The sequence below is a fragment of the Melanerpes formicivorus genome, unplaced genomic scaffold, assembly GCF_026170545.1.
Source record: "Melanerpes formicivorus ecotype bairdi unplaced genomic scaffold, bMelFor1.0.p_v2 SCAF_12, whole genome shotgun sequence".
In the NCBI taxonomy this organism is placed as follows: Eukaryota; Metazoa; Chordata; class Aves; order Piciformes; family Picidae; genus Melanerpes; species Melanerpes formicivorus.
Window position 1 is genome coordinate 2,888,983 of NW_027142364.1, and position 60,948 is coordinate 2,949,930.

The window sequence follows — 60,948 nt, forward strand, 5'->3', positions numbered from 1 at the left end:
GTACCCCACTGGGTCCGCACCCCCCCATCCCCCGTGCCCCGCTCGCCGCATCAGCTGCCTCCCGAGAGCGTGGCGGGGAGACAGGATCCAGCGAGTCTTCTCCCTTGTTTCTACAGCTGGGTATTTAAAAATTCGCTGCCTGTGCCCCGCGAGGCTCTTCTTGTTTCTTCTGATTTTTTTTTTTTTTATTTTTTTTTTTTTGGGGGGGAGGTGAAGCCTCAGAATTATTTCTTATCATTTTTACAGTGAGGCCGAGGCAATGCGCGGTCCAAGTAATTTCTGCTGTGAATAGGGAAAAGCTTCCCGGGGTGTCAGGGACTGTGAGCAATTGGGACGACTTTTCCCTCATGCAAAGAGTAGTAAAAGTGAAATAATAAAAGAATTGCGTTTAATCACGATCTAGACTGTTTTCCATGTAAAAGGGTGAAGGCTACAAAATATTTTCTACTCCCATCCCAGCCAGAAAGGACTGGAAAGCTGAAAACTTTTCCTCGCGAACGACTAAATCAGAGGGGTCGCCTCCAACCCTTCTGCCACTTGCCAGCGAACTGAGACGCTCTTCGAGGGGGGGGAAAGCCTCTCGAAACCAAAAATAAATCCCAGCTTTTTTAATATGATTTCCTTTATGAGCGGATTGTAACCAAAGGATTATTTAATGCAACGCATCTGTCTGGGGTGGGGGGAAAGTGCTGCTGCTGCTGCTCCTGCAGCGAAAGCCAAGACGCGCAGCTCAGAGTAGAAACTTTACAGACGATCGGATCTCGCCCGCGGAGCAGGAGCAGAAGGAGCCACAGCCCTGCATCTCTTAGCAGCGAGAAAAGCAAGGGAAGGATTTTGTGGGGGACGTGAGGTTTTGTTCCGTAATTAGCTCCAAAGCAGCGATGGAAACCTGAAGATCGAACAACTGATTTGTTTTCAAACTGGGGGGAGCTGGATTATCCATTTTAAAAGCACCTCATCAAACGCAGGTTGCTGCTGTTATTGTTGAGGTTCACAGAAAAACTGATGATGATCCGGAGACATCTTTCTCTTCCTTTTTCCATGCTCCTCTATTTCTTCCCACCCCACCACCCCCTTCACAAATAAAGAGTAAATAAGCATCTGCTTTTTACGTCACGCAACTTATGCAACATTTACCCATTTACCTTTTTTTTTTTTTTTTGCCTGCCTTTTTTTTTTTTTTTCACTCGGAATGCGAGTTGCCATCGTCATGGACATCAATTGAAACTTGTCCAGATGTGTCAGAGAAAATAAAGACATCAGCTGCTTTTAAACTCGGACCCGAAAGCCGGAGGAGTTTTGATCTTGATTCCTTCTTGTTTTTTGGTTTTGGGGGGTTTGAGGGGTTTGGTTTGGGGTTTTTTTTTTAGAAAAATAGCAAGAAAAACAGAGCCCCGGCACTGCAGCAGTTAGAAGCAAAGATCTCTATCATAAAAGAGAAACAGATGGGGTGAGCGTAAGGCAAATAATGAGCGGAGTCGGGCTTTGCGTGTGGACGGCCGAGCCCGAGCCCCGCGGCACAGAGACCTTCGGGCGGCCAAACTCTGGAAAAAAAAAAAAGTTCTGGAAAAGCGCCTGAAATTACAACATTTACATCAGCTTGTAACGGGGGACTCCAGCAGGCTGGGAACCGCTCCGCGCTGCCCGGCTGTCTTTTCCCCCCACCAACCTCTAAACCCACCCGGGACAACCCGCGACCCCGCCTCGCCCCGCACCACCCCACGCACGGCCCGCTCCCAAACGGTTTCGTGGCGAGGAGGTGGAGGGAGGGTGGAAAGGTGATTTTTTGGCACAAGCCCGCGGTCGAGCGGGGAAGCCCCGGTAGCTCCGCACCGGCTACCTGCGCCCGGGGCTCGCCGCCTCCCCCGCGGAGCTGCCGCTGCCCCTCTATGCACACACACGCACACACTGACACCCCCACCCCCCCCCACCCCCCCCCCCCTCTTGCGGCCCCCAGCCCTGCCGACAGCCCACAGCGCCCACTATAGGGCCCGGAGCCTCTCGCAGCACACCCCCCCCCCCTGCTTCCCCGACAACCCCCACACACACACTCCAGCCCCCGGCAGCAGCAGCAACTTCCAGCGCTCGCCGCTGAACTTTTCCTCAACTCCTTCCCCACCTCCCGCAGCCCCCAGACCGGCTCCGGCCGCTGCACCACCACCCCACCGCCCCGTTGCCCATCGCCGGGCCGAGCCGAGCCGGGCCAGGTGGAGGGAGAGGGATGGAGGGGGGGGGGGTATGCTGCAGGTTGCCTCCGGGCTCCGCGCCGCATCAGACATGTCTATGCAACATGGCAGAGAGGGAGGGTGAAAAGGCAAGAGAAAGGGGTATTGCACCTACTTGCGGCCAGCTTCCTCGCCCTGCCTTTGGATCGCATGCTGCCAGTCCCGCGGCCGATGCTGGCGTGGGCTTGGGGTGTGGGGGGGGGCTTTTGGTTTTTTTTCTCCTCCCGGAGCTTTTCCTCCTTTTTTCGCTCCCACTCTCCCTCTCTCCTCACCCTCTCCCCGCACACAGACTCTCCCTTTCTCTCAATCCCGGCTCGCTATCTCTCCAGCATTGTCAGTTTGGACACCTTCGCACATGCGCACGGGCGGCTCCCCCCCGCTCTTCAACATTTCAGCGCCGCCAAAAAAAAGTTTGCAGCGATCCATCACCGCCGGTGGGGACCCTGACAGCCGGCACCGGGGCCGGGACGGGCCGGGACGAGGCGGGCAGTAGCTGCCGCCGGGCTCCGGGTCCGCCGGGGAGCCGCGAGGGGTTACCGCAGGGGAGAGCTGAGCTCCCGCCGGGGCAGGGGCTATGGGGCGGAAGAAATGACACCTATTTCTGTCCCTTTTAATTATTCTTTTTTTTTTTTTTAAGTGGTATATTAATGCTATTCTGGTGTCTGTGCAACGTTTAAATAGTTTATTCTCACCCGGCCGCAATTATCGTAGATCTCTGCGTGTATATATAGACAGCAAGATACCATTTGATTATGCGTTTTATTATGTATGCGTACCAGTAAACCGTGCACTCCGTCAGCGCACACACACTTTCCCCACCTTGAACTCGGCTCAGCCACCAGCAGTCAGGCAGAAAAAAGCGACTTTAAAACAGTAACACCGACCGCTCTAATCTGTTTTAATTACAGGGTTTGCCAATCAAAGAGGGAAAGCGCAGAAATTGGGAACTCCTTTAGGGGATGGCTGTGTCCGAGGTGTGAATCAATCCAAACTACATATAGATTTTCCTTTGGTACAACCTCCTTGCATTAAACAGTTTTGTTCAATACCTTCCCTGCGCTATTTATGTTCCCATTAATATCTGTTGCAAATCCTGCCAGACACCATAAAAGAAAATTACAATCTTTCAGACTCGGGGCTGCGCCAGTACATACACGTTGCTCAACTTTTTGTTTTAATAAAATCCTCAGCATCGCCCCTTTCCCCTTCAACACCACCCCCTCCACACATACACCGCCGCCCCCCCCCCCACCCTCGGCTGCCGCTGCTGCAGACTGAGGCCGCCCGCAGAGCGCCCCCGCGCCTCGTCGGCTCAGCCTCCCCTGCACCCCACCGGTGACAGCCCCCTCGACTGGGCCGTGAGGCGGGGGCATGGCGTATCCCACAGTGCTCCCCACAACGCTCGGCAAACAGGCGCAAGCTCTTGAACCCGCTCTGCAGAGCCGACCTTGATGCCCCCTGCTATTTTTGATTTGCAAACTTGATTTTTTTTTTTTCCAGCTCACCCCATCACCCCCACGCTGCAGGGCAGGGGTGCACCTCACGCCTCCTGAGCAGGAGAGGCAAGAGGGTAGGATGCTGCGCAGCAGTAAACCTATACCGGGCTTGGCCTCCGCCGGCCACAGCCCCCGTACCCCTGGGGTGCCCAGCGCGGATCGTCCCGGGCGGAGTTGGGCCTCTCTGCTCCGGCGGAGGATACAGGGGGCCGGGCTGGGGCTGCCCTCGGGGGCCAGGCACTAGTTGACCCCAGACCTCGCTCGCAGGCAGCGCTTCTCCTTCCACGGGTGCACCGGGGTGTACCCAAATCATCCCCTACATCCCCCCATCTACCCGTGGCTCCGGTTCACTTGGGAGATCGAGAACACACGAGAACTTTTCAAAACCGTCCCCCGTGACTCCCACTTCTCGTATTAAACAGAGCCCCCTGCAAAGCAGTCACCCGGGCAGGCATGAGGGACCCTACTGCCATCCGGGCAGAGGGACACGCGTGGGAGCCCGGTGGCCAGGCCGGACGCGCAGATGTGGGTTTCCCGAGCGGGCAGCCCTGACCCCGGCCGCCACACCCGCCTGTCACCGCCACCTGCCCGCCGTCCCAGCCGGCCCGGGAGACCGGCAGGTGCCGCGCCGCCAGCCCGGGGCACCCGGCCGCCGTCCCGTGCCGCCTCCCGGCCACCTCTGGTTGCCCGCCCACCTGCCCCGTGGTCCTCGGCACCCCCCGCCGCTGCCCCACCACGTCCGTCTCCCTCCCCGAAAGGTCCCAGCCAGTCCCCCGGGAAATCCGTTTTGTTCGTGAGGGGAGGCTCCTCCGCGCCGGCAGCCTCCGCTCCCTCCCGAGTGGGAAGCGGCTGCTGCAGGCTCGTTTGCCGAAGATCCACGGCCAGCCCGAAATATTCAAATTGGGTTTGTTTGTTTGTTGTTGTTTTTTCCTGAATAAAAGGGTGGAATTAAATCTATTTCTAACACAGGCTGAGAGACCAAACGCCCTCCCTCACACACAGGTTTCAGTGCATTCCCCGTAACAGGAAATTTTCTCTTCCTTAAATTATAATTGAACGAGCCCCGCAGCCTACTTGGAGAAAAGTTGGAATTCTTCATCGAGGTATTTGTTGTGCTATTGTCTTTGTGCAGTGAACTTTACATCGTGTTATTCAATCTCAATCTATATTCTCCTAGCTACCAGTAAGATTAATTTAATCATTGTAATGCAATTATTAATACTGTTTACCCAACGCTTGATTTCAGGTTTGCTGTTAAGAAATTAAAGCTTCTTGCTGGGTGACCGAAAAGCGGTGCAGAGATTTGCAGTCCCCCTCGAAATGAAACAGTCCTCTTTATTTAGTCTCAGAACTCCAGCTTTCAGCCATGGGCTCAATTAGCCAAAATGGAAACAATTTTCATTCATTGCAATAACTCACTGTTCTGCTGATCACTTTCAAAATATACACTTTATTATTATATGCTGACCTCGGTGCCGCGGAGTGGCAAGGCTAGAAAGAGGCAGAGGGATCTCTCTAGCCCCCTTGGGCTGTAATTATTAGAAATTAATTGGGTTCAGGACCCTGGGTAGCATGGGTAAATTAATAGCTTGTCTGGTTGTTTAAATCCGAATTCTCAGTCCACAGGAGAGCAGGGGAGGGAGGCTCTCCCTCCCCAAACCCGCCCCGGGAGAGCGCGGCGAGGGCTGGGGCAGCGCGGACCCGCCGGCTGATTTCCCTCTTTCTTTGCGCCGACGCATTGTTTTCGGGGAGCTATTTAGGGGTTAAAAATCAAAAATAAAGATCCTGTATACTTGGAGCTGTCGTGCGGGAGTAAAAGTGAAAAGGGAGCCTTAGGCAAAAGGAAATTACTGCAAGCCCGCGTGACCTTTCCGAGAGGTAATCAATCAAGTGATCAACAGGGATATTTATCATTGCTAGATGGGGCTACTTTACAAATGCACAGAAGCGGGGGGGAATACACACACACACACACACGCAAGCACACAAAAGTTTGGATAAACCCGGTAAGTCTGAAGACAAATACGGAGAGTTTAGTCTCTGGGAAGACTGCACATTTCCTTTTCTGAGCTCTCAGAAGAGGAGAAAACCACTCCAAAGTTTCCCTTTAGAAAATGCCTCCAGTTCTAGGTGGTCATATGGAAGCTGTCCACTTTGCTCTGCAGTCCTGGGAACGGCTGGGAACAGCAGATGTGATTTTAAAAAATAAGAAAGAAAAAAAAAAAAGGTGGAAAAAAAACCCACCAAATACAAGAGACAATAATAGAGAGTGACTGAGGCTTAGATAACCGGGCTCGGTGTTTAGGTTTATGCAATGTTTTTATTTGCTGCCTCGAAATTCGGAGGCTGCGGCGCCCAGACCTGCTGCCTCTAGTCCCCGAAACGGTTAACTCCGAAAACAAAACAAAACAAAACAAAAAAAATCCATGCCCCCTGCTATATGAAATCAGCGATCTGGTTCAATTAAACTTGCTCTCCGTAGCATAAAGCATCCACCACAATACAGGCAATGAAAACCAACAATAAAAGCCCATGCATTTTCTGCGCAGTTTCCTTCTCCCTTGTAAAACATGCCGTCGTGTAAGCACCAGACATTTAATTTTCCTTCCTATAACTTACCGGATTCCTTAACAAACCTACTACGGCCACTTTTTTTTTTTTTTTTTTTTTGCTGTCCCTCTTTCGCACTGCGCTTCACGCATACGCCTGCACAAAGCTGCCCTCTTTGCGCCCAGTGCCTTTAAATGACTTTAGGGGCGGCGTGGCGGGGGAGCGAATGCTGTTCGGCCTGTCTTTTGGGGAGAAATCCAGGGCTAAAGGCGGCGGAGCCCCGCGGAACTTGCGCGGCGGCTGAGGTTGGCCCCGGGCCGTGCGCGCTCCCTGCGCGGCTCCCTACGGTCTGCGGCGCCCCCTGGCGGGCGCGGCGCATCGCTGCGGGCCGGCCCCTGGCGGGAGTGAGGGAGTAGGGGAGAAAATAAGGAGAAAGAGGGATGCTCTGGAATTCCACAAGTTTGGAATCATCCCGTCCTTGGTGGAAGTGCCACTGAAAGCACCAGGGCTAGGAATAACAAAATGCATTCTTAGGTTGAGAGACACTTGAGAGCCATGCAGATCACCCCTCAAGAAGTATATCCCCATGAAAATGATACAGGACACCAAAGCAGATCTTGTGTCTTCCTGTAGGAAGGACTTGATTTCCACAATATTGAAAAACAGGGGATTGAAGGATCAGATTGAAAGATTGGTGGGGAGGTGAGTCTGGTGAGTGGGGACACATGGCAACTGACTCACATTTTCTAGTTCATCACAGATTTCCTTGGTTACTTTGCAGTGGTCCCTCAGACTTTGAATTTCTTCACCCCTCACCTGAAATGCAGAAAAACTTCAGGTGACCCTGCTTTAGCAGGGTGAGTGGGTTGCATTAGACTATCTCCAAAGGTCCCTTCCCATCCCTACCATTCTGTGATTCACCAAACCCAGGAGCTGGAGGACTCTCTCCTAATGCGCCACTGCAGGGCTGGTTTGCTTCTGCTCTCCCACGGGAAGGCGACGACACAGGACCATCCCTGAAGATGCAACAGGGCTCAGGTATTAACCAACCACAACCAAAAGAAACCTCATCTACCAAAGAGCTATGTAATCAATATGCTCAGCCCAAGCTCTTCTCCAAGACTTCAAGCAATTTCTGGCCAAAAAAGGTCATATGCTTCAGAGGTTCCACCCAATAGGTCTTGCTCTTGAAGGAGCATCAGTGGAGATGTAATTGAAAAAATTAAAGAGAAGGAGGGGGGAAGCAATTACAGGCCTGCAGAAAAACAAACATGTTCTGAATGTAGACAAAACATTGACCAGAGGAGAATTAACAGCACTACAAATCAAGAGGGAAAAATGTCAGCAGAGATCAGCAGAAAGTGAACATCCTATGAAAAGTGAAAATAGAAATAATCTAAATCATGGCAAAATACAGAAAAGGGAAGGAATTTAAAAAGCAACCTGGGGAAAAAAAGTCAAGGAGTGGGGTAAACTTGACTTGCTTCTCAGCAATAGTTAAAGCTGATGTATGAAGGTTTAAAAAAACGAAGCTTCACCACACAGGTAGGTCAGCAGGAGAGAGCAAACCTCAGCAGATTAGACACAAGAGTTTCGGGAGTTATTATGAATGGGGTCAGGCAGCTCCCATTATGCAAAGTGAGCTGGGCAAAGCTAGAAAATCTTTGTAGAAGATGAAAGAAGGTTTTCTGGTATATCCCATGATCTTCCTTTTCCATCCTGGCTTCCCAGTAGGAAGAGGCTGGGGTCTGGTGGGATCTAGGCTTTGAGGAGCTGCTGTTTGTTGCCTTCAGACAACAGAATGAAGAGAGTGCAACAAGCACTTCTAGGCTCTAACAGGTCAGTCAAATGCTCTCCTGTAGCATATTTTCTTTTGCTGATGGCATATTCTGAAGCAGGCCTGTCCCATCCTGTGAAGACTGGGGAAAGTTGAGTTATTCATCTGTTCCAAAGAGGATAATACAGTAAAATGAAAAGGGGGGTGAAATGTGATGAGGTGAAGGCATAAAGGCTTCCAGCTAGTAGCACTGAAATAAATGAAATTCTGAAGTAAAAAATAAAATCATCTACATGGAGTTTCTTTTTGTTGGGGCTTTTTCTGCTCTCATTCAGTGTCACCACCAGGCAGAGTGCCTTTTTCCTGCTTGTCTTTAAAGGAACCACAGAGGCAGCTTAACCCATCAGCCTGTATAACATCCACAAGCCCATTTTTCCTTTTAAAGCACAAGGAACACATTCATATTTCACTCCCATTTCTCTCCAGTACAAAAGCGTGGGGTCAGAATTAATGAGTAAAGTATTTGTGTGACGTTTTATATTGTATTGGCATTTATATAGTGCTTTTCACAGGCTTCATGTCAAAACCCTTTACAGGGCAATAAATCATACACCTTTCCTGATGAAATTGTGTGTAGGCAATTGGGCACCTATCCTGCCCTCAGCAACGTCCCACATGCGAGACATGGGAAGTGTGATGAAACCTGCAGAAGTGGGTCTGAAGAAAATGGATGTAGGTCAAACCTTCCCCCCTTAATATCCTGAAACATGTTAAAAAGTCTTCAGAGTCCACTTGAACAGCCACAGGAGAGACCTAACCTTAACATGACAAAGCTTCTAGTACAGTCTGAATTACTCAACATGCAAATTGAATTGTGGATCTTATGCTTAACCCCAGGGTTTTTTGCCTCTGAATTTAAACAAGATGGCCATTTACATGGAAAATAAGATTTTTTTTTTTCAATGGAGCTCATTTCTAAAAGTAGTGTTTATTCACAAGACTGAAGCCAAGAACCAAATTTTGGATCCGAGGCTCGCTGTTAGCATTCACAACTCTCCCCCCTAACATGAAGTTTGTAAGGTGACAATGCACCTCTGCCCTGCTGGCATTTGCTTTATTTGCAGTTCTTCAGATAACGAGGAGTGAAGTTCTGAGTATTGAATGCCCCATTAGAGTGACTCTTTTCTACGTTCATTTGCATTCCTGCTGTGTACCCAAAGCCACTTTTGGGTAAGAAAAAAACAGAGTCATTTAAATGCTTTTTGGGGAGAGATGGCTGGGGCTGGTGAGCAGCAGTCAGAGCTCTGCTCCATTGTCTGTCCAGGAGAATCTCAGCGCTTCACCCAGTTGAGAGCCTTTTGGGCACCATGGGTGTCAAAAGGAGCTTTGCAAAGTGTCCCTTCTGCAGACCATACCCCTACCATTTCAATGCCATCACCCCGTGACTGTGCAAATGCAACGGCTGAGAAGCAAATGGAAAAAGTTTGCAGTAGCTCAGCACCATTTTAAAACAACTTTTCCACCTCCCCTATCAGTAACACACAAAACCTGATAACATTCTGCGCACACCGGCTGATAGTTCAAAAGCATTAGAACCAAACTTAGTTATGATTTATGAGCCGGAAGGGCTGTTAGAATTATTTATTGGAATGAAAGAGTACAAAAAACTACTGTTCTCCACTGTACAGACCTAGATTACTTAATCTAAAATCAAACTAATTCAGAAGTAAGCCAAAAGTAAACAGGCAAAAATACACTGCCTGGTTCCATTAGCTGGTGAGGGCTACGCTATAGAAGCAGAGGGTTCTGGCATCTTTTTGGAGCTGATTAATGTCTCGTGAGATCTGAGTGTTAGCTGTGTGGATGCATTGCCATGGAACCAACACTGCTTTCTTCTGATTATTGCATCACAAGCTCTCCATTCACAAGAGCTCAAATTCACGCACTGCTGCTGGGCTCCGATGGCAATGCGGCATAATTGTACCTCTTGTTCCTGTCTAGGTATACAACTTATTTACTAGTTTGGAGATTGATCTGTAAATAATACACATGCAGAGACTTCTCCAAGATGGATGGCAACGATAATTAAAATGGTCTTTTCAGGGGGAGACACCACCAGCATCAACAGTTAAAGCAGAATTTTCAGAGTAACCAATACATTAGAGGCTGTAAGCTCTATTCTTTCTGGCAGTAATGCGTTGGGAGATTAAATTAGACTAAATGTTTGTTACGACAAACGGATTTCTGTTAGTGCTCAGGATTATGCTCCCAGTCAATGTTTATTATGCTTTTTGGTCATATTTATTCTAAAGGTCTCCTTTTCCTCCTTCCATAATTTTTTGATCAGTTTTATTTAAACTGGAAGCCTTTTACTGTTCACTTTAAAAATTACTGTTTCTTCTTAACCCTTCTAGCAGGTTACAGTATCTGGAAGGAGTACTAAGAAAAAGGAAACAAGCTAAAATAAATGACTATCTAATCTAACCCATCTGACTAGTTTTAAGCTACCTATTATTGTGGTGTCAAAGCACTGGATCTCTGATAGCATGTGATCTTTGATCTGAAATTGGATCTCCGATAACATTTTTTAATTAAACATCTTATTTGATGCCTGCTGTAGCTAAGATGCAAATAGCATCACATCAAGAACAAAAGTTATGAGAAGAGGGAACAACAAACAGTAGCTAGTTACAGCATGTTTATTGTACCAAAAACAAAGAACCCCATCCTACAGCCCCTACTGAATTAAAATGATGAGGTTCAAAGACTGAGTAATGAAAAATGCTTTTGATTTATTACAATTAAAAGTGAAATAAACAGTTTGTCAGGAGCAAATCTGAAAGTACTTAGAAGAACAAGTCAGAAAAACTGAGGGGTTTTTTGCTTCCTTTGTTCTCCAGTTCCCAGCAAATACTCCATTCTAGGAATTTTGTTGAATTTTGTTGAAGACTTCCATGCTGTCTGAGATAAATCACATTTGTCCCTTTGAAAGATCACTTTTTGCATAGCAGTCATTAATATGACAGCATGAATGCACTGACAAACTTTGTACAACTCAGTTCCTAGGCTGATAGCAGTTTCTAGGAGCCATTAAGAAGGAAGGCACCACCAGAGCACTGCTATTTCAGTTTGTGGAGGCTTCTATGAAAGCACGTATCGACCAACACCTTCTATCAACACAGGGCACATACAGACAGCACTTACAGCTGACAGAAGTTGAGTGTGCTCAATTTCCTCCACATCAGCCAGGAATTGCTCCCTTACATGTTAAATGCTGCTACCTCCTGCTTGGCACATAAGTATAGATACCACTGCTCAGACCTTTCTGCCAGATAGGGAATCCCAAAAGATTTCAATCACACTTAAACCCAACATATATTAAAGCCCCACTGTCCTAGATGAGAGCCATCATGTACAGTATCATCACACTGTGACTGCCAAGATGGCCTTTTTCAAAATGTCTTTGGAAAACGTTCTGAAATATTCCTCTTTGCTTTTCTGTGTTGTTTCTTTCATTCTGCACTCATCACCAGAAGATGAGCACACTCCAAGAGCACACTAAACAGATGTTCAAAGTTTCTCCCCCCCAGCATCTTCCCAGAGGGGGATGTGTGTACTCTGTAGTGATTTGTAAGATTTAAGTTTTTCACTTTTGATACAACCCTGTGTAAAGATATCACCATGAGTTCTCTGACAGCTCTGAAGCCTTGAGCAGTAGCCTCTTGGTATCTGCTGCCTGAAGAAGGCAGGGTACAAAAAGTCAGTAGTTAGCTCACACTTACTGGGGTCAAAATTCAGTCCTTTCAATCATCACACAGATAATCACAGTATCCCATTATGGTGAGGGCTGGCAGGGATTTCTGGGGATCATTTAGTCCAAACTCTCTGCTAAAGCAGTTTTGCCGAGGTCAGGTTGCACAGGATCATGTCCAGGTGGGTTTTGAAAGTCTCCAGACAAGAAGACTCCACAACATCTCTGGCAGCCTGCTCAAGGGCTCTGTCACCCTCAAAGGAAATAATTTTTTCTTTACTTTTAGGTGAAACTTCTGTGTTCCAGTTTGTGCCCACTGCCCCTTGGTCCTATCACTGGGCACCACTGAAAAAATGTCTGGCCCCATTCTCTTGATACCCACCCTTTAAATATTGTTATAAGACATTCTCTCCTCTGGGCTAAACAGACCTTGGTCTCTCAAACTTTCCTCAGAGAGATGCTTCAGTACCCTCATCACATTTGTAGTCCTCCACTGGACTCTCTCCAGTAGTTGCCTGTCTCTCTTGACCTGGGATGACAAAATATGATAGCCATAACCACAGCAAACAGTAAATAACATAAGATGTGTGGTTCCAGAAAGAACAACAGCTGAAATTTCCATGTGTTCATTTTACAATGTAGTGAGCATTCCTAACTGTAGTAACAAATAAAAGCCATGAAGGTGAAGAGCCATGTCAATTTGGGAGCCCCTTAGATGAAGCAGCAGGGGAGGCATTCATGAAGGAACAGCAGAGCCATGAGGGCACCAGCTCAGAACCCCAGGAGACCCTCCTTGGTAATAGAGCAATGATCTACCCCCAGCTCATGTGTATCCTGAGCAGAAAGTGTCAGCAGTGGGAGAACCTGGATGAAGAACAAATGACAAAACCCTACAGAAGAGGCAGAAGAGCAAAGATCTCCTTTTTCTCCTTCCTCACATTTCCTAAGGTAACTGTGGTTTTACCTTTGGTTTTCATTTTTCAGGGAAGTCCTTAATCCTGGCTCACAGCAGTCTTTATGGCTGAGAGCTCATTCATTAAGAGCAAAATCTCAGATGCAAAGATGATGACAGAGCACTGAGGTGCGAAGTTGAAGGAAAAAACACAAAATTTCCCATCCCAGAAGCCATTTCTAAATTTCAGAAGCATTCCCAATTACAACAAGATGAACTCAGAAGTGTGGGTTTGGTGGTGGCTTTTTTTCTTGGGGGAGGGAGGGTTGGAGAAGACTTTTGTTTATACAAAAACATAGGAAAAGAGCACTCTGACAATATCATAGTCTAGAAGTAGGGCTCTCCTGGAATGTGAAGACTTTGAGGGTTAAATCCTTCTTCTCAGTCAGATTGGGGTGAGAGCATGCTCCCTCTATATTTCAGCCTGAAAGCAAACTTTTTATTACAGAAGTCTCACTGAAACTGGCATGTTCCCACAAAATGTTCCAGTGGTGGGAAATAAAGAGTTCCTGAATGTAAAACACTGCAAAAATTTTTCCAGTTGTTTCTAGCCCCTGAGCAAGCAGATGTCTTACTTTGCCATCAGTGGAGAAGGATGTCTGTGTACCAGTGGTGATGTCAAGTCCTGCTTCATCTTATCCCTAGCAACTTATTTATGCACCTGCACTTCTGAGTGCCTAAAATTACACAGGGTCATTTTCAAATGTGTGCAGTCTGCACTGCAAATGCTTGCAAGAAAGCAGTGGGCATGGCTAGAGAGCATGGATAGAAAGCTGCTGTGACCTCCTTTCTCTCTTTTTACAGCAATCTCCATTCCCTGCATATACACATACACACCCATTCATGTTGTGTGAAGAGGTTCTGGAAATAAATCTTCCACAAATATTTACTCTTCAAACCTATATGCTTTCAAAAGAGAGGTGGGATCCAGCTTTCACCTGTGGCACCTTAGCATTTGTCTCTTGTTCATATGCCGGTAAAAGCCATAGAAGAGAAACTCTTCTGCTGCCTGAAACTGAGAGCAAGGTGTAACTCCCTGATTTGTCAAAGCTCAAGGTCTTTCTGGAGGAGAAATCCTGAAAAGGAGCTGGCTAACATAAAACAAAACTGCAGTCATGAGTCTTGTGGAAAGCTTGCCAAGGACAATGTGAGTCCTCTGTATCCGCTGAGCACAGCTGGCTATTTTGGAGAGGACACACTTTTATTAACCAAACTTAGTCTGTTTCAGAAGCTGGGGTGCTGAGTCAGCACTTTTAGAGACCACTCTTGCCTTTATGGCTTGTGAATACTGGATGCAGTTAAGCATTTCATATTAATATCCCCATGCTAAGTTTACACATGCTACTCCTTACTATACTTAGTCCCTAACAAGAGCAGTGCTCTGCCATTAGAATGCCTCACTCAGCCCATGCTCACTCCAGCTTTTCCCAGTTCCTTAGCTATCCCCAAGCAGGCAACACAACACCTGCTGTTATCCCCGACAGTGCAAGCAATAATGGAGAGGAAAAGCATCTCAACGTTAGAGGCAAAGGAACACCTCCACTGGCTGCTCCTAAAGAAAATCCAGCTGAGTAGAAGAAATCCTGATTCATCTCTGACAAAGACCTTGCATGCTCAAAAGAAACTTGAAAGAACTCAAATACTTCATATAATTTTTAATTAATTCTATCTAGACACACATCAGTCTGAGAAGCTCTACTGGTATATATATAACCTCCTTACATTTCACTATTTACATTGGGTTGTTCTCTGGCTGTTTCCCAACCTTATTCATTCACCCCAGAGATCAATTTAAGCACCAAAATAAAGTATGATCTTATCTTCTCACTGTACAGAAAGCTGAAACAAAATTTCTCACGGGAGGCAGGGGTTAAGGCACTGGACTGGGTGTCAGAGAAGTGGTGTTCTATTCTTGGCTCTACCACTCACTTGCTGTGGGAGCTTGTAGAGCAAGATATAGAGCAGGAATGGAGTCCCTAGCCAATAAATTCCTCCTCTGAAACTTTTCCTCTTTCATTATGCATGAGAGCGAGTTTTTCCAGCATTCAAGCATACATCTGAAAGCTGGGGAAACACAACTCAATCAAAATGCAGAACTAGTAGAGAAAGAAAATTAGTGGAAAACAACAATTAAAGTTTTCTTGGGTGCCTCTGACATACTGAAACAGAATCTTGACTCGCACAGTAAAGGCAGAGAACCAAATTCAGCCCCAGATTCAGTAGACATGCCTCCAGCTATTGCATTAGACCTTGCACAAGGGCTGACCTTGACCTCTGCTACTACCCTTGACGCATTTTCTGTTTCAGGTGTTTTCTGAGACAGCAAACAGTAAGGCCAGGGGGATAGAGGTGTGGGTTGTACTTGTTTTTAAAATAAGCAATCTGACTTTTAAAAAGTAAAAACAGCATTTATGAGGACAGCTTTGATTCAAAAGTGAAAGCTAAGACTCTATCCAGCCTGAATTAAGAATGACAAATTCTCAGTTACCTCCTCCTGGAAGCAGTATTTCCATAGCCTTTGACAGGAAGAGAGCAGACAGTACTTCTGGTTTTAGGTAAGAGCTGTGGTCCAATGCACAAAGTTGTTACGTCAGTTTGGGAAAACTGAAGAAAAAGTAAACTTGTAGCTCCTCAGTCAGGCATGGCTGGGACAAGGCTCTTGTACCACTGTGCCGGCTATGCCTGAAGAGAGATTTTTGCAGCTGTGGTGTTGTGTGTGTAAAATAAATCGTCACAACTGATTTATCCAGGGCTTTTTAATTCTCTTATCTACTCAGAGGATCCACACCACATGCTGCTTTGAGCCATGCTCTAGATGTTTGCTGTAGACCCAACACTAACAGTTTCATATTGGGGTCTTGGACCCTTTAGGCTCACAGAACCAGACCACAAATCTAGTCATAGACTATTATTGAGTATTAACTTTTCTCTAAATTCTGAGTAAGACAGAGAGGAATAGCACAGAGCTTGTTTTAAAGTTTCAGGAGTTGTATGAAGTCAAAGACTGACCAATAACCTCACAAAGCAGCTGCTCTACGGAGTCAGTTCTCAAACCCTGGTTCTGCTGTATAACAAAACCCGCTGTCCAGGCCAGGAGAGAGGACAGAAAAAAGTCTTATTCTGACTATCCCTCCAAATGCCAAGTTTTCAGGCCCACTGGGGCTCCTTTAAGGTGAGCAAATAGAGACTATATCCATCCATAAGTGATTTATCAGAAATATTAGCAGCAAACATTGTTCTCCTTTCATACGAAGTGTTTGCACCCTCCTCCTGTTTTCATGCCAAATCTAATTCAGTTTTGGGGGCCCATAACAAGCTGTCCCAGCTGGTTGCTCAGGAAGGAGAACCAGCTTCTTGTTATTCAAGAGCAATGCTCCACATTTCATCCTGCCTAACATTTTCTATATTATAATTGCTGAAATATTAGGTAACCACAGCCTTTAATTTTTTAACTTGATATATAGCAATTATTTCTTAATAAAATACAATTACAAAAAATCCAAGACCGTCTCAGAGAATGTGCAACTGAAACTGCTCACATACCTGAGGGATTGTTTCCACACTTTATGGACATAAAGCATTATATAAAACACAAGATCTCGTGGGACACTATCAACAAAGGAGAAGGGTTTTCTAAACCTGCTTTTTACTGATTGCATTATCAAATTCAATTTTATTAGCTGGAATCTTTTGGGAAGGATATGGTTTTAATAATGCATAAAAGGTTTGCCTAGTAGTTGGCTGTTGGCTTTCACTTGATACTTAATGTAATCTGTAATTACTATAGCAGCTCCTATGCTGGCCGGTGTGTTAAGGTCACTGGAAGGCTGTACCACGTTGTACTTGGTGTACAAGAACATCCTCCTGGTGATTGATGCCTACACCCCATGGAAACGGTTTCATTTTGTCCTTGAAGCAGGACTGTAAGGAACAGTCAACAGTATTCTGCCCTCAAGGGCAGCACGTGGCTCTCACGATTCTATAAACAGCCCAAGCTCTGTCTTTCTACCAAGGAGCATTCCAGAACACCTCCTTTGGATTTCAAATTTGGTTCCCATGTCTTCACCAAACATACACATCTTATGTATTAGGAAGGGCTTGTTTAAAAGGCAAATTTTACTTTGCACAAGCCTTAAGATGGAGAACACTTAAAGTCCTCACTGTACCTGAAACAAAGGAAATGCTGCACTACTTGGCTTCAAGCTAGTAGACCTTCACCTTTTTAAGCATTGTTCTTTCTTGCAATAATTTTTCTGAATTGTATTCCTGAACCCTCTGGAACACTTGGCCAGAACTTAGAGTTGAGAAACACACTTAAAACATTATTTAAACTGGCTTTTATTACTAGTCTAAACTGTATTTTAAAGCAGTTTAACAAGCCTGGGGACACAGCAGGCTCACAAGCCAGCAAGTCACCTGCAGCTTCACTTGTCATCTGCTTCACCACTCCTACAGAGATAAACTTGAAACAGAAGCAAAGTGTTGGAGATATTCCAGCAATACAGTACCCTCAAGCTTATTCAGCTTGGACTTCATGCTCACAAGACTTTCATGAAATAGATTGACAACTAAACTAATCGTCAATATTAATCACAAAACCAGCAATTTAACTAACAGTCTGTATCTGTTCATGTTCGTGAATGGATGGAAACCAACTTTTTTGTCCTGGTGATACAAGCCTTGTTGCATTAAAAACAGCATTCCCAAAGGAAAAAAACAATCTGTATGGAAAATTCTTCTAATTAGAGAAGGAAAAATCAGCTTGGTGGAACACAGATTACTTTGAAAAGCTGATCAATGGGTATTTTTTTTTCTGCAATTCCTAACAATTTCTGTGCTAGATAACATTGCCCTTGAACTTCTAGGATGTATCTCAGAATTTATGTGCTTTCAGAAAGAAAATCAGCAGCAAGGCTCCAGAATTTCCCACCTGTTTTGATGGTTTCAAATTCATGGTTGTTGCGCTCTCTGAAAACAATTAGAACACTCATCTATAAGCCCCAGGAACAGAAATGTGCAAAATACTTCATTAGTTATATTTTGGTATGAAAAATGCCAAGAATCATCTTCATCTCCAATGAAACAAACTCCAAGATGGGTTTTAAAGATCTATTAACTTTTTTTTTCAGTAAAGAGCTCCATGCTTTAGCCTGTTGGCTACCTCTTTCTTAGTGAAATTAATTCGTGTGATGTTCACTAAGTGCCCTGCTGCTCTGTGGAGATAGATGTGCTCAGCTCCAGCTCTAGCCAAGAGTGACTCTGTTTTTCCTGTGTTTCCTACCTCACATTGACACTGATGCAGATTCTCCTTGGCACCAGATGCATGTAAGATGCAGACAAGAGTCCAGAGGATTTTTTGTGGTATCAGTTCACCTTAGCTCTTATTGCAAGTTCCAAACTGCTGCAGGACTGACACAGATGGAAGCTAAACATATCACTGCCCATGTCTGAAGAACAAACAGGGAGCTTTTAGTCCTAGCTAAGCACTAAATGACTACCATGCACAGACCAATAAACCTCTGCCCGTGAAAAAGTCTTGGGACTCCCTCCACTGAAAATTTATGTTGTTGTACTCATCAGCTGTCTAGTCATCAGGAAAACAGAACCAAATACAAGCAAACAAAACACCCCAAACAAAACACAACAACCAACCACAGGAACTCAACAAAACATCTAGTATGTCTGTATCCTGCACAGCCAAGGCTGAAGCTTGACTTTTTTGCTATAAACAACCTGAAAAAATCAATATTAATGCAGAAGAAAACTGCTACTGAACACATCAGTGAGAACCCCTGTTACCTGTGAGGCCACCACTGTAATCCCTGATAATTTCTTGGGAACAGAATCAAAAGGACTACAGCATGCAACTTCAATTAAAAAAGAATCCAGCCAGAATAAATAGAGAAAACATGAAAAGAGTGATTTTTCCGGCATTCTGTTTGAAAGGAAGAGTTAAATTAATAAATGAAAAGATCCTATCAGCTCTGCCTTGTCTGAGTTATTAATTGAACACCTTCTTGGAAACATGTAGATAAAGACGTGTACCTTAGAGAATACGAGATAAGGGTGAAAGGAAAGGAGAGAAATTAGCAGTTTTGCCAGTCCACTCCTTTAATTGTCAAGTTAAGGTTGTTCAAAGCTTCCTGAAGGAGCAGAATATGAAATGGTAACGAAGGTGCAGGCTGATGATGCAGAAGATAGAAACTTTGGGATTATACTGAACCATACTTATCTGTAGGCACAGAAGAGGCTGTAAAACCAGCTGAAGGATATAAAGCTGTTCTAAACCAAGACAAATGTATACTCCATGTGTTATAAGCAGTTCAAGCTGCTTCCTGTGATGAAAAACATGGACTGTACGGTAGACATACTACAGCTAAGCACAATAGATCCCATGATACAGTTGTTTAAAGGAATATTAGAGTGATGAAAGAAGTGATGGAATTCTGCTCTTTAGGAGGCTCAGAGGCTGAACCAGAGAGAAAAGGTTTACGCCTGCAGACTGGTAAATTTTCCTGATCCTGAAAGTTTGTGACCTAGAAGACAGTTTTATGTGTGAAGAGCCCTGGCCTTTCAGGAAGCAATACAGCTCCACGGGTCTATTACCCTGGGCCAAAGGAGAAGAGGATAGTCCTGCTTAGCACTTCTCACCCGCAGCCACCAAAGGAGGTCTGTATTGTTATCACCGTTTTTATAGATGAGGAATCTAAGGAGCTCAGAAGGGCACATCTGGAGTCAGTAGCCATCCTGGAACCAAACCCCCTTCATCACTTCATTTCAGTCAGTTCTCTCCTTTCTGCCTTGTTTTGTCCCCCACACAGCACAGCGAAGCGTCCAACTGTACAATTCAGATAATAGCAATACAGTAATAAAACCCAACCTTATTAAAATACTAATTGCAGCACTAAAATGTTTGCTACAAAATTATCACAGCTGCCAATATTCCATCATTAATGTGGAGAAGTCTGATTATCTTTTCAATAAAAGCAGAGAAATGCTAGTCTTTAAACTCGTTATCGTGGCAAAACAGAACACTGTGATAATGCACCAGAACTTTGGGTTGCAGCTGGAAAATTCCCCAAAGTCTTGTGACTGTGCTCTAACTTCGTTAGAGATGATTACCTTCCTCACTCCCACAGCTCCCCACGTTCACTTTTGGGACACACAGTATATGTATTCCACAAAAGCAAACAGTAAATGTGGTGAAATAAATGAGAAATGGGGAGGGCAATTTATCACACGACCTAGAGCTGCACACTAGAAAGGCGAAGGTTTGCGCAGCTCTTTTCAAACGATGCAGTCCATTTTTAGAGGCAAAACTGAAGATCTGCAAATGTTGGCACTAGTACAGTGAGGTCAAGGTGTCAAACTAATTTTTCAAGGTGAATCCTAAAGTTTACAGACATGAAATACAATTTGTGCAAATATATGTTTTAATTGGCTTCTCAACCAAATGTGAACTGAAAATTACTCCCATTTTGAGCAAGCCTGAAAAGAAGTATCTAGTGTTAACCAGTGCCTCTAAATCACTTGAATTTATCTTGAGTGTAGAGTGGAAAACACATCTTTAAATATCTTTTTACATTTGTTCCTGTGAAAACCAAATAGCATCTTTCAGAATATTTGCTTTGAAGTGAATTGGGGTTTTTTGTTTGTTTTTTCAGTTGCAAAGGTTCCTGTTTATTTGCAGTTTAGCTGCACTTGGGAAAAGGAAAAGTTTGTACAAGCAGTTTTGCTGACACCCCTACCCGGGAATGATCCTGCTTGCAGGTTACACCCTGTTCTCCTTTGCTCTTTTACAAATGAACGGCTGTTGCCATCTACTGTTGAAAAAAACTCTGCTCAAGAGCAAGAGCACATTTACAGACTCTTAGAGCACAGATGAGATGCAGAACACAACAGGCTTCACCCACAAAAGGGGAGCAGCTCACCATATTGAGATCTTTGAAATGCAACATTCAGCTGCACAGAGTGGCAGAAAAAAGTATTTTCCATTCTCAAACCATTATCACCTTTAGGTCTGATATCAATCCAACCATTGACAACTGTTCTTTTTGTTCAGATGTGAGGGTTTGCCAGGCTCCCCCAGTGACCGCAGCTAGAGTTGAATACACACTAATTAATAAAAGACTCACTAAAAAGCCTTAACTGCACGTTACCACTAGGCACAAGTTACAACCATGCCTCCACAAACTGAAGATTGCAAATGCAGAAGGGAAAGCCACCTCCCAGCTTTCTACACAAAGCAGTTCAGGACTCCTACTTAAAGATAGACATGATCTAACCCATCAAGCTGGGCAAAATCACCGAGCACAGTACCAAGACCCAGAGCTGTCCTCTCAGGCTCTGGTGTCAGAGCTTTAGCACTACCTGGGATTGGTTTCTCCAAGCTTTTTTTGGATAAAACAACTCCCCGGCTTGGGTGTGTTAAGCCGAACAGAGCACTGGGCAAAGAAAGGCACAGGAAGTTATTGTATACTTAAACCATCTTTAGTCCATGTTTTTAGCATTTACAAAGATTTGACTGTATGACTTCACTTTACCATTAAGTCACCCATGTGACAATGATTGAGATGCATGCTTCTTCAATTCCCCCTGCTGATAAACACCCTTAGATACCACATCCAACCACAATTTGAAAGTCCCCCTCATTGAGGCAATCTACAAACAGCACTGGGGCAGGGTTCTATTAATGTTTGCCAGACCTGTCGGAGGTTAAACAGCCTTTGAATTAAACCATTCTTTACTCTTTGATACTTACTATTTCTCCTCAAGACACTTTTGTTGTCTCATAAGCAAGGTCAACTTGAACTGCTTTGTTAGATTCAGTATCATAGTTCAATACTACCTCTGCTTGCAGTGTTCTCACACAGCCTGCATGTGCTGCCACCTCTGCAAACAACTGCTGGAAATACCAAGTAGAGTCTTCAGTAAGGGAAAACATTCATTTTTTTTCTGCTGGTCATTTCAAGTAGGCAGCAAAGTGTACCAAAGTTTACACACAAAGTCATACCAACATGTGAACCTGGGCTAATGTACTTGCCTGTCCATCTTTGCATATAAACCTCTGGAAGTAAATCTCCTGTTTTGGCTTGTTGTGCATTGGCACATCACATACAACACAATGACATCTGGCTTGAAACTAATGCAAGAAAGCTAAAATGTCAAGTGGAAACAGCTTAATGAAACCACTGTCTGTAAGATAAAATACTGCTGCTTTCCTACACAGCAAGTTCTTCAGCACGCAGAAAAGTGTTCTTGTTGAGACTGGGAGGGGTAACAGTGTTGAAAGGTAGAGCCAGGAGTGAAGCACAGCTCAAGACCCCTGCATGCCACACACTGCCACAGCTGGAATAAGCCACAGCCATCTCATACTTAGAAAAAAGTACTTGAAAATGTGGTCACAGGGAGGTAGACTCATCCTCCCCAGGGACCCCAAATCTGGCAGTTCCTGAAACGTCCTCAGAAGAGGGCAATATTACACCTCCTGCTATCCTGTTAGTTCTATGGGATCTCATCCACATTATGCTGAGTTTTTGTCTTGGTTCTCCACAAGAAGGGTGCAAATCCCCTTGGGGACAGAAAAACTCAAGGGTACTCAGAAACAGCATTCTTGCAAAATGACCATGCAAAAGGAAGGCAACCTCATGCACATTAGTAGAGCATAGGGGAGTCATTCCATACTGCTAAGGCAATGGACAGTGCTTTATCTTCTTTGGCCAAAGCACTTCCCACATATCCAACATGATATGACAAATATTGTAGGACTGACCTCAGTGAAAACATTCACCCTAAGCAGAGGCAAGCAAGACATCCTTCAAATTTCATCACCTAAACCTTTGTTACACGAGCCCCTTATTACCTGGTGTTAATTTCTGACATCCAGCACTTGAGAGCTCATCACTCAGGATGCACGATCCCAGCTCCCAAACCATCTGAACGCCAGTCTGGAGTAGGAACCTCAGTAATGTGTTTTCATAATTTTATTGAGCACAAGTGCTCCTCTTCTCCCAAACATCATCACCTTCCTCTGTACCACTCTGCATCACAGCCAGCATTGATGATAAAACTTCTCAGTGCACCAGCTTCAAATGAACCATTAGATTTTTAAAGCAAAACAAACCTGGTGATATTAACAACGGCTCCACAGGGAAGAAAATCCACTTTATGCCTTGTGATTCAAACATGGCACAGAGGAGGCACTGCTTCCAGGAGTTGTTGACACTCACAGGTAACTGCTACTCACCAACAGCTGAGTTCTTAGAGAAGAGCCATCACATATGGTGTATCACATCAAGGTGTCTGCCACTTAGAAATCGTTTTAAATTCTTCAGGGATGAAATTGCAGGGAGCTTCCTTCGAGATTCCTAAAGCAGCACCTTCTTTTGACTTGCACAGGGGTGAGGAAGGCAGCTGCAGGCTGCTCAGAACCAGTAGCAAGCTGGAGCAACAGCTACACTTGTTTTGAAGTCTCCACAATACTGTAGCTTACAAAGTTTTCCTTGCTAGCTGAAATAAATAGAATCAAAAGTAGATCAAGTTGTCAGTTTCTGAATGTCCCTTCTCTGACACATGGATATGCAGAACACTTTTTCCTCCATTCAGAAAATCGGCAGTTTAAGCTCATTGCCTCTTTCAGAAGTGACAGTGGGGAAAAGGGGGGATTGTAAATGCCACAAACCCCGATATGTTTAGGAAAAAAAATTCCTTTTTTTTTTTCATTAAAAAAAATGTACTAAGCACATATCTTGGCTTCACAAGCTTAGTTGCAAGCCTAAAATGAAGCCTTTGATGCTAAGTGAAAGCTGTTGCTCAGAAACAAGATAAAACAAGGAAAACACATGAGTTTGTTTGAAACAACAAAGAATCTTTCCAATGGCAGAGGCAGCTGTGTTTTAGCTAGATGGGGTTTACTGAGCAACTTTCAGATTCTACCAGAAACGACCTTTGCATCTTCAAGGGTGTGATGTTGGACTCTCCTCTTTTTGCTTGTTCTGGCAACAGAATATTTAATTCTGCTTGAAGAAAACGAAGTGCCCAAGTTCACCCCCATCCCCTCTGCAAAGAAAATAAAAAGGCCACAAGATGGCACTGGTCAAACACTCAGGAAATGACTGCAGGGTTGGTAAAATGTGAATATTGAATCATGCCCAAGCCCAAGTTTCTAGGGCCATGCCTGTTCCCTTGCTGAGGAGAGACCTGTGGTGGGGCAGCGGTGCATGCTTTGGCTTCTGTCACAGGGCATGAACCTCCACTTCCAGTGCATTAACCTCCACTTCCAGTGCATTTTCTGACTGGTTGACAGTGGCTAGAGAAACACAGAAAAGGCCTGGCCTATGGCAAGAACCACCAGCTGAGACAACCAGTCTGCTTCCACCCTATGGACTCTCTGCATTATTCCTTCAGGAAGACAGTGCTGTAGGTTGACATACAACAGGCAGGCTGTCAGGGGCAAAGTCTCTATGTAGAGAGGAATGGCTGGGGACAAGCCCTGGCACTTTCCCCCTTCACAATCCATTCCTCCACACCTCAGCCAAATATTTATCTCCAGTTCCCCGTACGCAGAGGCTCGCATGGTTTCAGAAAACCGTCTCCCTTCTTCTAAGCTGCGGGAAAACTCAACCTTTCTCAAATTCCGCGCGCAAAACTCAACCTTTTTAAGTTTCCATCCCCGCAGGGCGCTCCTAGATAAGAGCATGCGGCGCGCTGAGCCCAGCCCGGTGGGCGCCCGGCCTCTGGCATGGCGCGAGACGCTGGGGCCCCCCTTCCCCACCGCCCCGAGCCGAGTTCCTCCCTTCTCGGCGGGCCCCGCGGCTGGACCCCGACCGCCCCAGGGAGCGCGAGCCGCTTCACGGCGGCCCTAACGGCCGGACGCGAGGGGAGTGGGGATGTCGCGAGCCCCCACCAGCTGAAAGCGTGTCGGAGCGAGCCCCGGTGCACGCGCCCCATGGGAAGGGAGCGCGGCGAGTGGAGCAGGGGCGTCGTCCTTTTTGCTCTGCTGGAGTCTCCCGTTGCGGGAACGAGCCCACTCGCTCCCGACCGCCACTAAGGCTGACAGAGACGAACTCTTCGCGGCGGCATTAGCGAGAGCCGGCCGACCGCGGCCTCAAGTATGTGCGGCGGGAACCTCTGCGGCCAGCCCCCGGCTGCAGTGGGGGCTACACGGGGACCCCATGGTGGGGGTGAGGAGAGCCCCTCGCTGACCTTTTTTATTGTTTTACCCCCCTCCCCCAAGCTACTCCCATCATCCGCTGAAAGTCAGCGAGCAAAACAGCGGACAGTAGCGGGGAGTGCACCCTAAGCCATTAGGGTTAGTACCCGAGAGCCTCCCCACCTGCCACCCCACGCGGCGACACCCCCGGCCGAGCTTTTAAAGCATCGCCAGCTACTGTCACTGCGCCTCTCATTGGTCGGAAGGGCACTCTTCTGCGCCACCATTCGCTGTGGCTGGGCGAAGGGGCGGGGGGAAGGTAAAGAGTGGCGCGAGTTTGGAATGCTGCGGCTATTTGTCTGCCGGACGCACCATGTGCTCCCGGGCGCGCGCCTGGCCGGGGACTCCGGCTGCGCCGGGACGTGATGCCTGGGCCTGGGTTCAGAACCTGGGATCCACGATCCAGAGTCAGGTCTAGTGCATGGAGCCGGGATATGAGCGCTGATGCCTGCGGTTTAGGGCCGGGCCTTGGGTCTGGACCTAGGGCCTGGGCCCATGTTTATGCCCTGCTCAGCTCAGTCTAGGACTTCTGCGTGAAGAGCTAGGCCCAGAAACTACCCTCGATCCCTCAAAGCAGGGCTGTACCGGCCCCCTGTGCTCTGTTAGAAGAGAGCATTTATCTCTTCCATGATTTTTCTGTATAAGGCAGTACCTGCTTCCTGGAGCACTCACCTCGGGCAGGGCTGTCTCACCTCAACTGCATCATATTCCTCAAAACAATTTTTGTTGTTTGCTTTTTGACCTTGAGTTTTCCACGGAAAACAAGGTGTTTTCAAGGCTGCATGCTTTGGCTGATGCAATGGAGTACGAAGAAACAGTGTAGAGCTGTTGATCTTTCTTAGTTGTACATACACTGCACAGCATTACTGTGGTAAAAAAAAATCTTTAACAACATACATGACACTTCTTTAGAAAGAAGTGTTTGTGGACTAAGAAGGAAGTAACTGCAAGGCTATGATTTTTGTTGGGGTTTACAAAAGGCATGATACATACACAGGCTTCCCCCTAGGCACTAGCTTCCAGGTAGCTGTAATGTCAAATTCTTTTCTATTAAGTGAAATCTCTTATAAAATTGCATGTATTTTAGAAGCATTCTCTGTGGTCCATGTTAGGTTTAGCCTCCCTGTACTCTGTAATGGTAATCTGCATTCAGGGGAGTCAGTTCAAACTGAAAACTTCCTGTTAGGAGGAGTACTACCTTTGACCTTGACACCAGCTGGAACCATACAGACTATCTCTTTGTTTAAGCATTCAGCTTAATTCCAGGAAAGAGGCTAAAACCACCAGAAAGAACTGGAGTGGAAGTAAGTCCTTACCCCAACATCACCACAATGATTTGTCTAGAACTGGAGCAGAGCCTGTCAATCTGATGATTCCATGCTTATTTCAGGAGAGTGAAAGAGAGTTTCAAGGAAATAAAACCTTTGATTCTGAACTACAATTTCACCAGGGAGGTGGTAAGCCTTTTGCACTTCATCAGGATTCTTATTCATCTCTTCCTCAAAGCTCAAGCACATTAAACAATTTCAATTTTATGCCTTGTAGAAGCAGCACCTCAACTGTGGTGACTTATGAAGTGGTGCTTTCTTTCCCAATTTCTGTGAGGTGCTCAGATTACAGCTGTCCAGGTAAAGCTGGAGAATATCACTGGGCAAGTAGCAGCTTTCAAAGATTGGTACACTGTAAAAGATTGTGTGACACCATAATGAGATTCTGTCACACAGAGCTGGGACACCAGGTGCTCAGGGAAGACCTGTCATTTTTCCCTCAGTTAAGTAGTGGGTTAAGTGTTACCAGCCAGAATTACTGTCTGCTTACTACTGTTCATCTTCAGGTCATTGTCACTGACATTCTTCCCCACAGCCTCCTGATCTTCCCAGGACATGGCTATCTAGAGAAATCAAACAAAATACACTGGCACTGGACAAGGACTCTTCAATTTCCAGCGTCCTAAGTGTCCATGGCAACACCAGAAATGTCCCTTTGGTCAAGGCAGTCTGTTTGGTGATGTCCCAGGTAAAGGACATTAGGAAAAAAGCATTTTGTGTACATTTAAAGTATGTGTGTTGTTTTGAAAGGACACTGGAAAGATATATCACCCTTCCACAAGCAACACCAGCAGTTGTAAATGCTGAGACCATTCAGCTCCTCAGACAAGGAGCATCTTGCCTGAACAGGACCCTCCTGTGTGAACTATGGTTGTCAAGCTGTGACTGAAAATATTATGGTATCCATTATGAAATATGTTAATGAGTTTGTATTTTATGTTTTATTCATTTGCACAACAGATCTTGTGATCTTGGTGTGCCACTAAACGCAAGTGCATTCCCACATGGGTTTTTCCACACCGACCTGAGAGATGTTACAAGCATGAAAGGCAGTGGTAAGGCTGCTTGTTCCCAATTGCTCTTTTGTGGCTTCTCTGACACATATGTCCTTGCAGCTATTAGAAACCTCTGCATGATGACAGCAGTAGCATCACTGACAAACTCAACAGAACATTGTTGCTGCTTGCTTCCACCTTGCTTGTTTCCCCTCTCCCTTCCCTGTCACTGCTTCCTTCTGGAGCCTTTCCTGTTTCATTCCTCTTAGCTTTTCCTTCTCTCCTTCCCACTGGCTAGGACTTGACTTGACATCTCTTTGCAAAGGATGGCAGAGCTAAGATCTTTTCTAACACTACTTCCAAGGCATTTCAATGCTTGGTGTAATAGAAAATCCAAGAGGATGGGTCACTCCACCATTTTCCAAACTCCAGCTGCAGCAAGGAGTCTGCAAAGGAGATGCTGCCCCATGTAACAGTGTGCTGTGTGTTCAGCTCCTAGTTTGCCTGCATGCTCTGCCTTGAGATGTCCTGCCCTGCAAGGCTTGCAGTGCCAAGCAACTCCCTTCATGCCCCGTGGCTGCGGCTGTCTCGCTCTCATTTCTGTTAAACATGGACTGAACCTGCCTTGCTTTGTTCCTGCAGGAACTGTAGTGCTTTGCTTCTCTCCTTGGCAGCCTCATTCACTCTGCTTATCACACCTGCGTTCACTGGCACCAGCAGGCATTGATCAGTCATACTCTGCTTCTCTCATTTTCCTGGGCTTCGGCAGCTCCGTTTGTCAGTGTCTTTCTCTGTGTATGTGCTTTATTAATGGCCGTCCAGCTTTTGTATCTGCAGCAGGAGGTAGACTGGTCTAAATGACACTGTTTCAGAATTACACTTTGGTGTGAAATACTAACCAAGGGTATGGTTCTTTATTTACAGATGTGTTGAAAATCAACTAAAGCATTTTAGGAAAGATACCATCTTAAAATTTGTTGTTCACACTAATGTCGTTACTCTTGGTATGTTTGGAGAAGGGGCAGGAGATGACACCGTGGAGCACCCCACAACTCCTGGGGGGAACCTGCCCGCTCTGCAGCAGGGAGAGGAGGCCCTTGGAGGAGGCCGGCTGCAGGGAGCTTTGGAGGTGTTTGGGGAGCTGTCAGCACGTGGTTCCATGGACATGCAGATCCTGGGTGAACACGGCTAGGGAACAAGCCTCAGACCAGACGGTCGCGGGAGAGGAAGGTATCAGTAACCATAGAAGAAAACCTTTCCCAAGCGGTGTTTCCGTAGTGTAGTGGTTATCACGTTCGCCTAACACGCGAAAGGTCCCCGGTTCGAAACCGGGCGGAAACACTAGCCGATTTCCCTTTTCATAGTTTTCCTTAACCCAGGTCTAAAAAACAACCAGACCCGATCTCTTTCGGGCCGGGAGCGAGAAGCGGCGCAAAGATCTTAATTACCTTTCCCTGAGTTCTCCCTAACTGTGCGCACGGACAGCGCTAGACTCCTTCACGCTGCTGCACTAGCAGTCACAAGTGCACTAAACTCACTTTATTTACAGATCCAGGGCGCAGGGCAAGGATCTACTCCCAGCCGCCTGCCCGTGGCGTTACGACCCTCGGGCCGGTGTTGCGGCCCCGCAGGCCCCGCGCCCGGCGCCTACACCTCCTGGCATGAACAGCGCATCGCCGCGCTAACGGCTGGCTCTGCGACGGCGCGCTGCATCGTGGGAGTTGTAGTCCGCGCCTCCCCGACACTCCCAGGAAGCTCTTCGCAGCCCAGGCCTGCCCGTTCCCTGCCTCACGAGGCAGGTCGTGGCTTTCGTTCCCTGCCCTCGTTTTTCGCTTTTGCCGTCGGTGCCGCCGCCGCTCCTCAGCTCCGAGGCCACCCCGGGAGCAGGACAGCGGAAGCCCTATCCCGGAAGCGGCCTGCGAGACGTCATCAGAACATGGCGGCCTGAGGCAAAGGCGCTCCTTCCTTTCCCCTCCGCAGGTGCGTGGGGCGCCGCCGCCGCTGTCCTGCCAGCCGCGGGGCGGCCTTGCTGCCGTCGCAGCGGCTTTCGGGGTGGGAAGCGTTGGGACCACGGTTGGCCGGGGGTCATGGGGGTGGCAGCTCCAGGCCCGGACGTGATCCGTGGCTCGGGAGGGCGCTGCGGGCTCCGACCCGTCCAGCGGCGAGGCCGGGCCGGGCCGCGGCCCCTGTGGCTCGCCGGCACCCTGTTTGCTGCATTGGCACCGAGGCGGTCCTTCCCTCTGGGTTCTGGTGTCCTCTCAGGTCGACTCTGCCCCCGGGGTCTGCCCGTGTCCTTCGCCTGCGGCCGGAAGCAGGGCCTTGCCCCGAGGAGCAGCTGTCTCTGCCGCCCAAGTGCAGTTCGGTCCGAGCCTCGGGTCCCTCGCTGGTGAAAAAGTGCTCCGCGGAGACCAGTTTTGACATGACAGCTCATAAGCTTAGACAAGCTAATCCTCTAAACTGCGTGGGGAGTTATGCACGTCGCTGCCCTCTGTCCCTCGTTCTGCCTCTAAAATTAGCAGCTCCCCAAGTAAGAAGGATCCACCCATTTCACTATGCTCGTACAGAAGTGCTGCTAAACCACCAGTCCTGCAGTCATCATGCATGGATTTGGGCACTGGCTCTTTTGTAATCATTAACTTAAGCTTTTAAAGGGGAAAGAAAGTTAAATCTTACATGTAAATTTTTTCCCCCCTGCTTTCCCAGATCAGAACCAAGAGGCTGCAGCTGGTTATCAAAATGCAGTATTCCCATCACTGTGAGCACCTTCTAGAGAGACTGAACAAGCAGCGAGAAGCCGGCTTCCTGTGTGACTGCACGGTGGTGATCGGGGAATGCCAGTTCAAGGCGCACAGGAACGTGCTGGCCTCCTTCAGCGAGTACTTTGGTGCATTTTACAGAGATGCATCTGACAACAACGTCGTGTTGGACCAGACTCAAGTGAAAGCTGATGGATTCCAAAAACTCCTGGAGTTTATTTACACAGGAAACTTAAACCTTGACAGGTAATGCACGCTATTGAAAGGGGGAAGAGAACAGGGCAATAAACTTTCTGTTAAGGCAGTGCTGGATCTCTTTGTGTTCAGTAATTAGCTGTGGAGGAACAAATTGTGGCTGTGGTACATGCTGACAGATTGAAGATCATCTGTTTATGTGCTTTAAAATGTCACCTGAGACGTGAGTGCCAAAACAATGGTCTGTTGTCTGATACTTCGGTGATTGATAGTTTCAGTCTCCCAGTCTTTCTGTCTGGATTGGAAGGGATTAAACATTGTGCATGGCTACCAGGAGAGGGAAGGACAGGTGTATTCTTTCTGAAGTTGGATTGTAGGAGTCTGGTTTTGCAGAGAACACACAGAAACTTTGTGGTGAAGACTGAACCCTGAGGATAGATGAGGATGAGCACAATTTTTAACAATCAGGCTTGTTAGAATGTGCAAAATCTGTTACTGTATGTCTTGTATTACAGTGCCCAAAAGGACTTACAGAAAGTGTTTCTCCCCCTTGTTGCGTTGGGTTTGTGCCTGTTGTGTTGCTTCACACACAGTGAGGATCCTTTACAGTGTTTTTCTCTGTGAAAGAAAGTGGTCATTCCTCCTGAGGAATGTGTGACTACTTAGAAGCATGTAGGCCAGGATTTTCACTCCTTGTGTCAAAGGCCAGTTTCAAACCCTTTGTTTCTACTGGAGCCTGAAAGCTCACACTCTTATGATTCCAGTCCAAATATGCAGGTTGGGGAGGTTTTTAGATTAGCTACAAGTACCCGCAACACCAGAGCAGTGTCACAGCTGTGCAGTGTAGTTAGTGACTGATGCTTGACAAACAGAGCAGAAGTGTGCTGTTCTTCATGGGTCTGTGACCACAGAGAGAGTGTTTGTGGATTCCTTCAGAGCAATTGAGATGTCAGAGGGAAGAGGAAGGTGAAAATACCATTTTCACCCAGGGAGAACTGTTTGACTAAAGATGATACCTGCATGTGCACACATCATCTTGTACTGTATCGCTTTAGGTGACTGCTGCAACTGTCTGGTGTCTTCTGTGGTGGTGGGTGCACAGTGGACACCAGGAGGGTGTACTTTGAACTTGGCACTAGTGTAATATAAGATACTAATCCAGTTCTGTTCATGGACAGAGTAATTGTGGCTAGTTACTTATTGTTAAATTGCTTTTACTGTGCACTAGATGGTTAGAGTGATGTTGTTTGCTGTTAATCTTTCTTTACAGTGCCATAACTCCATAAATGCATTGAGGGTACATGTTGCCACCTTTTCCAGTGCATTTCTTTTCTAAACCAACAAGGCTTGTGTTGCAGGAACTGAAAAAATCAAGTGTAGGGGTTGAATTGAGGACTTCCCTGGTGTAATAGTTGCCTGTACTCAGCTGATACAGAATTTGCAAATCATTTTACAAAGCAAGATCAGTACCTGCCTCACAGGACTACTGTGCTGCTTGCAAGTTGGCAGAAGATTTAGAGAATGGTGGTTTGTGCATTTTGTTCTCATGTTTTGTCTCTTTGTGCTATGATTTTGAAGCTTTTTGGACCAACAGCACCATGTGTGGCCTCACCACTACACAGTCAGAGGTGTATAATCAACAAAAAGCATGTGAGTGAAAATAAAGTTCTCAGTCCCATGGATCTGCAGATTACACTTGGGCACGGGCCATAGCTTCGTGAGGCTTTGTCAGTCACACTGAGTGCCTTGCAGCACTGAGAAATTAGATCTCCTTGTATGTGTTCTCAAAGTTCCCTATTTGACAGTGTGTTGTGCAGCTCTGCTGTCTCTACTTGGTACCTGGTTATAGAACAGATGTTTTCTTTGTCCAGAATATCATCACCCAGGTCTTGTTCTCTTGCAGCTGGAATGTAAAAGAAATCCACCAGGCTGCTGACTATCTCAAAGTAGAAGAAGTGGTCACAAAATGCAAAATCAAGATGGAAGACTTTGCTTTTATTGCCAATCCCTCTTCCACAGAGACATCCAGCATCACTGGGAATGTTGAACTGAACCAGCAGACTTGCCTTCTGACTCTCCGAGATTACAACAGCCGGGAGAAAGCAGACACTGCTGCTGCAGAGCTGGTTCAACCACAGGCAAAGAGAGCAGCTCTAGAAAAGAAATCTCCTCAGCCAAAGAAGCGGAAGAAGAACTTCAGCTCCCCCAAAAGCCTACAGAACAAATCTGTGCAGTATCAGAACGACGTGACCAAGAACACATCCATTGAAATGTTTCTGGATGCAAACAAGCTGGCCACCCAGATCACGGAGCAGGCTGCCCAGGGCAGCGACAACTCTGAGCTACAGCTGGCGTCTGTGGTGGAAAGCGAAACGCTGGCAGCGCAGGATATCCTGGTCCAGACCATTGCAGCGAAACAGAAGCGGAGCAAGCCCCAGCAGAGCTGTGCGCTGAAGGAGCACTGCGTGGCTAACATAGCCAGTGAAAAGAACGCTTACCAGCTGGAGAGCTCGGCAGAAGAACTGGACCAGAAGTACTCCAAAGCTAAGCCAGTGTGCAACACCTGTGGAAAGGTCTTCTCAGAAGCGAGTAGCCTCCGTCGACACATGAGAATACACAAAGGAGTGAAACCCTACGTGTGTCAGCTTTGTGGGAAAGCCTTCACCCAGTGCAATCAGTTGAAAACACATGTAAGGACTCACACAGGTAAGCTGCTGGCCTTGTCTTCATGGGCTGTGAAGACCTGGAGTAACAGTCTCTGAATACAGGACTGAAAGGACCTGAAATGCTGTGTGCTGCTGGTACACATAGAGCTAGTACCTGTATCCTGGTAGTATTAAATATGTTGGCTTTTTTCAGTTCAGCATCATACTTTCAGTAGCTAGAGAGGACTTCACTAGTGTGCACATCTTGGTTTTTGGAAAGACTCAGAAAAGCTGCTGCCCTTTAACTCTGTGGTGCCAAAAGCTATTGCCAGTAGAGCATGAAAAACTCATTGTACTTGATACTAGAATTTCTGATACTTTTTTAAAACTTCAAGTCCTAATTTCCCAATCCCCCAAAAGTTGGCAAAGAAATGTGATCTTGTGACAAGTAGGTAACTTCTCCTTTAGGGTATTCCAAAAAGGTGGGGAGGTGGCTGGATTCCTACAGCCTTTGGGATTTTACCTAGTAAAATGTGCAGCTGAAATGTGTGATGGTGGTGTGATCTCTGCAATCAATATCATTAGCAGAAGTTTGTGTTGTATCAAGAGCTACTAGACAAAGCGTCAAAAAGAAACCAGCTTTGAATACTTAAATGTTAAGACAACATCTGACTTAAAAAGATGATGAAGAGCAAATTGCTGGAGCCTGGAAAGGTGTAGGGGAGAAGCACTGTGCTCGTCTTTCTGTGTGTTCCTCCCTAGAGATGACAGGCAGTGCTGGGTTAGTTCTTTCCTCATAAGATCTGGTGTAGCTGCTGTTCTGCTCTTGCCTTTGGTGCTGTGCTGAGCTCAGCAAGCAGCAGAGGAACCTGGCTTACCTAGTTTTCTTCCTTTGGTAGCTGGCATTCAGAATTCTGAAGTAACAGTGAATCAGACAAAAGAAAATGTTTACTTTTGCTCTTTTTCCTCTTTGGAAAACTGAGCAGGGGGCAGCAGTAGAGCTCTTTCCAGGAAGCTGTAAAGATGGAGAGAGGTGAAGTGGGAGGTGTTTGAGGTACAGCTGCAGAACACCTTGCTCCTGCTGTAACCCTGGGGAAGAATTTCAGATACAGTCAGCTGCTGACTAACCAAAGGTCCTGTGTGATGAGACTAGTGACCACTAAGAACACAGTCAGAGGAGTATATGTAGCATTCTACAGGTAGTGAGCACCAGACTGTAGGTTGAAGACTTGTTTCTACTTGACAGGCAAGAAGCAGATGATTAGTGGTTGTTTATCTTAACTATTTCAAATCTTGATGTGACATAACCCACAGAACGTCTGAAAATGTGGTACTAACATTCTTAAACTCATGAGGAAATAGTGCTATTAAAAGTACTAATAACCCTTTTTCCCCCCATAAAAAATAGTCTGTTGTCTGCCGTACTTCTGGCATATTCCACTTCACTGGACTGATTACAGGATGTTCCAAGATGTTATCTGTAAGAAGCATTAGGACAGACACCTGAGCTGTGGTCAGGAGATGACTGGGAAGCTTCCTTACATAAGTGCAGAGAGCACAAAGGTTCTGTTTTCTTCTAGGGGAGAAGCCATACAAATGTGAACTCTGTGACAAAGGCTTTGCTCAGAAGTGCCAGTTGGTGTTCCACAGTCGGATGCACCATGGAGAGGAGAAACCATACAAGTGTGATGTCTGCAACCTGCAGTTTGCAACATCAAGCAACCTGAAGATCCATGCCAGGTAGGCTAAAGTGAGATCCTGCAAATGCTTATCTGTGTGCTTAACTACACAGAATCATTTAGTCCAGTGTGAGCAAGAGTTACACATGCACAGAATGTGGCCATTTTTACTTTGGTTTTTGTGGGTCTTCCCCCATGCTGCACAACAGGATAAGTACATCAATGCACTTGCACACTATGGAAGTGGTTTGTGATGTATGAACGTTATGGCTGAGGCACTGGTGTCCTTACGACAGTGCTGTGGAGGGGTTGGGTTTTGTTTTGAACTGCTTGTAGCACCAAAGAGGAGAGACTTGATGCCGGTAAGAGGAGTTCTCACTGTTTGCAGTCTCTCTTGCATTTATTTTGGCAGAAGCAGGAATTATGTTCCCTCATTGAGAGTCCTCATTTTCTCTTTCAGCACCCTGCAGTGCAGAACATGCTGCGTTCTCATGGTGCATGTTGCATGTGCAGGGCCTGTCATTCGGTTGATTGCCGTGGGAATCGCAGATGTGCCGATTCCCAGGGGGAGTTTCACCCTGTGATAAACCGTTAACTCGCAGCCAAACTCACAGCGCATCAGCACAAGGAACCTGGGGATAAAGTACTAACTGAGGAAAATTCCTTAAGCGTGGGTGCTGCTTCCCTTCCTGCCAGGAGGTGCCTCATTGATGCCTGTGTTGATTGGCAGGAAGCACAGCGGGGAGAAGCCCTACGTGTGTGACCGGTGCGGGCAGCGCTTTGCCCAGGCCAGCACGCTCACCTACCATGTGCGCCGCCACACCGGGGAGAAGCCCTACGTCTGTGACAGCTGTGGAAAAGCCTTTGCTGTCTCCAGCTCTCTCATCACCCATTCCCGAAAACATACAGGTGAGGGGGCACAGAGCCCCGCAGTGCCAGAGCAGGCCTGGCACGGGAGGACTTGTTCTGCAGAGGGCTGGAGATGGGGGATGGCCCAAAAACTCTGAATGTGGAGTTATCAGCCAGCTCCTTTCTTGTCTTGAGTTCAGGGAGCTCTTTCTCCCATTGGACATTACCTCTGTTTCACTTTGATTTTTTCTTTATGTGTTTTTTGGTTTATACACCGAAATAACAAACTCCTTGTGTTTCCTTTAGGAGAGAAGCCATATATCTGTGGCATTTGTGAGAAGAGTTTTATTTCCTCTGGAGAGCTCAATAAACATTTTCGGTCCCATACAGGTCAGTTTCCAGACAGGCTGCTTCCTGCACTATAAATAATGCTCTACCTTTACCCTTTTGCCTTTAAACCACACTGTGCTGTGCTGTGCTTGAAAGTAGCAGAGTTTCTTAATTTATGTATTTCTGTGTGAATGTAATTTGAAGGAAGTATCTGTTAATTTATTTGTAATTGCCTTGTAATTGACAGTGTAGAAGTTGATGCATGGCTTTACTTCTAATGTTTAGGAGGTTTTGCTTTGTTTTAATCTATTATTCTGGAAACAACTTCCTCCTGAACCCAGACAACAGAGTAACAAAGTTGTCCTTCAAAATCCAGCATTGGAATCCATTCCCCACATCTCTTAACTGTATTTTTGTTCTATTTCAAGATTGCTCTAACTTGCTAAACCAACTCTTTTTCAGGTGAAAGACCATTTATCTGTGAAATGTGTGGAAATTCTTACACAGATATAAAAAACCTTAAGAAGCACAAAACAAAAGTTCACACAGGTGAGTTCCTTGTGCAAAGGAAAAAAACCTATCAATATTTTGTCAAGGGGGTTTTGTGTCCAGTTCTGGGCTTATGATTTTAAGAAGGACATTTTGATACTTGAACCTGTCCAGAGAAGGGCAACAATGCTGGGGAGGGGTCTGGAGCATAAACCCTAGGAGGAGAGGCTGAGGGAGCTGGGGTTGTTTAGCCTGGAGAAGAGGAGGCTCAGGGCAGACCTTATTGCTCTCTGCAACTACCTGAAAGGAGGTTGTAGCCAGGTAGGGGTTGTCTCTTCTCCCAGGCAACCAGCACCAGATCAAGAGGACACAGTCTCAAGCTGTGCCAGGGGAAGTTTAGGCTGAAGGTGAGGTGAAAATTCTTCACAGAGAGAGTAATTGGCCATTGGAATGTGCTGCCCAGGGAGGTGGTGGAGTCACCATCCCTGGAGGTGTTCAAGAAGGACTGGATGTGGCACTTGGAGCCATGGTTTAGTTGTCAGATGGTGTTAGGTGATAGGTTGGACTAGATGATCTCTGAGGTCTTTTCCAACCTGACTGATTCTGTGGTTCTGTTTGTTTGTTGGGGTTTGGTTTTTTGCCTTTTTTTTTGTTTTTGCTCATCCAGGCCTAAAAATTAAAACTATACTGTGTTTTTGGATAATTAGTCTCATGAGAGCCAAAAGCATCCACCTCAGAGCTACCCAACCTTTTAAAATCATGAAGTAGATGTTTTAAAGACAAGTTTCCAAGCATTTCCATCGCTATAGCAAACAGTTGTTGAGCAGCATAGAGGTAGATTGCTGCTGGCAGGAATTACTGCAAGTGAATATTTACTTTTTGTCCTAGAAGGTGTAGTCTGAATCTGTGTCAAAGGAGTTTAGTAACTGAGGCATATTGGATACCAAAATTAATTGACATCTGGAAGGCACAAATATTTGTAACAGTGAAAGATGGGGGGGGGGTTATCTATGCAGTCAATGTTAATCCAAGTCTGAGCTGGATTAGGAAGCACACAAGATCAGACAGCTGGCAAAAGGTTCCCAGCTGTGATAACTGCTCTATAAAGACTTTACAAACACTATCAATTCCTATTCTAGATACTGGATTTTGATGAGGAAGAAATGTGACATCTATTACTTACCTGTGGCATGAAGGATGGGGTGTTCAGCCCCTTCCACACTGGCTCCATACGCCTTGTTATCTGTCCATCTCTCAAGTCTGTTAACCATAATTCCCTTGCCTCTGTCTGTGTAGGTCTGGGTTGGGAGGGAGAGGGTACGAAGATGAGAGTCACAAGCAGAGGCATCTCTGAGTGTCAGAAGTTTGAGAAGCCCTATTTAGGAAGGCTGTAGTGCAGCAGGAAAGCAGTGGAAGCAAGGGTGAGGTGGGAGCAGCAGCAAGAAGGCTGGGCAGAGCCTGGGGCTGTGAGCTGGGATAGCTGCTAAGGAAGGGCAGCTCTCAAGAAAGAAGGCAGATGGGAATGCTTCAGCACCAAAACAATAGGCTTTGGAGCACACTGATAATGGAAGGGTCAGATACTCGATATGGCTTCATGAAAAAGCTGTCCAAGAGCAGTGGCAAGCTGTATTCCAGCAGGAGGGCAGCGAGGACTTTGTTGACAGTGACTTCAGTTGGAAATGGAAAATCATTTCTCAAGTGACTGTAGAGAAACTGTGTCAGTTCCTGCTGGAATTGAGTTAACAAATGTTTTCTTCTGGATAAATGATGTATTGTACTTTGCTGTCTTAGTTACTAAGAGAATGCTTATATGTGGCTGTGGGGTTTGGATTTTCTTGGGTGGAAAATCTCAAGGAAACCTCCATAATTAAATGTTTCCCAAAGCTCCTTTGTTTACTCAGATGTTAAGGTTCTGTTATCTTCCATACCCTGCCAAATGGAGATCAAGTCAGAATGCATCATGTGTCCTAGTTGTGGTGCTGCAGGCAGCAGAGGATGTGATTGCAGTGCTTGCACTATATTCACAGCTCCTAGCACATTGAAGCCACAGAGAGCCCAGCTGCCCTGGCAGCCTTTGACACACCAAGTGTTTGTCTTGACAGTCCCTTTAAAGGGAACTTGTGGAATTTTCACAGGAGCTTTTGATCATTTCTTTCTTTCTTCTTTTTTTTCCACCCCCTAGGATCTGAGACTCCCCCTGATTCTAATGCACTTGATAATTCTTTCAATGAACAAGAATCCATCCAGAATCAGAAGAGTCCTTTATCAGAGTCCATAGATGTGAAACCCTCTGAGATGTCTTTAGCACTTCCTCTTCCCATTGGGACTGAAGACCATCAGATGCTGCTTCCCGTGACGGGCAGTCAGTCTCCTTCATCAGAAACATTGCTAAGGTCTGCTGTGACTGGCTATTCAGAACCTCAGTTTATTTTCTTGCAGCAGTTGTACTGATAGTGCAGAGCCTTCAGGGTCCCTTGGTGGTGAACCTGCACATGTTGGGTAAGACAAGCAGGATCAAGCAAGCAGTCACAATTTTTGAACTGGACCCGTTCTTTTTGTTCCCCTGTGTGAAGACACTTGTCAGGCATTTCCATTGTGCAGTGCTGTCTTTCAGGCTTTGTTGAATTGTCCTAATCTACAATCAAACTTCAATTTGCAATTAATACTGATTTCCAGGAGACAATTATTTTCCAGCATCACCTGCCTTAAGAATTCTCTGTTCAATCTGTTGATGTGTTTTGGAGATCTCCTTCCATGTTCCTGCTGGTCTGATTTGTCACAGTGTCACTTGAGAACAGACATTCGAAGCCATACTTGATAGTTAATAGCATTAACCCAGGGGTCTAAGGGGAAAATCAGAAGTTGAATGTAGCAACCAGTTTGTACTCCTGCATTCCAAGGTGGTAGAACAGTTCATGGAAGGTAGGCCAGTGCTCTGGTGAGGTGCTTGCAAACAGTTACTGCTGTCTGCCAGAGCAGCTGCCTTCAGCTGAAGTCTGACCACAAGGAAAGGAAGTTTTGTGCGTTTTTTTTTCCTGTGGTGTGGTAAGTCAGAGGGTTCTAATGGCATAGATAGTGATGAGTATTCTTTCCATCAGGGCACTCTTTCTTTTGTTGTTTGTTTTTTTTTTTTTTTGTTTTTTTTGTTTTTTTTAAATGACTCCATCATTGTTGCATCACATCCCAGATTCATTTTTCACATCTCTACAGAGGCCTGGTTTTGGCAGAAACAGCAACATTTGCACCAAGGAGACCTGGAGCGCATGTGCCGCAGATGAGATGAAAAGATGCATTGGCTTAATTGAGGCATGAATCATGGCTTCAGAATCCTTTCTTTTTTTTTGACAGTAGTGCTTCTTCTTGTGCTAGACAATAGGTACAAAAGAAAAGCTAAATCCCGCCTCTCTCTGTGAAAACAAGAAGTGAATGCTACACGAGTGGGCATTATGGAAGAACACAACAGAGCAGGCTGATACTTTTCCAGGCAAGGGCTTATCAGAGTAGGGCTGATTGGTTTTCACTAAGTGTTTATGTATTGCTTTACCTCTCACCTCACTTGTCCATAGTAGCTGCACTAACTGGTATGTAGCAAGACACCTCTCAAGGTGTGTTCATCACTAGCCATGTATGCTTCGAAAAAGCAACACTTCCAGTGTCTTGGTACGGTCCTTAGTTAAAAGACTAAGTGACAATAGGAGTACTTCTCTACTCCATTTTGCCAGTTTGTGCCAATAATGTGATGTAAGTATTATTTAAGTAATCATCCAGTAGTTCTAATACTCTACCAACAATGCATTTAAAGAGATGGTTTGTTGGTTATTACTTGGTGCTAGCATTTTATTTCCACTGATGCCTTGTGTCCAGTCACTGATACATAGAAGAGCACAGGCAATACCTCTTAGCTGATTCTGTTCTACATGGAGTAATAATTAACCTGCACCTTAATTAAACAGACTTGTGAAAATTTTCCTGTAGGATTTCATTTAAATACTCTGAGAGAGGTCCCTTGACTCCAGAGAATGACTGTAGATTATTTTTTTTCTCTTCCTACATTTGTACTTGTAACAGACCTTGTGCTTCTTTCTGTTGATCATCTTAGTGTGTGGCGTGTGTAAAACTCTGCTTCTTGATGATCATATTATATGCTCTGATATATGGCAGATGTGCTGAAAAAGTCCAGCATGGACAGCAAGAAGTATGACTGTGTCCACCAGAAGCTTCTTACCGCAGGCATCTCTAACTCTGTCCACGGGACTGAATTCTTGCCATTCCTGTCTCACTTTTATTTTCTTTGCTTATCTGTACTACAGCATTTATGAACAGCTGATGTCCTTCATCATGCTGGCAAAGGACAGTGGATGAAGTTGTCTGGTACTTTTATCTGTTTGATTGGCATTTCCCCTTTTCCTCCTCCCTTTTTTCAGCTTCTGTTGTTGATGTAGGACCCGAAGGATTCCTTGGCCTTGCTGTCTAAGACTGAAGAACCACAAGTATCAGGATCTTTACTTTGTATAAAAAAGCAAACTCTGTGTAGCTTGTCCTAAGGTTCCTCTTTACTTTCTCTCTCTGAAAATAGGGCCAGAGATAGGCTTAGTCATGAATACTGAAGAACAACGCCATACAACTGATAAATTTCATGTTTAAACAGCTTTGGAAGACAAACTAACGATATGCTGCTGTTTTCTGAGGAGAAGTATCTGAAGGTTAATGTATCCAGGGGAAATGACCACAACAGAGAACTAGCTCTTGAGAAAAAGACTTTTAAATCAATTACATTCCTACATAGAAGATGCATTCCATAACAGTGTTTGTTTGGACTGTTTTTATATTCCTAAAGCTATAGCTTCTTACTGTATTCTTAGATTTCAGACTTTTTTAACAGATACAGTGCTTAGATTTATACAGGATTTGTTTAGATACTTATAACAGTAACACTTCCTTTATTAGTCATTTAGTTTTCTTTATAGACAAGAAGATAATCATTATTTTTTACAAGACAACAATTTTAACCTTTCTTACTAGAATACACAGGCTTGTAGTTTGGTCTTGGAGCAATAATTTAGTGCCCTGCGCTCTTGAGTCCCCATCTGAGAGTCTTGATTTTTAATCCTCATCTTTTGTGAAGATATCTCAGCTGCTGAGGTATGAGCTCTATGAACTGTATTCATTTATTAGAATATAGATTTTAAATATATATATATATATATAAAAAAATATATATAAATATATAAATACTTGTAGGTGTGTTGAGGCTGGGTGCTGCAGGACCTGAAGAAGCAGGTCTACACTGTACCTTTTGCCACTAGATGCATGGAAATCAGCTGCACATCCAATTCTAGGCTTAAGGATTCTGAGTTCATTTTGGAGAGGTACAAGGTCTTTAACAGTATTGATCATTTCTGTGAGGGATTTATATGGGGAAGCACAGAATCTTTTGAGGCAGACATCTTGAGACCCACCTGCAAAAGGAAAGAGGAAATTTCAAGAATTCCATTAATTTGGAGGAAATGGCATGATTTGTCACGCAGCTGTTTCAGTACTGTTTCAGTCAATTTTGCACTTAAGCTGGTGCAAGTTTTGTCTGAAAATCTGCATCCAGAAATCTCTGAATTGGCCATTTGGAAATAGTTACATGAGAATAGCTCCTTGTATGACACTTGCTTCCAAATCTGTGCCTCACGAGGGCACAAAGCACAGCAGCTTCTGAAAGGATGTGTTTCAAAATCTTTGTCAAGAACAGATGAGCCCCCTGCCAAGGATTTCAGGGCTGTGGTTTTGGAGAGGCTATTGATAAGCCTTGCAGAATTAAATTCAGATAAGGACTAGTAACTGATTTTTCGGTTAAATTATTTTTGAAGTATCTTTCATGTATATACATTTTTTTTTTCCTGTGTTGGTTGTATATACCTCAACTCTCAATTTTATAATCCCCTGGGAAGGAAGGGAGTTGTACATACTTAGCCTGAAGTGGTTTATGTTAGACTTTAATAAAATTGTTTTGTAATTTTCCCTCACTTGTTGTCTCCTGCGTGTGACTGCGAGGGGTAGCGGCCAAAGGAGGAGGGAAGCACAGGCTACTACATGAGCATGATCCCAGCACCCTGTGGGAAGGACCCAGGGTTTGTTACATTTTCTCAACCATAAACACTTCGTTTATCTCATACAAGATATTTTGGGTCTGTTCAAACTAAAGTAAACAAAAACTTTACTCTGAGTGCAATCAAGTACAGTGACTCCTAGGTTATGGTTTTTTCCACTTCTGAGGTGTTTGGGGGGGGTGGGTTCTTTGTTTTGAGTTGCTTGGGTATTTTTTTACAGAGGGCTTTGAAGGTCTACTTTTATTGCTGAAATAGTGATTTTTTTTCATTAGAATTTGTGTCTTAACTTATTATTACTAGACTTTAATTTTGTAGGAGGTGTTGTAGAAGGGTAGAGCACACAGTAGGACTGGGGGACCTGTGTTGTGCCACTGGCCTGCTGCATCATTTTCTCTTCCTTTCAATTAGGGCTAAAATGCTGCCTTTCAGCAAGGTGCTGCAAGTTCTGGCAGCTGAAACAATGATTTACAGAGCAGGATTATGCTGGCTTTAGCTACTAGAATCACTTAGAAGAACATGGCAAAAAAAATCTGGCCTGGATAAATTACTTCATTCCAAAGAACACAAGAAACATCTTTTAAGAATTTGAAGGTTTGTTTTTCAGAGAAAGGAAAGCAATAAATTTCTCTTTAAGCCTTTTAGGCCTCTTTAAGCAATGCAGGCTTTGCACAAATGATTCTTGTAGCTTGCAGGAAGCTGTTGATAGAAAATTCAGCAGGAATTTCTCTGCAGCCCTTTGTTACAGAGGAATCTCAAAGTAAACTATAACACCTGAGCTATTTTTATGGATAATTGTCAATGATGCAGAGTGCTCCTACAGGCAGAACATTTTGCTATCCAACAAGGGTTCAGACAGAGTACAAATATTTCAAAAACCTACATTTGAAAGAAGATGACATTTACCTTGTTACATTCTGTGTATGACATTGCCATCTTACCACACCTGCTTAAAATAAAACACTGCTGTTCAGTAGAGCCGAGACTGACTTGGTTGATTTGGTTCCCTGTTAGCAGATTAACAAATGTCATTCATACAAGTAAATTCAGAATTAATTTGGGCAATGAATTTAGTCTGAACTTCATATGCAGGACAAAGGAAAGAAAGATATGGGGGAAAACTAGACCTTGGTCTGAATCTTGGTCTTCCTGGCAAGAAATTATACCATCAGTGTCTCAGTACTGAGAGTCCTTAGGTTTTCAGAGCATAACCTGCAATGCTCCAGAGCAGTGACACCTAGAAAAAGGTCCACTTTGATAACACAGCCTCAGCTAATTATTTAGAAGCTTTGGAATTTTCATAACATGCAGATTTTTCTTGAACAACTATGTTCAGTATATCCTCAACCTTTGTTCTCCTTCCTCTATTCTTCCTGTTTAGCAGCAATTAAAATAGAAGCTCCTCTCTAGAACAGGGTTTGCACATCATGTCATATGGACTGTGTGCTTAACAAGATGACTACAGATTCAAGAGCCCCCTTGCTGGTGTGTGCAGCAAATATACGTGCTCTGTGCACTTACATCCAAGCCCTCTTACAACACCAAGTGCTGTTTGGAGCAGCAGGTGGAATGAAAACCCCAACCAAACAAGAAAATCCCTCCATGTATAACAGCCCTCAGAAGCACCTTGGTCATTACAGCCTGGTAAAGGGGTATCCATACATCTCCCTGTCTACCACTGTGAGACCACAGAGTCAGAGCACCAGCAGTTACATCACTGCTTCTTAGGTAATATTGTTGGAATTTGTCTTTTTTCTCCTCATACTTTGATCTTGTAGGTCTTTAGCCTGTGTGCACAGACATTCAGGGATTATTCTGTTACTTAATAAAAATAGTATTAACATTATAGACATTATATGAACATAAACATACTAATAGGCACATTTAGATGTGTAGAAGATTGCTCAAAGGCTTTCTCCTAATGCAGACTTCTGCTGTCCTTGGTGATTTTATTTAGGAGTATAAATCCAGTCACTTCAACAGGCACCAGCAGCGTGGGTGGAAAAAGGAAATGAGCTGAGAGATTCCCAAACTTCTACAAAGTCTGTATCCAAACCATTCAACAATGTTTAACTACCACAATATGTTTACATTGTCTGATTTCTGTGCAGGAGTTGCCGCATGGCTATAACGAGAGAAAGCTTTTTAAACAGTGTTCAGGAGACCAGAAGAAACAATCAGAGAATCACAGAATGGTGGGGGTTGGAAGGGACCTCTGGAGATCATCTAGTCCAACCTCTCTGACAAAGTAGGGTATAATGACACCAAGTTTGGTGGTCTTCTTCAGTTGTAGTACATGCTGCAAGTTAATTGAAATATAATTTCTATCCCAGCAAACTCGGGTTCACTGGTTTTAACATCCCAGCATTATAATTCATTTAAGTTGTTTTTTTTTAAAGAGGTCCCTCTTAGAAGCAGCTCCAAAGCATGCAATCACTACATAGAAGGAGAGTATACAGAGCACAGTAGCAACAAATGATTTACCCAAACCTCTCAGCTTCACCAGGAACCTTGTTCTGTAGCACATCTCCTTTGCTGTCAAGCCAAGCTGCTGCCCAGAAACAGTCCAGAAACAGTCCTGAGTGTAAGATTTTGTCAGTTTGATCCACCTGGCTGTACCGCAGCTGGCAGAGACACAGCAATGTCACCTGTGGGCTTTCCCTGCAACACAAACACCCAACTGCAGAGACCACAGCCCAGGAAGGGCACTGGCAGCATTTCCTCTGTAGCAGCCCTGTGTAAGAAGATCCTGTGGTCATAATACTCCATCCATAGGCTCTGCAGCTTCTGTGATCCAGCCTCTGCATCTTTGGTAAATGAGAAGCCCTTGATAAAAATCCTGATCTGAGAAAGTTTCTTAGATGGAGTGGAGCAGTTCAGCAACTGAGGGCTCAGCTCATGTATCTGCACTGCTGCAGTCCAAACATTCCTCTGGCCAGTGACTGTTTTACTCCCTTCTACTGATAAGGATACCTAGTTTGTGTTGCTCTCTGTGCTATGCTGTGGTGAAGATGTTTTCACCTGGGAACCCTGAAACTACAGCTAGTTCATAGATTCATAGAATGGGCTGGGTTAGAAAGGACCTTAAAGATTATCCAGTTCCAACCCTCCTGCCATGGGCAGGCACACCTTCCACCAGACCAGATTGCTCAAGGCCTTATCCAACCTGGCCTTGAACACCTCCAGGAAGGGGGGCATTGACAACCTCCCTGGTTGTAGTAAGGCAAAGGAGACGGTGTGCAATAGAAATCACTGCAGCAAAATTAAAGCACTTTAACATTTAATAGGCTCTTACACTGGGCATTATTCAGCAACAAGTTTTAAGGTCATCTGTTTGGTATTTTAACCTCTAATGCCATTTCAAACTATTTTAGAATAGAATTAATCAGTTTGGAAAAGACTTTCAAGATCATCAAGTCCAACCTATTACCCAACACCATCTGATCAACTAAACCATGGCACTAAGTGCCCCATCCAGTCTCTTCCTATACACTTCCAATGATGGTGACTCAACCACCTCCCTGGGCAGCCCATTCCAATGGCCAATCACTCTTTCTGTGAAGAATTTCTTCTTCCTTCTAGACTAAAGACCCTGAAGAAACATGCAGCAAGTTCGATACTGATAATATTTTACTCAAAAACAGACAGGGAAAGCCGAGGCATACAGAGCACATCAAGCTACTACCTCATTCACAGGTACTCTGTAACAGCTGCAATTGCCAGACTGGCATTAGCATCTTTGTTTGTCTCCTCCCCCCAGCTTGGTGTCCAGTAGTAATGCTTCTGAAGGCCGTGGGAGAGCTCTGCAAGGTGAACATGCCCATCCACCTCGTATGGGCTCACGTCTGTACAATTAGGTTTCAGGCGGCCTGTCTGAATCAATTCTGAAAATGCCTGAAATTAATTAAAGCAAGAACATGACACAGAGAGTAGTCCACATGGATTGTGGTGAAAGCTCTAGAAGACAGCAGGCAATAGGAGATCAGTTCAGTAACCAAACCAACCCCAATCCTCTTAGAGGAGTTCAAACACTTACCACACAGGTGGCTTCATCCAGTTTGTTCCCCCAGATGTAAATACAGGAAAGCTCCCTGTTTGTTTTCATTGCAACTGAAAGAGCCACCAGTCCTTTGCCACTTAGACCATTGTTTACCACTGACAACCTAATGAAGAGGGAAAACAGTTATGCAAATGTGTGCCAAACCACAGAATTCCCATCTCCTAGCTAAAACCAAGAGTTTAACTGTGATTGATTCTTATTTTAGATCTCATCCTTAGATATATTGACACATTTGTCATTGATAATGTAATTATTTGTGTCAAGGCCAGCCCTACTATAAGATCTGTTTCAGGTTGCTGAATGCAGTAGGGACCATGGACTTGTGCTATTTCCCAAGGCAGTTCCATGACTCCTGCAGCCAGGTTGTTCACTATTTAGCTCTTCGGTGTCAGTACTACATGGTGGCCAGGTCTCATCTCTAGCCTGCTTTGAAGCCCAAGCCTTGGCATTCATCCAGGCTAAGCTTTGATCTTTGTGGAGTGGCAGTTATTTTTATATTAGAGAACCTGGAAGGCTTTCAGAGGCACCTACCAGCCGCCACCTCCTCAGTCTGCTACTTAAAACTAATGGCTTCAGGTAACACCTTTGATCAGCTTTCACATCCTGCCAGCGCAGGGTTTAAGGCCAGCTACAAAAGCACCCTGATGGAGAGATTAGAGCTCTTTTGGGTTCACCCGGAAGCTAACTTCAACAGAGGATTTCCTTAAGTGTTGAAGATCAGAAATCAACAAATACAGTGCCTTATCCCTGCATGGAATCTGATTTATCTCAAAATTCTGAAGACCTACAGCTCTTGTTTGGTTTTGCCTGTGTCACAGACCTATTTGCCTTCCCCCTACATCTCCCTTAGAATGACTAAAAGCTGTGAATCATATCTGAGATGAACCACTACACAACTCATCCAAAACCCCCTGAAACAGAAGACCAAGTGTATGTCAGGCCACACAGCAATGGATACAAGATGAGAAAAAGCAGTATAAGGAAATGGGGATAGAATGAGTATGAGCAGGCCTCGCAGCGTGGGAAGGTGAACAGGAAGTGTTAGCATGCAGACTGAACGTCATTGTCATGGCCTAGTGATCACTCCTTTAACTCATGTGAACCTACAGGGGACTTCACTGAGATACCAGACACAGGCCTCCTATGCTGTCTGAAACATATAATAGGTCTCCAGCTGTAGGGCTCTGAGAGGACCTGTGGCTCACCTCCAGCACCCAAGAAGTGCCACAGGCCTTGGATGATCTCACATGGCAGGAGATACCTGTGCTTAGCAAAGAAATCCCACCCAATCTATCACTCATAGGTTCCTTTTTTCCCTGAGAAGGAAAAAAAATGACCAAAAAGGTTGGAACTTGGTGACTTTTTCATTTTGATTATCACCAAAGCACACAGTTCTGATGTCAGATCGGCCACTGCAAAAAACATGAGTTCCTAATGCTCTGAGTCATTACACCTGCAGTCTCTGGGGAAGTTGTGTAAATACTAACATAACCTAGGCTGCATCAAGAGGAGTGTGGCTAGCAGGTCAAGAGAGTGGATTCTGCCCCTTTACTCTGCTCTTGCGAGACTCCCACCCTGAATACTGCAGCCAGTTCTGGTGTCCTCATCATAAAAAGGAGCAAGCTCAGAGGAGGGCTACAAGGATGATCCACGGGTTGGAACACCTCTGCTATGAGGATAGGCTGAGGGAGCTGGGGCTCTTCAGCCCAGAGAAGACTCCTGAGGGACCTTATAGCTGCCTTCCAGTACCTGAAGGAATCCTACAGGAAGGCTGGAGAGGGACTTTTCGTAAGAGTGTCTAGTGGTAGAACAAGGGGAAATAGTTTGAAGATGAAGGAGAGTAGGTCTAAACTGGATTTTAGGAAGAAGTTCTCCAGTATGAGAGTGGTGAGACTCTGGAATAGGCTGCCCAGGGAGGCTGGGGATGATTCCTCTCTGGGGGTGTCCAAGGCCAGGTTGGATGAGCCTTGAGCAGCCAAGTCTAGTTGAGAGGCATCCCTGCGCATGGTGAGGAGGTTGGAGAGGATGATCTCTAAAGTCCCTTCCAACCCAAGTCATTCTATGATACTAACGCTCGAAGAGTCCTGTTGTACCAAGCCAAGGCTTCACTCAGGTAGGTGGCTCCAGCATCTTCTATTCTGTTTGCACCAAGATCTAGGATTTCCAGGGTTTGGTTCCGCTTTAGTAGTTCTCCCAGAAACTTTACACCATCACGGCTGATTTTATTACTGAAAGAGAGATGCATACAGATTTTTAAGAGGGCTAAGAAAATGAGGCTCTAATGTTAATCAGGGTTGTGTCACTTAACAACTCTTACCAGCCAAGATCAAGGTATCTCAGGCTGGAGTTTTCATACAGTGCTTCACACAGTCGCTCTACACCAAAGTTTTTCATTTCATGCTTGCACAAGTGTAGCTCCACAAGAGAAGGGTTGGTTTTCAACATCAGAGCTATGTGAACTGTGGTCTCTTCCTAAAAATATAAACTCATTTATTATTAAGCTCTACTTTAGGATAAGACATGGTCTTCTTCCAATAAAGCAGGTGCAGAGGAGGGCCACAAAACCATCAGATGCTTGGAGCACCTCTGCTACAAAGACAGGCTGAGGGAGCTGGGGTTGTTCAGCCTGGAGAAGAGAAGGCTCTGAGGAGACCTAATAATGACCTTCCAGTACCTGAAGGGGGCCTACTAGAAGGATGGAGAGAGACTGTCTGCAATGGCCTGAAGTAATAGGACAAGGGGCGATGGCTTCAAACTAGAGAAGAGCAGATTCAGATTGGATGTTAGGAACAAGTTCTTTACCATGAGGTTGGTGCAACACTGGAACAGGTTGCCTAGGGAGGGGGTTGGGGCCCAGTCCCTGGAGATATTCAAGGTGAGGCTTGACAGGGCTCTGGGAAACCTGATCTAGTTGAGGATGCCCCTGCTCACTGCAGGGGGGGTTGGACTAGATGACCTTTGGAAGTCCCTTCCAGCCCAGACCATTCTCTGATTCTGAAAGGGAGCTGCACAGCTAGCAGTGGTGTCCTTTTTCACATATTGCAGCTTTGTACCAAAAATAAACAGAAAATAAGATGATAACTCTGAAAATTAAAAAAATACTAGAAAGGCATTTGCAGGTTTACAGTACTATACACAACCCTGCAAACACCAGGGGCATCAATGTTTGAATCATTATGTCTAATCAGTTTGCCTCCCAGTCATTGCTCTTCAAAAACTGGATGTTTGAGTCAGCCTTCACTAACATTAAAAGCATTTTGTCACGACTCTAACCTATGATTTCATAAAAATGATTGCTATGGGCAAAAAGATGTCCTGTCACTGTAAGCCAAAGTTAAGTTTGTTTTAAAGATGTCCTATTTAGTTAAGAAAATACCTCTGTGAATACTGAGAGGCAAAAATAAAGCAACAACCCTGAGGCCTCAAGAAATTTGAGAGTTGAAGGTGGGCACAATGGCAAATAGTCTTCCACAGATACAGACCAGGCCCTTATTGGCCTATAATAGTTTAAACTGACTTCTTAATCTGGCTTTAGGCAGATCAAGAAAAGAAACAATTAAAATCTGTTTAAACTGTGAAACTAGTATGATCAGTTCAATTTCATTATCATGCCATCAGGAAAATGCTGTACCTACTGCAGACATCTGGCAGCTGCTGCTGGACTGGTAAAATCACCACCACAAACAGCTCAATAGCCAGGACTTCAGCAGGACCAGCAACGTACAGAAGCTGCAAGTGACAGCCCTGCAGCTCAGGGTGCAGTGTCATGACGAGTTGTCAGTGAGAATAGGACAAGTTGTCAGCGTGACTTTCTCCTTCAGGCTGCAGCTCTGGCAGTGGCCCATGTATCGCTGCTCAGGTACACAGCAGTCTTTTATTCTGCCTCTTTATTTCCTGCTAAATCTCTCTCAATGCACAACACTCTCCATGCAGCAGCAGAAGGAATGCTTGGTTCACCAATACCCTTAGCCCACGATTTAACAAATGGCATGTGCCAAGAAAGAGCTGTTTTTAAAATGAACCTTCTAGCTGAAGAGGGGCAGCTGCGACTGCACAGAACTTGGCACGCAAAGAGAAAACAAAGAGTATCTCTGCAACCATTCCCTTCACTTCGTAAAGAAGCCCAGGGAGCTGTAGTTCAGCTGTCCATAAATACATCAGTTCTGCCTTTAGTGATGCTTCTCTCTCTGAGCTGCCACCACCATCTGCACACATACCTCTTGGCTGTACAGTAAAGGACGATTTAAGTTAATTGCTTTGAGTGATTGGTTCTGAGTCAGGGCTGTTGCTATGGCTATTAGACACTGGGTACCCTGGAAAGGAAAAGAAATAAACTCTTTAGAGAAACCTGTCCAAAGTATAGACTGAGCTACCAAATTACCAGGACTTCTTAGAACTGACTGTCAGCAGTTCTATCAAATAGGCTGAGGTTGAAACACTATTATTTCTGCCTCCATGTTCTCTGGGGAGATGCAAGTGCAGCAGACAATGTATTTTCTGATGATTAACACCAATATCAACTCCCTGTGGAATAGAGTGGGATCAGACTAAGAAGTACAAGTGACCAGGAGAGTTGGCAACTCAGAAAATAAAGAACAAGAATAATGCATCTCCAAGATCCTTGTCCATTTCATTGATCCTGTGTTTTGGTTTTCCAGATTCATTAATTGAAATCACCTTCTGTGTGCTCTCTGAGGTCTTTGGTAGATCCTTAGGTAACATTTATCCACTAGGTAAATTAATAGCAAATATGAATTAATGTGATATAAAGTAGTGCCAGTCTAGATAGAATCCAGCCCAGTTCAGATGTTTGCATTTCCTTCTCATTTGCTCACTTATTCATATTTACATTATTTTCCAATCAGGCTGTTCTACACCCAAAGCTATTATGCTTAAAATCAGTTTTCTATCAACTCCCTACCAAGCTTTCAAATAAATCCCACACTGGTTCATCTTTTCCTTGTTTATGTTTTCATAACGCCCTTCTCAGTTTCTAAGAAATATTCCCCCTGCTAGTTTAGGAGCAAACTCTGTCATGCCAAGAAACAAATTTAATAACATTTTTATCTTATCCCAGTGTTCTCCCTGCCTCCAGGTGACAATCAAACTTACTCCACACAGCACACACTTCATTATCTCCTGAAAGGATGAACACCCTGAACAGGAAGGATGAAAGTGGCCTGTGAATTTCACTTCTAACTTGGTGAGAGCATTCTCCTGGAGGGGAAGATCCAGGGCCAAATCTTCCTGGGCAGTGAACCACTTCTACCTTCTAGCCCCTCTGGACAAGGACACACCATGAGTCAGGGCCCTGGGGCTGTGCGTCAGGAGGCTCACAGCTCAAATTGGTATTTCCTGTTGTAGCCCAGAGGTTTTTTTAAAGCTTTTACTGGCCAGAGTGGGAAGTGCCTCCTTAGTGCATTGACCCATTCCTACCCTTGTGACTTTCCCTGTGCACTGTGTAATAAGTCTCAGCACTCAGCTCTAGGAGGTGGCAAGTTACCTGAGATCAAACTGGGTATCTTTCTCTCAATTCAACACTCTTGTGCCTATGTCCTTTATGGATCAAGCTCTCATAGGAGCGACAGAGCTTTGGGACTGGGTGACTTCAGCCATTACAGCTCTGCATAATTTAGAAGGAAAAGAACCTCTAGGGAACAAGAAGTCAGTTCTTCAATGTGAATTACACAGTACCTAGACAGTATAACAAAAACAAGCAGCAAAACCAAAACTTGGAGAATGTGAAAGGCATGCCCCTGAACTCCCAGGGACATAGTGGCTCGAATATATCTTGTTATGACTTCACAGGTGTTTTATGTGGCATGCCTTTCCAAGCAGGCATTGCAGTATTATATATTGCGTTACCTCCAGCTATCACAACATGTAAAATCAAGGACAACGGAGGGCATTTTCCCATCATTAAGCAGTGCAGGACTTTTGTAATAGCCTTATGCCGTTGCTGATAATTTTACTGGGTTACTCACCACATCACAGTCTCCAAGATCCAGCTTCTCCAAGGTTGAATTGATTTGCAGCATTGAAGCAAAGAACATCCCACCTTTGTTTGCTATTTTGTTTCCAGTCATTCTCAAATACTTAAGAGTTTCATTCCTCTAGACAAAATAATAAGAACAAAATAACAATTCCTTTTAACTGGCCTGAAAACTACCACTGTCCTTTTCCCTGTGAATCCTGCTGGTTGTCACACAAAGAGAAAACATCCCTCCAGAAGAATTATGTCTAAGTGATAACACTGATTATGCAGCTGGCTCAGGCTCCTCTCAGTGGAGGAGAGTCTGGAAGCAAAACTCAAGTATTTGAAAAGTTTTTTTTTTCTTCCCAGTTCACAAACTTCACAATCAGGAAACTAATCCAAGCAGATATTCCTACCTAAATTGGCAGCTGAAATGCAAATGATACCAAAACTGCATTTTAAACAAGAAGACAGTTTGCTTTTTGCTTTATTTGTCATGCTCTTAATTCACATAAACAGTCACAGCTCAGTGGAGCTGGTCACATTCAGTAGGACAGCTTGGCAGAGACACAAAGCAGTGTCACAAAGCAGCGTGGAAGTCTCTATAGGACTGGATACTTTGTTGCCTATATAAAGTTCTGATGAAGTGACAGAAAAGTCATCATCTTTCCCCTCACCCTGCACATAATTTCAATGGATATGAAATACCTGATCACTATCAAAGCCCTAAATGAAATGCAGAGTAGTTTTGTGGGTTTAATTCCTCAGTACCACCGTAGTCACTCATTACCACAGATTATGATTGACTAATTGCAAAACAAATAGTTCTGTGAGCAGCAGAACTAACACAGCCTGATTTCATACAGCTTTTACATCATCCATATGTCCCCAATACCCCTTTCCTGGCTGCAGAATCTCACTAGAGAGCATCTTCGTGGCACAGCCATGGGGCTGTAGGTCACATCCTGCCACCAGCCTGCTCAGCAAACCCAGCCAATGCTGCCGTGCGGCTGCACAAATAGTTTTGGGGGTTGTTTGGAAGCCACTGTAGAGTTTTGGAGGCCTGTCAAATTTAGCTGAAATCAGTTCAAAGAGTGTGAAGAAGGAAGAAAGAGCTCACGTGAGTCTCATTTCACAAACACAATGATCTTACACACAAGCCTCGTTTCCTTGGGAAACCACATTAAAAATAACAAATGTTTTTATGCTGCTGCTGCAAGGCCAAGCTTTGAAAACATGCCTCAGACATCTTGAATCAAGACAAACATTGGCATCAAGGTGAAGGCAAATGGACTCAAATGTATTTATTTTTCAATAAGGGATGAACTGGTGGCATTACAGATTCCACAGCATATTTTACACAGAAAAACCCAGCTGTAATAGTTATGATAATTAATTAAGTGTTAATAGCAGTGCAGCACAACTTTCTCTTGTGTGAAATCTGATTTCTGAAGTCTGCCTTGGGAAAAGAAGCAACCCCTATGATACAGCAAACCACTGAATAGACTGAAGACAGAGGGCCCTTTCAGCCAGCTCTGATCTTGGCAGGACGACCAGTACTGTTCATCAAAAGCAAAAATGTCAGACCAGATGCCATTGTCTGCATCTCCCAGACAAATACTCACATGGAGCGCTGTTGCTATCAGCTCTGCTCCACTTGTGCCAATGTCATTAAACATCAGGTTAAGGTAGCACAGATTGGAGTTTTCCTGAGGGACAAACAAAGCAGAAAGCAATGAGGCTTTTTCCAGAGCATGTCTGCATTTTTCAAGGAAGAGATTCATCATACATGTCTCTGTCCTTTGCTGCATTTCAAGCAGCCCAATTTGGAGAAGCAGTTGAAGAGCACAGTGTGCAGGCCCTCATGAGGTTTACAGGAACCACATAGAAACCTGCATGCTTAGCATGATTAAACAAGGCAGATGGTCAAGCTCAGATGCAGATCTTCAAGCATTTTGTGAATTTAATAGCCTTTCCTGAGCTCCAGGAACACAGGCAACAAATGGAAACATCATTTTCCGACTGTATTCAAGTGCTTACAATGACGAAAAGGTGCCATTTAAGTTCCCTATGTGCAGGTCCACAAAAAAGCCAACAGAGATGTTAAAAATATCTAAAACAGGGGCCCTGGCACACATGACACTACCATTACCTCCTTTGTTGAATTGATCTGTAAGCCTAACACCCCCACCCCCACCCCCGGTTTATTCCACACCCAAACCAAATGGCCAGGAAATTAAAAACCTCCTCAGAGAATACAACCTGAGATTCCATTGAGATGGAGTTGGGTATGGAATTTTGCCATACTCATGCATTCTTCTTTCCACATATAAATATTACCATAGCCAAATATATTACAAATTGCTGAAAGATAAATATCACTTTGGCACCTGGAGGAATGTTGCCACATGCTTTGCTCCAGCATCAGTCAATACGTTACACCTAAGATCCAAACCTGAAAAAGATGAAGAATTAAGAATGTGACAAATGTGTATCTGCCACTAAGTGATCTCTAAGCAAAAAGAAATCAAGATGAACTAAGGCTAAAATCAAGAGTGTTTATGTTTTCTTGTATTGGCACAGCAATGTCAAACACATGAAAAAAGCTTACCTGTGACAAACACAGAATTGTGTAAGACAGAGGCAAGAACTTGAAGATCATCATCTGTAACTCTCTGCACAGGCACAAGACGATTATTTCCAGCTATTTTCACTGTGATCCCTTTTGTCCCTTTGCTGTAACATAAAAATATAATTACAGGGGGGAAGAAAAATGACACAGAAAAAACAATTCTTTTTCCACCTAAGAAGTGTATCCATTCTTGCCCTCACTGATGTGTTTGCACACAGTTAGTTGCTGCCCCTACCTTTGGTAACACCATGACAGACAACACAATTCAAGTTGTTCCTCCTAACTGCCCTTTTTGATATTTTGAAGACACTGCACAGCTGTGAGACCACGCTCAGCATACCAGCACAGAAAGCATGAAGACACAAGATGAGGGGAAGACAGACAGATGCAAAGGCTGTCCTGGAGGTTACTTCGGCTTCCTCTTATCACTTGTTCCCTTTCTATTATTTACACTAACCTGCCCTCAGGATCAAAACCTAAGCATTTCCCAGGGCTCAAGGTTTCTCACCAGAGAACAATTAACTTTGACACCAGGAGCATCCATGAGAGGAAACCCTACCAAGTCACAGAACAAGAGAGAGTTTGAATGGTTAATACCTTGGCAGGATTCAGAGAAGGTTCAGGAGACCATTACCAGCTGCAACCTAATTGGATGCAGCTGAGGCTTTTTAAACAGCAGTGAGACAAAAGGAAGGGAGCTAGGATGAGTAGACACTTGGTTTGCCTTCTTTAAGGGACATAAAGGCACCATCCTGTACGTTTTTCACTTTTTTTGATTTCACTGCTTGTAAAGCTGCTCAGAAGGGATATATAGCTGCAAACTTCTGCCAAGATGGTGTCAAGATGAGTCAAACCAGAACTTCAGCAGTAAATGCTAAATATGATTTATGTTTAAGCCTGAAACTGCATGAACTGTCTTGTTTAATTCCTTGCCCTGCTATCTCATTTAAGGCTTTCAGAAGCATCTGAAACATGCTGTCTGTTATTTCCTTACATTTTATCATCTTTATCAACTTCTTGAAGCACATGAGCAATGAAGGGGTTTTCAGGATGGCCCAAGCTTTGGCAGGACTGAACATACTGCTGATGAAGATCTGGACGAACTGACATGACCTGCTGGAAAACAAACCAAAGTGTTACTGCATCATTAAGGCAGCCTAGCAACATCACCATGGCCCCAAGTGCTATTGTGCCAGGCTCTGTACAACAGTAAAAATGGGCTTGACTGAAAAGGGTTACAGCTCTTGATATCTAACACAAGAACGACTGATCGATCCAGACAGACAGGAAAAGCCCAAGGAAAAGAATGTGGATTTGTGGCCGTTTCTGGTATGCCACCTCGTAGGATCTGAGCTAAGAGAGGATTAGTATTCACAGAGGTAAGGCTTTCCCCCCCTGCAAAACAGCTGGCCTACCTGAGCGATCTACCTGCACCCTCTCCCTGCAGTGCCTGCCCCACGGCTGAGCTCTGCCCCGAGGTTATGTTTGGTCGCGGATCCTGTTTCCAAGGAGGGCAACCTGAGCCCTCCGCGGGGGAGCGGCGGGGAGCCAGGCCCAGGGCCCTGGCAGGAGGCCCCACCGCACTCCCACCCCTGCGCTCTGCCGCGCTCTGCGGCGCCCCTCCGCAGCGGCCGCCTGGCAGGGTTCTGTCAGCTCGCCCCCAGGACCTACTCTGGTCTGCCGGCGTCCTCCAAGGAGCCTCTGCAAAACCTTCCCTGGTTACACGGATTAGCAGTCACTCCAGAGCTGCCTGTCCCCGTCCTTCCCACCAAAGAAATCCTACAGCCTTGACCACTGCCCTCGCTGGCAGGAGGGGTGGGCTGGGATCACAAGCCCTCCTGTCCCACAGACTGTGGGGCTATAAACACATCTGAGTTAACACTGGGAAGCCCCGCAGGGATCCTTCCCCATGGCGTTTGCTTAGTTGTTCTTATCCCGGTGGCACCTGGAAACAGCCCATCTCTGGAAAGGTGACATCTTCACAGTGTACTTACAGCTGCATAAAACGTTATCTCCCACCTGATGTCCTGACAGCTGCTTCCTAACTGTCAATTACTCCTTAAATGTCAGCTGAAAGGTTTCTTCTGTCCAGATATCAGAAGCAGTCAAGTAGTCGCCCCTTCTCACCTCTCGCTCTTTTGCTGTCAGCATGAGTACAACTTGCTGATATTAAATATCAGATTCACTGGCATCTCTCTGGTTCAGAAACTGCTGATACAGAACAAGATGCAAGCTTTTCACAGTAAGATTCTTCCAGTCTCACAGTCAGCACAGGTGAAGACAGATCTCAGTCAGTATTTATAAATGGAGGCTTTCAAGTCCCAAGGGGGCAGCTTTGTCCAGTCCAACTGCCCTGACTTCATAAGGTCACTCTCCAAATCTGGCTGTTGTGGATGCACGGGAATTCAAATACATAGTCCTCCTGTATGTGCTGCATGTTTTGATCTTGACAAACACAAGCAGCCTTTTGTGGGGGTACAACTGAGACTAGAACTTGTCCGTAAATGTCCCTAATTTTTCCAGTATTTATTAAGTATGGGAAGGTCTCTGACTACTCTTGGTTTTTCATGTTTTTCTCTTCAGAAATTAAAATTAAGGAGCAGAGATGGCTGAGTCTCAGCAGAGCCAGGAGGCCAGTGCAGAGGGCATTCACTGCCCTAAAGCTGATTCTTTTGATTGTGAGGATGACCATGTTGAGACTGCACAAGAAATAGCAGTGAATGAAGTGCCAGATAATGAAGATCTTCCTCCCACACATGTCACTGACAGGGTATTTTTTATTGATTTAGCCAATAAGCAACTGCAAACTATCTCACCAGAGATGTTGAGTCTAGAATATCTGGAAGAGTTGCACATGGAAAAGAACCTGATCATAAGCATCCCCAAGGACATCAATCGCCTGAGGCACATGAAGATCCTCTACTTGGATCACAATAACATAAAGGACATATGTGAAGAACTGGGGGATCTGAAATGTCTTCAGAGCTTAGATTTAAGCAACAATCCCCTCTCCAGCAGTTCGCTGCCAGTTATCAGCAAGTTGCAGTCCCTCCGTCAGCTCAGGCTCTATAAAACAAACTTGCACGAACTCCCGGTGCAGATCTGTGAGTGCCTTCGTCATGTCGAACTGCTTGGCCTTTCTGACAATAATCTCAAGTGTCTGCCTAAAGAAACAGTGAACCTGACAAAACTCAAGGAAATTTACCTCCAGAAAAATGGATTGGAGAGTTTTCCCAAGGAGCTTTGTTATATTGCTAGTTTAGAAATAATAGATCTGGAACAAAACCTAATCAGTCTCATCCCAGAAGAGGTAGGCTTTTTGATAAACCTAGTTAAGCTATTTTTAGCTTTTAATAACTTATCCTCCATTCCTCCTACACTGCAATATTGCCAGAAACTGGCTGTGCTGGATCTGTCTCATAATCTCCTGCACAAGCTTCCTGCAGGTTTGAAGAATCTCACTGAAATGAGAGAACTCAGGCTGTCTGGTAACAGCCTGGAGAAGTTCCCACGTCAGATCTGCTGCTGGCCATCCCTTTCCCGTGTTTACCTGAGGAACACTGGCCTGAGTAAAGTACCTAGGTCCTTCACCAGATTAACCAGTGTCAAGATACTAGATCTGAGTGCAAATTGCTTTGATGAGATTCCTAAAGGAATATGCACTATGACAAGTCTAGAAGAACTGGCCCTGGATGACAATCACATACAGGAGGTATTTGTTCCTTTGCTTTCATTTTTATTTTATTGATACCCCCCCTTTTGCAAAATCCAATTTTTTCATCACAAACTGAGTGTCACCTTCCCTACTAGAGTGAGAAGGCATGTTCCACCTTGTATGCACCTTTGCTTGGGCTACTTGCTGTTACTGACATCTGAGTAGGCAGAGAGAGAATTATACAATCATCTAGGCTGGAAAAGACCTTTAAAGATCATCAATTCCAACCATTAACATAACATTACGAAGTTCACCGCTAAACCTCAGCACTACATCTGCATGTCTTTCAAATGCCTGCAGGGATGGTGACTTCACCACTTCCCTGAGCAACCCCGACTACCCTTTTGGTGAAGAAATTTTTCCTAATGTCCAACCTAAACCTCCCTTGGAGCCATTTAAGGCTGTTTCCTCTTGTCTTGTCACCTGCTACCCAGGAGAAGAGACAGCCCCCCACCTGGCTCCAGCCTCCTTTCCGGTAGGTGTAGAAAGTAAGGTGGTATCCCCTCAGCCTCCTTTTCTCTAGACTAGACTACCCCAGTTCCCTCAGGCACTCCTCATAGGACTTGTTACCAGCTTTGTTGCCCTTCTTTGGACCCACTAGAATAACAGGGAGGTGGAAACACTGACCTGTAAAGATGAAATAGTGAGTGAAGGGATTGCTTCAGTCTTTTTGTGTCTTTTTCTGTGCATGCTGGAAAATAAGAGCTGCATTTGCGTAGAATCAATACGTCACAAACTGAAAAACAGAGCAGAGGGCAATTTAAAAATGGATGTGGTATTGTTAATGCCTTTTAACACCATTACTGTTTGCTGTTCATTTGATAATGAGCAATTATGTACAGCCTACAGCTGTGTTGTTATCAGGGAAACACAATTCATGGGCATACTCATTCTAAGAGCTCAGGATACACCTTCCTTTTGACACAACGCAACACTGCTTTCTTTTCCAAGGAGATTTTCACTTGTGCGGTTTTCTTCTTGAAGGTTAAATTTACAGAAGTAGTAATGCATGCAAAACAATCCCTTTCAGATTTCACTCATTTACATTGCTCTCCCCTGCACTGTGCATACAAAGGAAATGAAGAAGCAGACTAATGTTCCTGCTCAGAAATAAAGTTATCCCCCTAAGAAATCTTTCCAGCAGAGCAAACAATATGGATTTTTTTTCCTTTTTGGCCAAAATCTCCACCATCCTGTGAGGCATAATGTTACATTAATGAGCAGAACATCCTGTGCTCATCCATCAACAGTAATGCAGCTCCCCAGTATTTTCTTGGAGATTTTTTCCCCTGAAAAGCAAATCCCAGAGATTGCTGTTTAATTGACATAATGTGTCTTTTTAATGACTGTGTCTAGATACCTGCGGAGGTGAAAGAGCTGACAAATTTGAAATGTCTTGGCCTGTCTGAAAACCAATTTAGTATCTTTCCAAAGGAAATCTTTCTCCTGGAGTCATTAGAGAGATTACACCTGGGACAAAATAAAGGAATTAAATTCACAAGTCTGCCAGAAGACATCAGCAAATTGCAGGTAGGAGCTATAGAAGGGAGAAGATCTTGGTCTGCTCACAGCATGGTGCTTCTGTGGACTTCACCTGCTCCCAAATGCAGGAATGAAGGTTCTCCTAACCTCTTCAGATACATGGTGCAGCATCAGGCCAAGGCTGGCAGCACAGGAACAATATCAAACCTCAGTGTTTGCATATTGTGCTATCCCTGTGTTTAGTAGACATCCCAGTGGTGTCTCAGTTTATAAACCTTACTTCTGTGTTTGTTAATATCCTCTGTACATTGATTATATTTCAAGCTAAGAGGAAAAGCTTGTAATTATTAAAACTCATGCACACATATTTTCCAGAATCTGAAAGAACTGCATATGGAGAATAATTGTCTGGAGCATCTGCCTGCAGCTATCAGCTCACTGACCCACTTGAAAACGTTGGACTGTCGCAACAATCTCCTTAAGCAGCTCCCAGACTCTTTGTGCCAAATGCAAGGTGAAAAAGAGTCTTTGTGTTTGTGCCCTTAAGGACACAAATACCAGCAAGCATTTTGGAAGAAGGAGGGAGAGAAGGGAAGGAAGGAATGCAGCACATCATTGAGGGTTCATCCTGTAACTGTACAGGAGCCAAATAGGGTAAAAGTTAGGGACTAGGAGGGTGGGGGAAGTGCTGTACCCAAGCCAAGCAGACAGGAGGGCATCATCCATCACTTCCCTCAACCTCAGGGTCTGGAGAAAAAGATG

At 45.0% G+C, this 60,948-nt stretch overlaps 3 protein-coding genes and 1 non-coding gene across 9 annotated transcripts in view; 2 read left to right on the plus strand and 2 right to left on the minus strand.

Moving 5' to 3' along the window:
- MECOM (MDS1 and EVI1 complex locus) overlaps window positions 1-2,620 on the minus strand; it is a 363,007-nt gene extending 360,387 nt beyond the window's left edge. For 3 of the 5 annotated variants that reach the window (XM_068144954.1, XM_068144955.1, XM_068144953.1), the window contains exon 1: window positions 2,341-2,620. In XM_068144954.1, coding sequence (XP_068001055.1) covers window positions 2,341-2,377 — 37 coding nt within the window. In that variant the 5' untranslated portion in view covers window positions 2,378-2,620. The remainder of the gene's footprint in view (window positions 1-2,340) is intronic. The other 2 variants (XM_068144957.1, XM_068144959.1) reach the window with 2 other exon arrangements.
- A 25,933-nt stretch (window positions 2,621-28,553) lies between these two features.
- Window positions 28,554-28,626, plus strand: TRNAV-AAC (transfer RNA valine (anticodon AAC)). The gene has a single exon. It is a non-coding gene; the product is annotated as a tRNA-Val (tRNA).
- Window positions 28,627-29,197: 571 nt separating this feature from the next.
- On the plus strand, window positions 29,198-42,242 carry MYNN (myoneurin). The gene is made up of 8 exons (XM_068144960.1): window positions 29,198-29,265; window positions 29,989-30,287; window positions 32,140-32,942; window positions 34,462-34,621; window positions 35,291-35,469; window positions 35,716-35,799; window positions 36,202-36,288; window positions 38,411-42,242. The coding sequence occupies exons 2-8, from the start codon at window positions 30,022-30,024 to the stop codon at window positions 38,677-38,679; spliced, it is 1,848 nt and encodes a 615-aa protein (XP_068001061.1). The 5' UTR covers window positions 29,198-29,265; window positions 29,989-30,021; the 3' UTR covers window positions 38,680-42,242.
- A 3,355-nt stretch (window positions 42,243-45,597) lies between these two features.
- Window positions 45,598-60,148, minus strand: LRRC34 (leucine rich repeat containing 34). 2 transcript variants are annotated; one of them, XM_068144970.1, is made up of 12 exons: window positions 60,065-60,148; window positions 59,332-59,440; window positions 55,984-56,105; window positions 54,969-55,093; window positions 54,748-54,812; window positions 53,983-54,066; window positions 52,368-52,496; window positions 50,601-50,696; window positions 48,701-48,855; window positions 48,456-48,611; window positions 46,360-46,486; window positions 45,598-46,217 (listed from the first exon to the last, which is right to left on the minus strand). In XM_068144970.1, exons 2-12 carry the CDS (start codon window positions 59,413-59,415, stop codon window positions 46,014-46,016), a joined length of 1,347 nt encoding a protein of 448 aa, XP_068001071.1. In that variant the 5' UTR covers window positions 59,416-59,440; window positions 60,065-60,148; the 3' UTR covers window positions 45,598-46,013. The 2 variants fall into 2 exon arrangements, with proteins under 2 accessions (XP_068001071.1, XP_068001072.1); XM_068144971.1 differs by lacking the exons at window positions 59,332-59,440; window positions 60,065-60,148 and adding an exon at window positions 56,405-56,468.
- Between the last annotated feature and the right edge of the window lie 800 nt (window positions 60,149-60,948).

Excerpts from the sequence above, each read along its gene's own strand:
- MYNN (XM_068144960.1), top strand. The coding sequence starts at position 30,022 with ATGCAGTATTCCCATCACTGTGAGCACCTTCTAGAGAGACTGAACAAG. Across the intron at positions 30,288-32,139 it reads GGAAACTTAAACCTTGACAG|CTGGAATGTAAAAGAAATCC; the intron begins GTAATGCACGCT and ends GTTCTCTTGCAG. Across the intron at positions 32,943-34,461 it reads ACATGTAAGGACTCACACAG|GGGAGAAGCCATACAAATGT; the intron begins GTAAGCTGCTGG and ends GTTTTCTTCTAG.
- LRRC34 (XM_068144970.1), bottom strand. The coding sequence starts at position 59,415 with ATGCAGCTCTTATTTTCCAGCATGCACAGAAAAAGACACAAAAAGACT. Across the intron at positions 55,094-55,983 it reads GTTGATAAAGATGATAAAAT|CAAAGGGACAAAAGGGATCA; the intron begins GTAAGGAAATAA and ends TTTATGTTACAG. Across the intron at positions 54,813-54,968 it reads CAATTCTGTGTTTGTCACAG|GTTTGGATCTTAGGTGTAAC; the intron begins GTAAGCTTTTTT and ends CATCTTTTTCAG.